Source organism: Muntiacus reevesi, chromosome 2, assembly GCF_963930625.1.
Source record: "Muntiacus reevesi chromosome 2, mMunRee1.1, whole genome shotgun sequence".
NCBI lineage: Eukaryota > Metazoa > Chordata > Mammalia > Artiodactyla > Cervidae > Muntiacus > Muntiacus reevesi.
The window spans coordinates 176,704,682-176,774,508 of record NC_089250.1 but is presented as its reverse complement, the minus strand read 5'-3'; the positions used below and the strand labels follow the sequence as shown (position 1 = coordinate 176,774,508).

At 55.1% G+C, this 69,827-nt stretch overlaps 2 protein-coding genes and 1 long non-coding RNA gene across 4 annotated transcripts in view; 1 reads left to right on the top strand and 2 right to left on the bottom strand.

Annotated features, from left to right (window-relative positions):
- Positions 1 to 7,665, bottom strand: part of SLC29A4 (solute carrier family 29 member 4) — a 15,962-nt gene extending 8,297 nt beyond the window's left edge. Inside the window, exons 1-5 of the mRNA XM_065923758.1 lie at positions 7,511 to 7,665; positions 3,811 to 3,992; positions 1,081 to 1,206; positions 678 to 791; positions 75 to 203 (exon numbers count right to left, since the gene is read on the bottom strand). Coding sequence (XP_065779830.1) covers positions 75 to 203; positions 678 to 791; positions 1,081 to 1,206; positions 3,811 to 3,982 — 541 coding nt within the window. The 5' untranslated portion in view covers positions 3,983 to 3,992; positions 7,511 to 7,665. The remainder of the gene's footprint in view (positions 1 to 74; positions 204 to 677; positions 792 to 1,080; positions 1,207 to 3,810; positions 3,993 to 7,510) is intronic.
- A 5,312-nt stretch (positions 7,666 to 12,977) lies between these two features.
- LOC136159048 (uncharacterized) lies at positions 12,978 to 16,145 on the top strand. Its single transcript, XR_010661388.1, has 3 exons — positions 12,978 to 13,067; positions 13,339 to 13,393; positions 16,028 to 16,145. It is a non-coding gene; the product is annotated as an uncharacterized lncRNA (long non-coding RNA).
- Positions 16,146 to 41,123: 24,978 nt separating this feature from the next.
- Positions 41,124 to 65,095, bottom strand: WIPI2 (WD repeat domain, phosphoinositide interacting 2). Of its 2 annotated transcripts, XM_065923733.1 has the most exons (12): positions 64,843 to 65,095; positions 58,725 to 58,807; positions 49,588 to 49,757; positions 48,333 to 48,429; positions 47,848 to 47,945; positions 47,319 to 47,411; positions 46,815 to 46,885; positions 44,809 to 44,916; positions 43,922 to 44,086; positions 43,374 to 43,481; positions 42,562 to 42,692; positions 41,124 to 41,777 (listed from the first exon to the last, which is right to left on the bottom strand). In XM_065923733.1, the coding sequence occupies exons 1-12, from the start codon at positions 64,914 to 64,916 to the stop codon at positions 41,665 to 41,667; spliced, it is 1,311 nt and encodes a 436-aa protein (XP_065779805.1). In that variant the 5' UTR covers positions 64,917 to 65,095; the 3' UTR covers positions 41,124 to 41,664. The 2 variants fall into 2 exon arrangements, with proteins under 2 accessions (XP_065779805.1, XP_065779806.1); XM_065923734.1 differs by lacking the exons at positions 58,725 to 58,807; positions 64,843 to 65,095 and having other exon boundaries at positions 49,592 to 49,727.
- Between the last annotated feature and the right edge of the window lie 4,732 nt (positions 65,096 to 69,827).

The window sequence follows — 69,827 nt, the reverse complement described above, 5'->3', positions numbered from 1 at the left end:
AGCCCTAAGCCTGGCTCACCCTGTATAACACGCCCCCGGCACACAACTCAGCCCGCGCCCGCCCCGGGTCCTACCTGTGCAGCCGAAGGCCACTGTGCCCACAGCGGCCAGGTTGATGGCGTAAGCCTGGTCCCTGGAGAAGAGCTGCAGCCAAACGTCGCAGATGCTGATAAAGAGGAGGGGGCCCAGGGCTAAGAGGTAACCTGTGTGGGGAGAGGCCAGAGAAGGGAGCAGTGAGCGGTGGGCTGGGGGAGCCCCCCTCACCCCACACAGGGCCAGGTCTGAGGTGCTCTCTCTCTGCCGTTCCCCGTAGGACTGGGAGCGCAGGACATCTTAGAGGTCTCAGCGGGGCACCTGGAAGACTTCCTGGAGGCAGCGCCTTTTGAGCTGGACTTTGAAGCTGAATGTTACCATGGAGACAAATGGGAGAGAAAAAGCAGGGGCGAGCAGGGGCCCCGGGACACACATGGGGCAACAGCAGCCTCCCCAGGTGTGGGCATCATGCCAGGGTGTGTTGCACCCCACGAGCCCGACCCGGTTTTCATAGTGGAACCTGTGACATTCCTAGGAGGAGGTGCGCCCATCTTACAGACAAGGAGAGTGAGGTGCAGGGGATGGAGGCGTGTGTGGTGGCCAGAGGGGACGGCTGGGAGCCGGGCGGGCAGCGGGCAGCGTACCCGCGGTGATCCTCGTGTGCAGGCTCAGTCTCTCCACCAGGGCGTTGTTCAGGAGCACGGCCACCAGCGCCACGAGGATGTAGGTGAGGCTCATGTCAAACACAATCGAGGTTCCTGCGGGCAGTGGGGGGACGCTGGGGGGGGGCAGCCGGGGCTCAGGGGAGCCCCAGGCTCTGCACCTGCCCCCACAGAGCATTGCTTCCTCCCTCTGCCCCAGAAGGGCTAACAGCCCAGAGCGGGTGAGGGGCTGCCCTGGGGTCATGCAGCAACTCACAGCCGAGCTAGGGTTTGAAGAAAATGGGCCCCCGGAGTGGGGTGCTGCCCAAAGGGTTTCTGGAGGGCAGCAGGCCCAAGCCGCGTGAGCAGGGCAGCGTGCGATGGCAGGACGCGGCTGGGGGCCCACCTGGGTACTTGTGGTGCAGGTAATCCACGTCGGTGATGAAGCTGTTGTAGGGCAGCAGGAAGCCCACGCCGGCCAGCAGCATCGCGAAGTAGATGGCGTGGTAGCGGTCGTCAGGCACCGGCTCCTCTGCCGACAAACCCAGACTCTGGGTGAGATGTGGACGGGCCCATGCGTGGCCGCGGCCACCACACTGAGGCTGCAGGCCACCGCCACGGGCACAGTCCACCACCATGGGCACAGTGGACCACCGCACCCATCGTGACCACCATCAGCATGGCCGCTCCTAATACTCAGCCACTGAAGCCATCATAGCTGTGGGCACTCTCCATCCCTCTGGCCACCGCTGCCCACACCACTGCCATCACGGCCAGCATCAAAAGTTACAGAACACCACGGCCGCTGTCACCATCACACCACCATCACGACAACCATCACTGTACCGTGGTCCGTCCTCACCCTGGCCGCTGTCACCACGGTTGTCATCACCCCGGCTGCCATCCATCCCACAGCCGAGGGTGGCAAAGCCAACCATGCATCACGGCTATTGGCATCACCATCACAGCCACTGGGACCAGGGTCATGGTCACCGGGCCGCTGTCTACCCTCGTGGCCACTGCTGCCCGAGTCATCACCGTCGCAGCTACTAGATCGACAACCACCCACGCCACGACCAGAACAACCCTCGCCACAGCCGCCGTCTGTCACCAAGAGACCACCACCTCCGTGACCCTCACCGCCACTGTGACTATCTTCGTCATGGCCACTGAAGAGCCTGGCTGGACAGAACACTGAAATGGCTTTTTGCAGATTCAGTTCAGGGCCAGCTGGGCGGCAAGAACTAGCGGGGCTGAGACAGTGTTCTCTGGGAGGCTGTCTACGCTCCAAGTCCATGTCTAGTATATGGGGCTGGTTCTCCTAGAGTTAGCGTTCTCATACCCAGGAACCACGGCGGAAGTGAGAGTGGGCCCAATCACTACGACCTGTAGAGGTCCCCTAGCTAGGGATACTGATGCTTTCAAACTGTGGTGCTGGGAAGAGTTTTGAGAGTCGCTTGGACAGCAAGGAGATCAAACCAGCCAATCCTAAAGGAAATTAGTCCTGAATATTAATTGGAAGGACTGATGCTGAAGCTGAAGCTCCAATCCTTCAACCACCTGATGCAGACTGACTGATCCAGAGCCGACTCACTGCAAAGGACCCTGATGGTGGGAAAGACAGAGGGAAGGAAGAGAAGGCAACAGAGGATGAGATGGATGGCATCACTGACTCGACGGACATGAGTTTGAGCAAACTCTGAGAGATGGTGAAAGACAGGGAAACCTGGTGTGCTGACGTCCATGGGGTCGCAAAGGGTCAGACACAACTGAGTGAACAGCAGCAAAACGTTCGCTTCCCACCCCCATGTCTCCAGGCTCCGCTGGTGCGGAGGCCCGCGTTCCAAAGGGCGGGACGGTTCCACTCTGAGACACAGTGATCGTGCAGAGGATGGGGGTGCTGTGCCAACTGCGGGGGGCATGGGATGCTGATCCTGACCATCATGGGGACATCCGGGTGCTCCCACGTGTGGGTCTGGAAGACGGGAGATTCCTTATGGCCTCTCTCAGGACGTCCGCTCCCTGTGATACAGTCCACGACAAACGACACCAGCCCAAGTCTAGCAGGACTTTTAGTGCTCCAGAGCCTTCAGGACAAGAGCCCTGACCAGCTAAGGTGCTAGTGGAGGGCACAGGGAATATGGGGTGGGGTGTGGGAGAAAGCAGTTATAAATACCAGCTATAGCCATGTGACTAGCCAGACAGGAGGACTGACTGTTCGAGCATTTCTTATTTTGATATGAACACGTGTGTGTATATGTGTTAGGGCTTCCCTGGTGGCACAGACGGTAAAGAATCTGCCTGCAATGCGAGAGACCTGGGTTCAATCCCTGGGTCGGGAAGATCCCCTGGAGAAGAGAATGGCAACCCACTCCAGTATTCTTGCCTGGAGAACTCCATGGACAGAGGAGCCTGGGGGGCTACAGTAATCAAATGCTCTTATTTTATTCACTTCCTCACTCCTGTATCATCTAACATAAGGTGTGTTCGTAACAGTTAACTCTGCATCTCAGTATTTAAGTTTCAGGGAGCTAAGAAGAGGTGTGAACATCAACGCACAAGGACTTTGCATCCCCTGGGGAAAGGGTTAGTGTGTTTCCCTGACTTGCCCAAGGTCCCTGAGCAGACAAAGAGATGGGACCTCTTTGGAACCCAAATCTGCCTGACTCCAGACCCGCACGCTGCCCACTCTGCAAGCCTGCCCTATTTCCTTCACCGAGGGAACCTGAGGCTCAGAGAGGTGAGGTCCTTGCTCTAGGACACACGGTCAGGTAGTAAACAGGGTCCTTGAATCGCACATCAGTCCTCTCTCCGGGTACTTCGCTGAAGTGAAGCAAGGCTGGCTCTGGCCAATGAATGTGGCCAACATAACATACGTCGCCTGCAGACAGAAGTCTGCACACGGGTCAGTGCACCTTAACTTAAGTCCACGTTAAGAGGGAGGCTTCCCTGAACACACCGGGACACACGGCGTCGGGGAAGGCACTGGGGCCGTGGGCTCCTCCGTCACCGCAGCAGGTCTAATCCGTCCTGACCAGTGCTGACTCCGGGGCTCAGTGATCCCCCACCGAGGTTCCCCATCCCAGGAAGGCTCGGGAGGACTCCCAAGGCTGACCCTCCACTGCCCCTCACTCACCAGAGTCTGTGAAAATCGGGATGCCCCTGGTCCTACCGCCCTGGGCCTGCGTGGCCCCGGCCACCGCCTCCTCCAGGTGGCTGCCGTCAAAGCTGAAGCTCATCACCATGCTCCCGTGCGGCGTGCTCGCCACGCTGGCCTCCCGGGGGCGCTGGCTGCCCACCGAGCCCATGGCGGCCGCGCTGCAGAGAAAGCAAAGGAGGCCGGATGGGGAGCCCAGGAGAGGACCCCCGCCCCACTGCCCTGCTGCCAGGCCCACGCCCCCCAGGGCCGTCCATCCTCTCTATTCATCCCATCCTTTTTTTTCCCATGCCACATGGCTTATGTGGTCTTAGCTCCCTGCCCAGGGATTGAACCTGGGCCCTCGGCAGTGAAACTGCAGAGTCCTCATCCTGCCCATCTTGAAACACTGCGCTGGATGCAAACCTAAGTGGACACGTGATGTCACGTGACTTATGTCTTAAGATGCTCCCTGCCTGCAGCAGGGAGCAAGACTGGAGGACTGCATGAGGGTGGCGGCGGTGGGTACAGTTGAGAGGGAAACAGATGCGCTGGTGGGGAGGGATGGTTTGAGCACTCTGTGTACCAGTGCGGCGCTCGAGTGTCCCATGAACCACTGCCCTCTGGGAGGAGGTTCCAACATCCACTCATTCGATGGCCGATGAAAATGAACGTGACTGGATGAACAGCTCCTCAGACCCGCCAACCCCGTCTCACAGGCAGTGAGCAGTGGGGCCTAAACCTGGACCCAGGCTTGTGGGTCCCTGAGCCACCACGGCCCACGTACTGGGGCCAGCGACATGAGGTGGCGGGAAGTCCTTCCTCTCCTGCGCTTGCCTCAGTTCCAATCTGTATCTTTAGAGGAAAGGAGCTAACTGATCCTCAGTGGAGGTGGTTGTTCAGTCCCTCAGTCATGTCTGACTCTTTGTGACCCCATGGACTGCAGCATGCCAGGCTTCCCTGTCCTGCACCATCTCCTGGAGTTTGTTCAAACTCATGTCCATCGCATCGGTGATGCCAGCCAACCACCTCATCCTCTGTCGCCCCCTTTTCCTCCTGCCCTCAATCTTTCCCAGCATCAGGGTCTTTTCCAGTGAGTTGGCTCTTCCCATCAGGTGGCCAAAGTATTGGAGTTTCAGCTTCAGCATCAGTCCTTCCAGAGAATATTCAAGACATTTCCTTTAGGATGGACTGATTTGAGCTCCTCGCTGTCCAAGGGACTCTCAAGAGTCTTCTCCAGCACCACTGGAGAAGTTGGGTGTCTAGCTTTTTTCCCTAAAATACTGACCGGTTTGTTTTTGTAACAACCTTTAGCCATTTATCTGACTGCCAAGAGGATACACACCCATTGTAGGGAACGGAGACAGAGATGAGACAGCATCGGGCACTGAGTGTGGCATCCCTACTTCCTGATTCCCCTTCCCCCCGCAGTATGGGTCAGGGGACCCACAGAAGAAGCGGGGAGAGGGACCACTTCCTGAGGGACCCCGGCCCGGAGCCGCTCTGATTCTCCTGCGCTTGCCCATGGCCACGCCCACACCCACCTCTGCCTGGTTCATCTTTCCTCCAGCAGCCCAGCTGCAGCCTACCTGCTCCCAGCCTCCCCTGGGCTTCCCCCACTTCTTTGCTTCTCGTAGAGACTTTTAGTTGGGGTCTGAGAGTCTGGAGCCTTCTTTTCTTCCAGGTGGGTCCTGGGGAAATTCTGTCCCTGCCGGCTAGGGGCTGACCGGCAGATGGGTACCCAGGAGCAATGTCAGGGGCAGGGAGTCCAAGAAGCCAAGTGTGACCCCTCCTCCAGGCTCAGTCCAGGACCTCCTGCCACATCCGGAGCTGGGGGGCCGAACGGGACTCAGGACGGAACTCAGCCTGGGGGTGAACGGCTGTGGCCCTGGGCAAGGTCCTGCACAGGAGGCTTGGACACCCTGGGTCCCCCAGCCACCCAGCCTCCCAGGCGGGCCCAGGGCAGGGGCCGGTGGCAGCGCGGCGGTCTGTAACGACGAGCACCCCTCCCTCCAGCCCTGGAGGATGTCCACCTCTGACCCTCTGGCCTGTGTTCCCGAGACAGACGCGGTGCCCAGGACACGCCCGGCCTCTGCACTGAGGTTTCCGCCTAGCCAAGAGGCCACGCCACCCAGGAGGCGGACGTGCTCCGCATGGAGCCAGGAGGCCACCCCGCTGCTCCCAGACGCTCTGCGGGCGAGACAGGCAGCTGACACTCACACTGCCTGGGCCGCTGTGCCCACATGCTCCTTCAGGCCCCTTCCTGGGAGGTGCTCAGTGGCCTCAGGACCCCCGGTGTGACCTCCCATGTTGGCAGGGCAAGGGGGGCTGGCTGGAGGGGGCTGCCCCCTGTCTCCTGGGCTGCAGGCCTCCAAGCCGACCCTCCAGAGCCCCCCACGCCCAGCTCCACTCCACACAGGCAGCCTGGAGCCTGGCTCTTCCCCCGGCCCCTTCTCCTCGGGGTCCTGCTTTAATTAAACTTTATGGACAGGTGCAGGGGCACAGGGGTCTTCTCCCTACCCCAGCAGTCCCGAAGGCCCCCACTTCGCAGAAAGAGAGACGGAGGCACAGAGAGCCGGGTCCAGGGGCCACAAAGCGTGTGCTGGAGCCCCACCAGGCCGACCACCTTTGGCTCCCCCCTATTTCAGAGGCAACTGAGCTCTAACTGCGCCCCCAGGGCACTGTGAAGGCTCCGGGTGTGTGAACCCCAAGGCCAGGCCGACCCCTCTCAGGGGCTGCGCTCTAGCCTGAGGGCACAGGGAGCCTGGGATCCGCTTGGAAAGCCAGCCGGCTAGTCCCCCTGGGGCCTCAGGCCCCTGTGAGCCCCTGGCCCTGGCTGGCTGGACGCCCTTGGATGGCCCTGCCCCCGGACCCCTATCTGAGCCAGCTTGTAAGTCCCCTACTGCTCTTTCCCCGGCCAAGCCTTCCCGACTGGCGGAAAGTCCTCACTGGTGGTTCTGCCCACAGGAAAGTGGGTTTCGAGACCCTCGGGCCACCCTCCGCCTGGAGCGCGGGTAGGAGGCAGGCGGGAACGCACCGGCCAAGGCGCCACAGGCGCCCGCCGGCCCGGGTGCCTGGCCCCGCCCCTGGCCCCTGGCCTTGGTGCTGCAGTGCCCCCGCCCCCGGCTCCCTCGGCGAGACCAGCCCCACAGCAACGCAGTCGGTTCGCAGGCCGGCGCTCCCGGGCGAAGGACACACGGTAGGACCCCTGGGAGGTGACCTCTGGGCGCAGGCCCCACCTCTTTCAGCCGCTCTCCCAAGAACTGGGAGGGGGCGGGCAGGAGGTAGGGGCGCGGTGGGGCGGAGGAACTTCCAGGGAGGAACTTCAGCTGGAAGGATGCTGGGGTGTGCCGGGGGAGGAGGTGGCGCCCGGCCCGGCAGGGCCTGGAGCCGCCGGCCACTCTCCGCTTCCCGGGTCTGGGTCCTGAGCTCGCAGAGGGGCTGGTGGCGGGCTGGCCCGGTCCGGAGGCTGGACAGGGTGCGCGTGGGAGCCCGCTCATCCCGGGATGGGGTGGAGGATGAGGGTCTCGGGGTCCCCAGGGTCACGCGCCCGCGCCCCTAGACTCGGCGGCCGGAGCCGGCGCGGAGTTGGGGGGGGAGCACGGAGCCGGGCCGCGCGCGCCTCAGACAAAGGCTCCGACAGGTCCCTGCGTCCCGGCTGGCCAGCGCCCCGCCCGCCGCCCCCGCGATGGCCGCTTACCTCGGTCCGGTCGGGTCTGGGAGTGGGAGGGTCCTCGGGGCGCCCGGCCCCGCCCGCGCCCGACGCCCCCGCGCCGGGACCCCTGGGCGCCCGCGCCCCGGCCCACTGCGTCCCGCTCCCCGCACCCCGCCTCGGGCCCGGCGCGGCCGGCGTGCTCAGCGGGTCCCGGTCCGCCGGCCCCCGGGTCGGCGAGCGCGTCCGGGGGGCGCAGCAGCCGCGACGAGCACAGCGGGGGACCCCGCGCTCCGCCCCGGCCCGCCCCCCGCGCGGAGCCCCGCCCCTTCCCCTCCTCCCTCCCCTCCCCCTCCCGCCGAGCCCGCTGGGAGGGGGAGGGGCGGAGGCTGAGGTCTGGGCCCGCCCCCCCTGTGACCTCGGGGTGACCTGTGGCTGATCTGGCTACCACTGCCCATGCCCACCTCCGCGCCTGGGTGCCCAGTCCCACTCCCCTCCCCATCTCCCCCATCCCCGTTCACATCCCCCAACTCCCGTCCCCTCGCCTGGGAGGCCTGTGGTGCTGGAAGAGTGGGTGGGACAGGTCACCCGGTGACCAGATTCAAGTTTTGAAGGATGAGTAGGAGTCTGCGAGCAGATCTGATCCTGTGCATTCCAAACAGGTCTAGGGGCTTCTGCAGCCTCGGTCCCCACTCCTGCCCCGGGTCCCCTTGGCTCACTGCTTGGGATCAGACGCTGAGGAGGCAGCTTACCATCTTGGAGCCTTGGTTTCCTCCCAGGAGGGTGGACTTACAACCCCCCCAGGGCTGTTGGTCCCTGCCCACGCCTCTCTGGGAGCCTCCCTTTGCTCCTGTGTGACCTGGGAGGAGCCCACCGTGCCTGGGAGATGGGAGGGAAGGTTCCTTGTCAGGAGAGGCATCCAGTCTCAAGGGGAGGAGAGGTGGGAGGTGGATGAACCTGCCCGTGGGAAGCCCCCCACTCAGGGCTGAGCCCCCCCAGGAGGGATGCACACAGGTGCCTGGCAGACACCCTGCCGAGCTCCACCAGGATGCCTTCCCCTCACTTCCCACCAGACCAGCCGCTCCTCCTGTCTGGTGACCCACCTCTGGTGAGCAGAGGGTGGGCTGGGAGACAGGGCCAGTTGCTCAAAGTCATTAATCTCAGCGTTAATGAGCCTGGTGTCTCCCAGGGCTCTAGAGCTTTGAGAGGGCCAATGCAAGAGGCTGTGGTGGAGCTGCCCTGGTGCAAGGAAAAATTATTTGGTGCCGTGAGACACTTTTCCTGGCGCAGGGAGTCCATCGGAGTCCCTGCCCCCATGGGGTTTCACAGGCAGTTGGCAAGTGCAATCATTTCTGGAAGCTTCAAATGCCTGGAAGACAGAGAGGCAGTGGTGGGAGAGACAATGGCGTGTGCCTTCCGGGGGTGGGTGGGCGTCACTGTCTAGCGGTCAGGGAAGGCCACTCTGAGAAAGTGACACTGGACCAGAGAGACTGGCCCCTGGTGGGGAGCTTTGTGGGAAGGGTGCTCTGGGCAGAGGGAACAGCCAGTGCACAGTCCCAAGGCCAGGAAAACTCATTCTATTCAAGAACAGAAAGAAGGCCAGTGTGCCTTGAGCAGAGAAAGGGAGAAGCCACTCTGGGGGGACCAAGCGGGGCAGAGGGCAGAAACCAGCCTGAGGGGGTCCTGTTGGAGCGTCTTATATCTTTATTTTGGCCACACTGAATAGCATGTGGGATCTTAGTTCCCCTATCAGGTATCAAACCCACATCCCCTGCAGTGGAAGCAAGAAGTCCTAACTGCTGGACTGCCAGTAAAGTCCCTGGAGTGTTTTAGTCGGAGGAGGTTTTTAAGCCTAGATTCCTGGGGTAGGGGGGTGCGAATTGGAACAATCCTCCTGGAAAGTAAATTGGCTTAAAAAAGATGCCTTTGATTTGGAAAATCTAGCCTAAGAAAATAATTCTAAAAATACAGAAAGGGCTTTCTGTACAAAAACATTCGCCATAATAACCAGACATTGCAAATTGTCTGGTTACCCAAGAAGAGAAGATAAGGAATATTCATCATGGTGGGAGACAGATGACATGATTGTTATATTTGAAAAAAAACCAAGAAAACCAGTGGAATAATTTGTCACCACTAGGATGTACCGTTTAACGTGGAAACTGGCCATGTGAAAGCAAGTGACATATAAACAGGGAGTGGGAAGAAATACAAAAGATACTTTGCACTTTGTGGCCCAAATTGGAAAAAGTGGATAAAATGATTTTCTGGGAAAATAAAAATGAGCAGACAAGCTGCCATCAAATGAGAAATCAGATCTAAATAGAACATTTACTGGAGAAGAAATAGAGAATTTTGTTAAAGAACTATGTCTTCGCTGCTCCCAAACCCCAGATGTGGGCAGTTTCATAAAATTACGGAATTCTACCCAACCTTTAAAGAACAGAGAGCCACACTGCAACATCATCCTTTCAGAGCACAGGAAAAAAGAAAGACCATCGTAAACCTGAAGAAGGTTTCTCTAGGAAAATAATAGGCGAGTCTCACCTGTGAATATCAGCATAACACCCTAAATAAAATATTACCCAAATAGCGATTGCTTCTGAGAAAGGAGATGGTGGGGGTGGGATCAGAGAAAGGATACTGATTTTTTTACTGTCCCCTCTTGTACACTGAGTGTTTTAACATCACTTGGACAAGCCCGATACACAGTTTGCACACAGTATATTTATTCTGCATAGAGGAAAGACTAGAAGGAAATGAAGCAAAATGTTAAACTGTGGTCGCCATTGAATGTGGGGACTGGAGAGGCATCATCATCTCTATTTTTCTTTTTTTTTTTTATCTCTATTTTTCTGACTTTTTTTTTTTGGTTATGTTGCAGGGCACACAGGATCCTAGTTCCCTGACTAGGTTTCCTGTGGGTGGAAGCCCGGAGTCCTAACCACTGGCCCTCCAGGGACATCCCCACCTTTTCTATTTGCTGAGAAAAGTTTCATTTTGCTAAGACAGGGGAGAGACTTCAGGGTTTAGATGAGGGCCAAGGTCTGGGAGGGTGACTGATGTTGCTCATGTCCAGAGGAACTTAGCAGGAGCTGGCGATATCGTGGGGGTGGTCAGGACTGTGTCGTGGGGGCTCCAATGGGCCTGGGAGAGGCGGATGCATTTGAATAGGGCTCGGAATTGAGAGGGCCCAGGCCACTGCCACAGCTTGCCACATCAGGACCCCCAGTCCAGCCACGGGCTCCGCAGGGCTCACGTGAAAGCCACACACCTCCTGTCTGCGCCGCTGACCGCGGGAGGGTGTTTGCCACGCGGCATGACCGTGGCTGTGGTCACCGATACACTGCTCGCGCTGTGCCCTCTGCCCTGCTCTTGAATGTCTCCTTGCCGTGCACCCTGCCGTGGGCCTCACGCCCAGGGACCTTGCTTTACCCTCGGAGGGAGATAGGAAGTCTTCCTCTCCCCCACGGGGACCCTCAGCCCTCAGCAGCTGTGTGGGCCGAGGCCACTCACCCCCTCTGTCTCGCCTGGAAAAGGAGAACCGGAAGGACTGTCATGAGGAGTAAAAGACGTGACCCTCTTCACCAGGGAGGGCGCCTGACGCTTGCTAAGACCTCAGCGCACATTCACAGACATCCTTCCCTGCGTCCCCCAGCTGCCCTGCGCCGGAGACCCCTACCGTCGTCCCCGTTCTACCTGTGAGCAGACAGACCGGGAGAGGTCCCCAGCCATCGGGCAGGGCTGAGTCTTTGGCTCTGCCTGCTGAGTGCTCGGGGGCGAGCGGCAGACCCGGGAAAGTGTTCTCTGTGGGTGAGGCCCGGGGCCTGGCCCGCTGCCACTGCCGACCACACCCCAGCCTCGCTGACGGCAGCAAAGACCCTGCTCGTCGAAGCCTGTCCTCCCGTCCCTGTGAGCGGCCTTCCCTTGGAGAAGCGCCCTCTGCCAGGCTGCAGAACGCAGCCAATTAAGGCCTCCTGGAGCAAGCAGGTGACAGGCTGTGGCAGGGCCGAGGGAGGGGCCCGCCGTCACCCTGTTCTGTCACCCAGGCTCGTGGAGGCGGCGACTTGGCGCAGGGAGAGGGTGGGGTGGGGTCTGCTCCATGCCCCAGAGTGACCAGGTGCCGCCACCGTCGGGGACCAAGGCCCCGGCCCGGCCCGTGCTCGGCAGGTACTGGGCGCTGCTCTCAGGGGCCTCGGCAGCTGCTCCCAAAGTCACCTCTTGGTGGGATCCTACCAGGGCCTCCTCCCAGCTCGCTAGGCAGATAGAGAGAGCTTCCTAAAAGCCGTCCTGCTCATACTAACTCTCCCGTGACCCCTCAGGATCTGCAGGGCTAATATCCAGAGCCCAGAGTGTTCTGACCCCAGCTGACCCTCCCTGTAACCTTCCTCACATGCATGTGACGAGTGGGTGGGAAGGTGGGTGGGCTAGTGGGTTCTGTCCCAGCAGCAGAGATTTGGCTCAGCTGCTCAGCCCCATCTGATATAATTGTTTTAAAACCGTTGTGGGGTTCCTGTGTATCAAATTATAATCCATTCCACTATTAGTAGGTAAAAGCTGCATCCACACATCTCTCAGCGCTGGGCTGAGGAACAAGGTCCCTACGATTTTCAGAAGCTCTCTAGTCTAATAGAAAAAGTCTGAGATGCCTGCTTTTAAGATTCTTAGAAGCCTTTTCATCTAGCTGAGAGCATTTCAAGCCAGTACCTTAAATATTTCTTTAAAAAAGATATTTATTTACTGGTGGCACTAGGTCTTAGTTGAGACACACAGTATCTTTGATCCCAGTTGCAGCATGTAGGATCTTTTAGTTACAGGGTGCAGGATCTAGTTCCCTGACCAGGGACCAGACTGGAGCCCTCTGCATTGGGAGTACAGAGTCTTAGCCCTTGGGCCTCCGGGGGAGTCCCCTTAAATATTTCTTAACCATAGTGTTTACCGCTGACAATGGTACTTTGAAATTTTGCTTGACCCAAGACCATGGTTTGTTGGCAATACTCTACATTCGATCTTTCACAAGGGTGATGGCTTTCCTGGAGGCTCTTGGGCTTGTTCCTGCCTGTGGCCCATCTGACCAACTCTCCAGGTGGGCGCCCTTGTGCACGAATCTCAGGGGAGGCACTCTGGGCCCAAGGCGGACATTTCAGAATAACTTCCACCATTGCAGTGACAACAGCTTCCAGCCTGCCCACTCACTGTCCATCCCTTCCCAGGGAGTCAGTGCCTCCTAGACCACCATGGCCCCCCAACGAGACTCCGTGTGGGAGTAATGAGCTCAACCCAAAGACCAGCAGGTGTATTAGGGTATTTTCCTGTCCCCTCCAGCTATAGAGTGAGCTTGGTTTATTTGTTTGGAGGGAGGGACTCAAGTTAATCTCAAAAATAAATGTCCACACAAAGGGCAGATACAGATTTTATGCATAATAGGAGAAACTGCAAACAGCCTGGGGCCTTGCAAGGGAAGATGGTTAAACAGACTGGGTCCCAGCCCTACCATGGAATACTACTCAGGAGTGAAAAGGAACACGCTGCTGCAGCCCCCAGTGACCGGATGAACATCACGTGCAGTAATGCTGAATGGAATAGACAGACCCGGGAAAGACAGGTGCAGAACTCTTATCGTGTGGGTCCATTCATGTGAAATTCTAGAATAGACAAGATGAATCCAGGGTAATTCCAGTAGATGCTAACCCTTGGGGAGGGGGAGGGGGAGGCATCAGGTGAGCAACGCTCTCTGTTTTGATAGAGATTTGGCTAATCCAACATGTCCATCTGTCAAATCTCAGCAAATGTTCACTTTAGATTCGTGCCTTCCACCGTTGGTAAATTTTGTCTGAAAAATCCCCAAATATTGACCTCTAGCTGCCACTCTGCAGGTGTGGGGGCAGTGTCCTGGTGTCTGCAGCTGGCTTTGAACTGCGTTGAAGGAAGGTGGGTTACTGGGAGAAGAGGGGGTGGAGAGCTGGACTCTCAGAAACAGAGTGGATTCCAGGCAGGCTCCTCTGGGGGGGGGCCTCTGGGGGTCCCTGGCATGACTCTTCCCACTCTTCCTTATGTTGAAAATGTTTGCAATGACACGTCAGGATGCGGGGTGTGGGGGGCGGAGAAGGAGCCCATGGTGCACCCCGCCACGCTCCCTCCCCACCCCGCCCCGCCCCTGCGAGGGCTGTTCCAGTCCATCTGCTTCCCGCAGAGCCCAAACCTAATTTATTCCCAACTTATTAACTTAGAGCCCATTAGAATCTCCCTATCGACCGGGACATGCAGCCAAGAGTCAGGCGGAGACCGGCAGGAGGGGCTGGGGAGGGAGAGGCAGACAGAGACACCCCCGGACGGAGGCTGGGTGCTGACCTGGGTCCGCCAGCTGCCGCGCTGGGCAGGGCTGGGCCTCCGCAGACGTGGAGGTACGAGGGTCTCCCCCCAGAGCACCTCCCCTCTCACCTCTTCTAATTCATACAGGGACCGGAGTCCCCTTTGAGGGCTGGGGAAGCCAGTGGGGCAGTGGGGAGGCTGGGATGAGGGAATAGAGGGTCTTATAACCGTGACCCTGCTCACAGCCACACCATACACAAGCTGGAGTCCACGCTCACAGTGACCCCAGGACACGGTGTTGTTGGTCACCTCAGGGCAGGCCCCGGAACCAGGCTTCTGACCCAGGCGGAAAGGCCCCCTGGGCTGGCTGGGACCCCCAGCCCGAGCCTTGCCGGCATCACACCCCAGGACGCAGTCCGCTCACCCTTGCCTGTGCTCTGTGTTGTCAACTTGGAGAAAATGAGACGCAACCCTCTGGGCTAAAAAGGCAACTTGAATAAGTAAAACCCCAGGATTCTCTCCGAGGAGGGCAGGGACGGCGTGTGTGGTGCTGAGCAGCCCAGGGTTTGGGGGGGTGGCACTGACAGCTAGCGCTGGGAGCCGGTCCTGGGCCAAGGTCATTGCTCAGATCCTCACAGTGAGTCTAGGAGGGGAGGGGCCCAGCTCAGGGAGGCCGGCTGCCTCGCCCAAGTCACGCCACAAGGCCAGGCTGATGGTGTCCCTCCTCAGCCACCCCTGTCTGTCCTGGGGGGGGCACGCTGCTCCCCAGAACCCCCCAGGCCCCTAGGGCTGGAGGTCAGAGGGAGACACACCAGGGGCCAGGTTTCCGGGACCGGGGCCCCGAGCCAGCAGTGTCATCTTGGGGTCTGCCCCTCAGGACACCCCAGGCCAGGCAGTGAGCGGGCATAAAGGCTCCCCGGGGCCCTGCTGGAGGCTGGCCAGGGCGGCGGCAGCTGCTGGCCAGGCTCCAGGAGCTTTTAGCTGGAAGAGCTCTTCATTACAGCCGCTGAGGACGGTGGGGGATGGGAGCCTTGGGGGACTCTGGGCTGGCTGCCGCACCCGAGCTCTGATCTCCACCTCCTGCAGCTCCGAACCTGCCCCACGAAGCTCCCACCCACCCTGGACTGTCCATCCCTTAGCCCCTCCCTTGAGGTCCCAGCCACACCCAATTTCCCGAAGCTTCCCCTCCCCCAACAACAAGGCGATTCTTTTTTGCCCAAGCTTTGGCCCACCTAGTTCCCTCCACCCCCATCCACACACACCCCTCCCCATCCCGCCAACTCCTATCCACCCACGAAGGCTCAGCACCGCTGTCCCCCGCGCACAGAACCTCCCCCGGGCTTGGGCATGTCGGGGGGTGACCCTGAGCACTCACTGGAGGTCACCAGCCCCTCATGGCCTCTGAAGGAAGGCCCAAGGACACGCCAGTATACAGATGGGGGTGAGGCCCAGGGGAGGGAAGGCGTTTGCCCAAGGTCAAACATTTGCCCAAGCTGAGAGGCCTCGAGGAGTCAGCCCGTCTCTGAGCCTCGGGGCCCGGCCTGGAGAAGGTCTGGGTCAGGAAAAGGGTCTGGGTGAACCAGCTACCACTGGGGTTGGGGACAGGACCCTGGGGCCACCAAGCTGACCCCAGAGGAAGGCAGACAGGGTGACCAGACTCCCAGATCCCCAGGTTCCTAGAGCACCCGATCGATGGTTCGCATCTGGCTCGCTTGCCGTCAACACGCCCATTTCACAGATGAGGAAACACGTGCCACAGGCTGGCCTGAGTTTTCCCAGCCAGGCTCTGGAGAGTGGCAGGAAAATGGCCCCGAATGGCCGCCGCTCCTGGCCACGCCTGGCCCACGCCCGGCCTTACCTGGGGCTTACCTGGGAGTTCACTGTGCTCCCTCTGAGGCCTCTCCCCTGTGGAGTCGGAATTTGCTCGTCAGACACGCGGCGCGAAGGAGCCTTTGTACTCTCTATTTACAAGAGGAGCCTTGTGAGCAAATTAGCAGGGTAACCAGGGAAATGTTTGGCTTCCGTGGGTGGGAGTTGGAGCCATCTGTTCCCATGTGCTGAGAAAACACCCGAGCAGTCAGTCTCTGGGGCCGCCGTGCCCAGCAGAGCCATTCAGGGTGCCCCGGGGTCCTGCGGGCTGCGTGCCCCCCAGGGTGTGCCCCCACCCTCTCGGGACCTGCCCCGGTAAAGCTGAGGGGCTCCGTCTGGCGCTGGAACTCCTGAAGGCTTCCTGCCTGTCTCCCTCCCCAGCAGGAGGAGGCTGCAAAGCCGTGAGGATGACGGAGTCGGCCTCCCCGGCACCAGACTTTGGGGTTGGATCTACCATGGCACTTATTTGTTCCCGAGCTGAAAATAGCTGCATTGTCTCCTCTGATTATAAAGATGATAATTCGCCGATCCAGAAAAGTCAACCAAGAAAGGTACACCTCTCCTTGGGTGGACGGGTTATCTGTCCAGGAGAACATCTGTCTAGACTGCTCTCTAAGCAGTGTTGGAGGGGGCGGGGTCCCTGTAAGGGGAGGCGGGGCGAGGTCATTGACTGGGATGTTTCAGAGATGGAAATAGAGATGGAGGAGCTGCAGACAGAGAGAGGGAGGGATTTACTGATACCACCCGCATCCCCGGGCAGTTTCGCTCCTTGTTAAGGTTCTCAGAGACCCTGGCCTGTGACACGGGGTGCCCCGCCCCATACCTCGTTGTTTTCCCGCTCGGGAGAGCAGAGAGGCTAGATTTGAGCCTTTGTGTGCGTGCGTGCTAAGTCGTTCAGTCATGTCCAACTCTTTGCGACCCCCTGGACTGTAGCCCACCAGGCTCCTCTGTCCAGGCAGGAATGCTGGAGTGGGTCGCCATGCCTTCCTCCAGAGGATCTTCCCCACCCAGGGATCGAACCCGTGTCTCATGTCTCCTGCACTAGCAGGCAGATTCTTTACCACTGAGCCACCTGGGAAGCCTGGGTTTGAGCCTTGCCATCAGACAAATCTGGGTTTGACTTGAGTCTTCCACCTCCCAGCTGTGGGACCTGTAAAATGGGCTGACAACAGTAGCTGTGTCACCGCAGCTAATTACATTATTAACCTGTGACGGTCGTCAAGCCTGGCACTGTGGCTGTTGACTGCGATCGGCAGAACCGACAATAAAACTCCCCAGGGCATCTTGACAGTCGGGTAACAACAGGTTGCACGAAGCTGGCGCCAGGTGAGCAGGACTCCTTGGTGAGGCTGCACTGTCCCGCCCGGGGGCGGACTTGGACATCCAGCTCGTTTCCCCGGGGTTGCTTTGTTGAGGGTAACAGCTTCGGCTTCAGGGGGCTTGTGACAGCTGACCAGTGTCCGGCGTGGTCTGGTGGTGGCAGATACCCCTCCGCCTGGGCAGTTGGAGAATATTCAGCCTGCAGGGTGGGGGGACCACGGCCAGGACAGACTCAAGCTGGGGGTCCCCCTCCCCTTGCGGTGCAGCAGGTGGGGAAAGGAGCCACTGGGGCCCTCAGAGCATGTAGGGGGTGTGGACTGGGGTGCGGGGTCTCTACCAGGGACGCACATCTGGATCTGCAGGCGTGGGTGGCATCTGGGGCCAGGCTGTCCCTCAGGCCGGGGACGAGGCTGGAGGTGGCCCTTGGGGGGCAGTGGGCACAGTCCCACGTACCCCCCACCCCCTACGTCCCCATGCACTTAGTGAGGGAACCTTCTAGATGCCACACTCCAGGTTCCCAGCGCTGTGCTGGAGGTGCTCCTGTCAGCTCTGCGAGCCGACAGTTACATTCTTAGGAAATTCTGCTCGACGGTTATTAAACTCAGCCTTTGTTAAAAATTAATTAAACAATGTTGAAGCTGAAGCTCCAATGTTTTGGCCACCTGATGCAGAGAGCTGACTCACTGGAAAAGACCCTGATGCTGGGAAAGATTGAGGGCAGCAGGAGAAGGGGGCGACAGAGGATGAGATGGTTGGATGTCATCACTGACTCAGTGAACTTGAGTTTGAGTAAACTCTGCGTAATGGTGAAGGACAGGGAAGCCTGGCATGCTGCAGTTCATGGGGTCACGAAGGGTCAGACACAAATGAGCAACTGAAGAACAAACAACAACAGCCAAGGTGATATATCCTCGGGGCTTCCCGGGGGCTCAGTGGTAAAGAATCCACCTGCCAATGTAGGAGACCCCGGAGACGTGGCTGCGATCTCTGGGTTGGGAAGGTTCCCTGGAGGAGGAAACGGCAACCCACTCAGCATTCTTGCCTGGAGAATCTCATGGACAGAGAAGCCTGGCGGGCTGCAACCCATGGGGTTGCAAAAGAGTCAGACACGACTTAGCGACTATCCAGCAACAGCAAGCTTTTGAGACCACGTCCACCGCATCTGGATGGCGGGAGCGTTCAGGTGGGCCACCGCGTTCCTCTTGCCAGCTCTTTTCCTTGACGTCATGTGGGTATCCTGAAATCGGCCAGGACGGGAGCATTGGCAGAGGCTATGAATCAGGGCTTGTCCCCCCAGAGAGCCAGTTGTTAAGGCGTCCCAGCACACCGCTGTTTCCCCCCAACACCCACCCCACGTCTAGGGTCTTACAGTCCTCTCCTCTGAGGGCCCCTCAAACACATCCCCGACTCCCGAGCCCTGGACTCCAGCCCGGGGTCCCTTCTCCATTTGTCTCCTTGGCCCCTGGCCACTGTTCTGCGCCCCCTTTCTCTTCTGCCTGTGGCGTCCCTCCCAGCGTAAAGCTGACTGTGCTGCCCACGGCTCCGGAGCCTTCTATGGCTCCCACCTGCCCTCAGGACAAACCCGAGCTCCTCAGCCAGGCTCTCAGGTCCTCGGGGCTGGCCGCCGCCAGCTCCGCCTGCCTCACTGTTCACACCCAGATTCTGCCAGGCGGGCACTGCCAAGGAGAACCTCTCCTAAGCTCCAGTCAGGGACCCCTGACCCAGGCCATCACCCTGGGTTCCCCCATCCGAGCAGTCCTGGCCCCTGATGATCAGCTGTTTGGCTGGTGTGTGGACCCTGAGACCCAGGGGCGACCCAGGGGACCCCTGCGTGCGTGTGCACGCAGCCTGCGGTGTCTGGTTTCACGCACGTGTTGTGTTTCACCCAGCTGGGGTTGGCCAGGGTCCAGGTCCAGAGGTCGGAGGTCAGCACAGTGCCAACTGCCATGCCCACATCCTGGCAGGGAGCTCCGCTCATACCCGGCCTTCCAGGTCCTTAGGAAGGTGGAGACGTTTGCCTCATGTTGCCTCTGTTTCCCCCATTTGACCCCTGCCTCAGTCTCTGCACTCTGAGGAGCAAATCTGACTCCGAATTCCAGACTCCACAATCCTTCTTTCGTGGGTTCCTAGCCCAGAATGCCTTGTCCCCGGGGAAGCCTTCCTGGGCTCACAACGCCTCTGCTGTTTGCTCTTATTATGGGCGGCAGCATCCTGAGGCCCAGGGGTGTTTGCTGCAGGGCCTCTATCCTTCAGGGGCGGGTGCCAGCTCTCAGAAGCAAGTGCTGGGGGAGGGTGGTGTTTTGTCCCTGGAAGGAGCTTATCTTGGCTGAATTCTCCCAACCCTCTCCGAGGATTAAGGAACTTAATGCACGTCCCCAGATAATGCGTTTAAGGACTTAATAGGCTTCAGGCTTTCCCAGAGAAAGCCCAGACTTGTCCTTGACTCTCTGGGTGACCTTGATCTGTGTCTGCATTCGTCCATCTATAAAGAAAGGGGTCCATGGTGGTCCGCGGGCCCTGAAATGTTGGGGGTGGGCTGGGGTTGACATAGTGCGTGTTGGTTCAGGGAGCTTCCCCGTCCCGCTGCCGCTGGTCACGCAGGAGGCCGGTCACGGACAGCACCCACTGGAGCATGGTGGTTGGGTGGGGACGGGCATACGGCTTGAGTCTGGCCCACCAGAGCCTTCCTTGGGACAGACGATAGATGTCTGCTCTGCGTTAGTTTGCTTGGGCGGCTGTGACCAAGTACCACAGTTAGGGCGGTTTAAACAATACTTACGATCTCACACTTCTGGAGGCTGAATCCAAGATCAAGGAGTCTGCAGGGTCAGTTTCCCCTGAGGCCTCTCTCCTTGGCCGCCCACGGCTGTCGTCCCCCTGGGTCCTCACCGGGTCATGCTTCCATATGTCTGTCCTAACCTCCTCCTTCTCAAAGGATCTCTCTCCTGATGGATCAGGGCCCATGTTCATGACCTCGTGTGCGTGAGTGCTTGGTTGCTTCAGTCTAGTCTGGCTCGTTGCGACCCCGTGGACTGCAGCCCGCCAGGTTCCTCTGTCCGTGGAGTTTCCCAGGCAGAGAAATTTACCAGAGCGGGTTGCCGTGTCCTCCTCCAGGGGAATCTTCCTTACCCAGGGATCGAACCCGCCTCTCCTGCAGCTCCTGCATTGCAGGCTGATTCTTTACTGCGGAGCAGCCAAAAAAATAAGAAAAAAGAAAGAGCGCGCCCTACCCTCGGCCAAACATTCGCCCCTGGGTCCTTGGGCATTTGTCTGTGGAGCCCAAGAGGGCGGAGGATTCAGACAAGGCCTCCGTCCACCCACCCACCCGTGTGGCTGACACGGGGGTCACGTCACTGCCTCGATCTCAAGGTGTCACAGGGACGCAGGCGACCCGGACACCCTCCCGTGGTTTGCAAAATTCCATTCTCAGCAGACTTGTCCTTCGCCCAGGGAGGCTCAAACCTGGGAGCTCCCAGCTCTGAGGTTTGTGGGTTGATGCCCCACCCCCACCCCGACCTAATTTTCCCTTTTTAGCCAAAGGCTGCGTGGGGTCTGACGGCTTCCAGCCTGCCCTGCGTCAGCCCCTCTCAGTTTTCTTGGGCTTTTAAAGGATGTTTAATAATTGATGGCGGTGTCTGCCTTCCGAGCCGCCGGGGGTCCAGGGATCTGCAGTTTGAGGGGAGGCGGCAGCCACCCAGGAGTGTCTCTGGGACGCTCTCTCTCCCAGCTTCGCAGCCTGTGACCTTGGGCAGGTCACGCCTTGACCCCGGCCTTGGTTGTTGCATCCGTGAGATGGTGTGCTGTCGGGGCCAGGGCAGGGGGAGTCCTGATCCTCTGAACCACCAACCAGGGCTATCTTACCATCTTACGGGCCTGAAGCTGCTCGGGTACCATCTGGAGTCCCCTCCGGGCACAGCCATGGTCCCCCCCACCTTCCCCTGCCTTCTCCCAGCAGGCCCGGCCGTCGGGTGCCCATGGGCCTTCCGTCCCCAGGTCCCCGTGCCCAGACGCCTCTGCCAGGCCTGCCCCGGGCCCTCATCTCTGCCAGCATGCTCTCCGCTCTGGGCTTGCTGGCTCCTCCTCCCATGCCTGAGCATCGCCAGACAGGTCATCTTGGAGCGGAGCCCCCAGCTTCTTTCCTGGTCGCGCCCACGCCCGTGACCTCCTGCACTGACGGCCCTGGAGGTAGGCGACCCCAGCCCGCAGCCCCGGCCTGGCTTTCTTCCGCGCTCTGCGAAGGCACGCGAGGCCACGGGCCCTGGCGTCCGGACAGCACTGCGGAGCCCTGTGCCGAGGGCGCAGATGCGAGGCCCCACACCAGGGTCATCTCTGGATCTGACTGAGCCCCATAGCAACCGTTGCCATGGGCTCCCCTGATCGAAACCGGCCAGCTTCCTGACCCCATGTTAGGTGAAAACACCCGCCCTCACCCATCTCCTGATGCCACCGTTCCAGCAGGAATTTTCTTTGTCCTGAGGCTGTAAACATTAACTACTAACCCATGAAGGGGGTTGGCTCTCCCGGGGCTGGCGGGAGGTCAGCTCACAGTGCCCTCATTGTCTCTGCTCTCAGTTCTTAATAAACTCACTCCTTTCTGAAATACTCTGGGTCTGGAGATTCTCTTCCAACCTGCGTCCAGACTGGGCTAGAGGTGACCTCCGCTTACTGGACTCGGGTTCTTCAGCTGATAAGTGGGGGCTGAGCCCTGCGTCCCGGGTCACGGCGGAGCAGGTCTGCGGGCCCCCCGAGGCCTCCCTGAGAGCTGGAGGTGGGCAGGGGGGAGCCAGCTGTGTGTTTACTCCTTTGCCCACCTTCCAGTCAGTCACAGATGCTTGGGCCGCTCTAACAGGGTAACACGGGCTGGGAGGCTTAAGCAACAGAGATTTCTATCTCACGGTTCTGGAGGCTGAAGTCCAAAGTCAGTGTGCTGGCAGCTTCTGTCCTGGGTCTGCTCTCGGTTCATAGATGATGGCTTCTCCCTGTGTCCTCATGTGGGGGAAGGGGTGAGGGGACCCTCTGGGGTCCTTTTGGGGTCCCTTTCATAAGGGCACTGATCCCATTCATGGGGCCTTCCCAGGTGGCTCAGTGGTAAAGAATCTGCCTACCAATGCAGGAGACTCAGGTTCAGTCCCTGGGTCGGGAAGATCCCCTGGAGAAGGAAATGGCAAGCCACTCCAGTATTCTTGCCTGGGAAACCCTATGGACAGAGGAGCCTGGTGGGCTACAGTCGGATACAACTGAGAGACTAAACAACAATAGCAAATCCCATTCACGAGGGCTCCACCCTCATGACCTGATGGCCGCAGAGGCCCCACCTCCTACCACCATCACACCCGGGGTTAGGGTTCCGCATGAGTCTAGGAGGATGCAGACAGTCAGTCCACACGTGGGGGCCAACCCTACACAGCTGGTGTGGGTGCTGGAGAGTCACATAGTCCCTGCAGAGAATATGACGCCTGTCCTTCGGCTGGAGGAGCCCCTAAGTGACTCTACGTCCTTCCGCCGAACCAGTCCCGTGACAGAGGGTCAGCCGTGATGCTCCAACCCCAAGCTGTGGTGACTAACTCAGCGGTGACCGGGAGACCGAAGCCCCTCTGAGCCCTGTTACGTGGACGTGGGAGAGGGCTTCCCGCCTGGGGAGATTGTTCCGTGGCATCTGTGACCACTGTACCCTGGCTCCAAGCATGAAAGGGCTGCATAGAGAGGCTGATGGATGGACAGAGCCCCAGAGGGCTGGCGACATCTCTGGAGACGCCCCGGTTACGCAAACCATGCATTCGCTCTCTTGCTCAAGACAGCTGGAACTGGGTTTCTGAAACGTGTAGCGCTAAGGGTCCCGATCAGCACAAACAGACGAGGCCTCTGCCCTTGTGGCTTTCATAGGAACAGGGAGGCAGATGAAAACAAGTGGGTCTCTCTCTTCTGTGGTGATAACTTACACTAAACACGGTGAAGGATGCTGGAGCATAATGGGATAGGGTTCCTGGACCGGCGCTCAGGGAAGACTCCTAAGGAGGTGACGCTGAAGCCAGGAAACTAGGGTCAGTGTGTGGAAGGGACAGCTCACCTCCAGCTGCATGGGGCGGGCTGGGCCAGGCTGGGGGCCCAGATCAGGACTCGGGAAGTTTCAGGGGATGTCAGCCCAGTTCACGTAATGAAACCGGGGCCAGGGCCAGGGTGAGTGGGGCTGCGCATCGCAAGCGGTTGTAATCAGGGACAGGAATGCTGGCAGCAAGGGTGGGGGTCTGTCTGTGGCCACCCACAGCTTCCGGCTCAAAGCCACCACCACCACCTCCCAAGACACCTGACCCTTCCCCGTTCCCTGGTGCCAAGTCCAGGGGAGACTCCTGGTTGGCCCAGCGCGGGTCACTGGGCTGCCGGGGGGCGGTCAGATGGTCAGACACAAGACTGGGGGAGCTGGGGGTGCACCTCAAGAAGGGATGCTTTTTCAGAATATGAGAGGGTGCATTCAGAGTGGTGGGGGTCTCATCTAGAATATTCTGCAGAGAGAGGAGAGAGCCTGAGGCTTCTTCGAGTTATAGCAGAACCCTTCCAGTCTATTCTGGTCGCTTTGATCCTTATCTGTATTGTCAACCCCACGACAACAGGGAGATGAAGGCTTTCAAGCCTCCAGTGATTTTTGTAAGCAACCACGTTTATATTTTTACCTCTCCAATGATCTCATTCTCAAGGGCTGGGGTCGGGCCTGGAAGGGTCTCAGGGGCCCGTGGTGCCCCTGGGGGGCCCCTCTGCCCAGGCTCTGACTGAGGAGACCGCCGCAGACTCTGTCGTGTGACTTCATCTCTCATTTCTGCCGCCACGGCCTCTGCCTGGCTCCCACCCCGCCCCCACCCCTCCTCCGGGCTGCAGCCCCGCGGTGTGTCCTCTGCCTCTTCAAGGACATTTGCAGGCAAACTGGAGTGTCACCTACTCGCTCAGGCTGGATTTCACTCGAACTTCAGTCTTCAGCTCGAGAGGCGAGACACACAGAGGCACGCACAACAGACACACAGACACGATCACACACACACGACACACAGACACACGTGTACATATCTCTAACACGCAGAAACATGCATGTATACGCTAACGTACACAGAGATAATGCAAAGACACACACAGACATATACATGCACACACAGACACACACTCAGATATACCAACCCTCGGAGTCACACCCAGACACAAACCCTACAAAGACACCCACACACAGACCTCAACACACACACTGTTTCACACAGACACACACACTGTCAACGGTGGGCAGGTGCCTAGCTGATAACCAGCTCTGATTTGCCGCAATTGTTAATTGCTGTGGTGTTTATGCCTCCCCGTTGGAAAAGACTCTTGAGAGTCCCTTGGACTGCAGGAGATCCAACCAGTCCATCCTAAAGGAGATTAGTCCTGGGTGTTCACTGGAAGGACTGATGCTGAAGCTGAAACTCCAATACTTTGGCCAACTCATGCGAAGAGCTGGCTCATTGGAAAAGACCCTGATGCTGGGAAAGATTGAGGACAGGAGGAGAAGGGGACGACAGAGAATGAGATGGTTGGATGGCATCACTGACTTGATGGACATGGGTTTGGGTGGACTCCAGGAGTTGGTGATGGACAGGGAGGCCTGGCGTGCTGTGGTTCATGGGGTCGCAAAGAGTCGGACACGACTGAGCGACTGAACTGAACTGAAATGCTTCCCCGTGGTTGGTGTCCAGCTGCTCCCATGATGTCACTGGACGTGGAGATGGGAGAGGGCACAAAATCAGCTCTTGAGCCGGTAGGGGCCGCTCGCTGCTGTGTACTCTAGTGACATTGATGGACCATTTCACACACACACACACACACACACACACACACACACACACTTCCACACTTCCTCTCTCCTTCCTTCCCCCTCTCTGCTGACCAGCCTCTCCACGCTGGTGTCAAGGCAGTCCTGGATCAAACCTTGGCTCTGCTGTGTGTCTTTTATCACATTTCTCAACCTCTCAGAGCCTCAGATTTCTTTTAAATGGGGAAAACCCATTTGGTACTGATGTAAGGACCCCTGGTTGCTTGTGAACGCCCTCCGTGGAGCCTAGCGCCTGGTGGACGCTCAGCAAAAACGAGGCTCAGCCTTGCGAGGAAGACAGAGCTCTCTGCAAGGTCAATATCTTCCTGGAGCCTGAGGCCCGGGTCGGTACTGACCTCAGTCCAGCTGCCACAGCCCCCAGATCACACGGGCCTGTGTCTGCCGGCTCCTTGGTGGGCTTGGGCTGCAGATCTCCACTGCTCTCGAGCAGGACTTGGGGTACATCCAGGGTAAAATCTGGGGCCCTGCCAGCCCCCTGCAGTCTTGCCCCTTCCTCACCATCCCACATGTTCTGCAGCACACCCAGCACACCAGCGATCTCTGCCTCGGGGCCTTTGCACAGCTGGCCCTCCCCCTGTCTGCCCTCCCCTTTCTGGGCCATCAAAGCCCGGTTGTCTGCTCCTGCTCAGGGGAGCTAATCCCTGACACCCGCCTGCTGGCCTCAAAGCAGGACCTGGAACGATGTTCACCTCCACACTGAGCTGGGGCTGTCTCTTCTGTGTCTGTCTTCCCATGAAGCTGCCAGCTCCAGAGCACGGAGGCTGGGCCTGACTCCGCCCCCAGAACCTGACACTCTGCTTGGCATGTGGCCGGAGATCAAGGTTCTCAGGTGGGACCCGCTGGGATCAAAGACTCAGTGATCTGAGGAGCTGCGGGCAGGCGGCTTTGGAGCTGGCACTGGGCGGGCATGGGTGGGTGGGGGGTGTGGATCCAAAAGCCCAGAACGGCTCTGAGCAGGCCGGCCACCAGCAAAGGCAGAGCCTTGTCCCTCTGTTGTCGACACCCCCAGCCAAAACGTGAGGTCACAGAGGGGTCATAGGTCGAGGGGTCAGCTGGAAGAGACTTCACTCTTGACCAGGCTCTGCTGACTGCGTCCCCAGGCTTCCAGGGGTCGCTGCCCCAGGCCTGACTCTGCTGTGAAGGCCTGAGGATGCTGCGGGGGTCTTGGCAGCCTGCCTGTCCAACGCCCAGAGCTGCACTCTGACGTCGAGTTCTGAAAGAGGTGCCAGCATCTCCAGTAGCCCCAGAGCCTTGGTTCCGGGAAGCACACGGCCATAGTGTCCAAATTGACTTGAATTCCTGCCAAACTGGCTGTAGCATTAAGGGCAGAAGCCACCAACCCACCCTCAAAGTGAATAACTTTAGCAAATTGTGACCCAAAAAAGCTCCACAAGCTGGAAGTAAAATGGTGCAGCGCCTTGGAAGATGGTGTGGTGGTTTCTTACAAAACGAAGCATTGCCTTTCGACATGATCCTGAAATCACACTCCTTGGTATTTACCCAGAGGTGTGGAAAATGTCTGTCCACATAAAAACCTGCACATGGATGATTATAGCACCTTTGTTAAAAAATGCCAAAACGTGGAAGCAACCAAGATGTCCTTCGGTAGGTGAATGGATAAACGATGGTCCATCTAGACGATGGAATATTGTTCAGGGATTAAAAAGAAATGAGCTACCAAGCCTTGAAAAGACATGGAGGAAACCAAATGCAGATCATTGAGTGAAAAAAGCCAATCTGAAAAATCTACATTCTGTATGATTCTAATTATATGACATTCTGGAAACGACAAAACTATGGGAACAGTAGAAGAGTAGTGGTTGTTAGGGTTGTGGGTGGGGGAGGGAAAAATAAGTGGGGTACTGAGGATTTTTAGGGCATTGAAACTACTCTGTAAGATACTGTAATGGTGGATGCATGTCATTATACATTTATCCGAACCCACAGAACGTACAGCACCAAGTGTGAACCGTAATGTAAGCCATGGGTTTGGGGTGACTATGACACGTCAGTGTAGGTTCGTCCATTGTAACAAAGGCACCTGCATCAGGCGGGGGCCTTGATACTGGGCGAGGCTGTGCCTCTGTCGGGGGAGGGGGTGAATGGAAAAATCTCAGTACCCTCCTCTCAATTTTGCTGTGAACCTAAAACTGCTCTAAAAAAAGTAGTCTTTTTAAAAATAATCCGCAAGCTGGTCTTTTTCCTTATCCAACTGCCGAGCAAATATTTATGGAGCAGTTCAGGCAAAGTCTCTGGTGGAGGTTTTAAGATGTGGTTCCCAACTCTGCGACACCCCTCCCATCAAGAAGCAGGTCCACGGCCCCTCAGGCTTGCGGGCCAGGGGTCATGGGGCACCGGATGCTGGTGACTTCGAGGCTGAGTCATGGAGGCTCTCTTGGCCTCCACCTGGGTCTCTGCTCTGGGCTGGATGGGGGGGGGGCGTTGCCAGCCTTGGCACCACCTGCCATCCTGGACGTCCGGCCCCGTTGAGCCCGCAGATGAAAGAGCTCCCAGGGGACATGTGATTGTCACTATATGAGGAACCCCCAGTTGAGCCCTTCCTGAGCAGAATAAAACGGTGTTTCACACTGCATGTCAGAGTTCATGTCAGTGTTAGGGGGCAACTGAGACCAGGCAGGAGCAAACATTCAGCGGGTGTGGACCCCCGCCAGGTTCCCTGGATCCTCTCAGTGACCCTGAGACAGGTGGGAGTATACCCCGTCTTACAACAGGGACCCAGGTCACAAAGAGAAAGGGGATTGGAGTCTTGATTCTGAAGCCGGAGGCCTGGCTCCTGTACTGAGTTGTCTGTCAAAGTGCTTCTCTCGATGACCGAGCCCTCAGTGGTCAGGCACTACTCTGACCCCCAGGCTGGCCAGTGTGTGGATGGGGGCACTGCCGGACACTTGGAGGTGTGGGGGGGACCCTCAGCAGCACCCCGGCAGGACGCCCCCACCATAAGCATTCAGACAATTGCTTGGACCACACGGCTTTTCTGGAGACCCAGGGCAGCAGGCCAGGCCAGCCACCGTCCCAAGGCCGTGACCTCGTCGGGTTCACCTGCCTCGTCCTGCCCTGAGCCCCTCATCCGCATCCCTCCTCACCCCAAATTCCATCCAGTAGGCGAAGCTGGCTCACATGGGCCCTTGAAAGTTGATTGTAAAATTTTTAGAAATGTTGCAAGCTGGTTGTCAAACCAACCACCTAAGAATGAAGCGATGTGAAACGTGTGATTAAACAAATGACAATAAAAGTACGATAATAAATATTTTGATAAGGCCACTAGAAGAGACAGCCTCTGGTCAGCCCGGCCAGCAGGTGACACCCTGCTTCTGCGCTGCGAGGGGTCTGCAGAGCCAAGGGGCCTTCTCCACCCTCACACGGTTTCCAGAAGCTTTCAGACAGAGATGCTGGAGCAGAAATGATTTCCTCTGAGATTTTAGATGCAAAAGAGATTTCTCACCTTCCAGAGAGGGGGTTTCAGGCCTGTGAGGTGACGCCAGCTGCCATGGCCCAGACAGGAGGCTGAGGGTCTTGGAGAGGGGCGGGCGGGCATCCGCCGCCACAGCCTCTCCTGGGAGGGCCTCCCCCCACAACACACCCCACCCGCACCGTCCCACCGCCACGATGCAGGATCCAGAAACGCCCTCCCACCTCTCAGCTCTGCGCCCAGAGGAGCTGAGAGGCACATCCTTGCACAAACACTTCACACAGGCGGGCGGATGGCTTCCTGTGAAGTGACTCTTACAGACTCTCCACGGGCCCCTGACCTCAGGAGAGGGCTCAGCCGCTCTGGGAGAGAAGTGTTTGCTGTGTGGACAGAATAGCCTGCCCAGGGGCAGGGGGCGGGGCCCGGGAGCAGGGGGCGGGGCCCAGGGCAGGGGGCGGGCCCGGGGGCCCAGGGGCGGGGCCCGGGGCCGGGGTCCAGACCCCTCTGGCCGGCTGACCTCGCCCCTGCCTCGGGGGAGTGAATAACTGGATTTCACCGCGGTAACCAACCTGCTGCCGGAGTCTGCCGCGCCCTCCAGACACCTCGCCCCGCCAGCATCCCCCGCCCCCGAGTCCTGGAGGACAGATAACTGCGCAGAGGACCGAGGACCCGCTGGGAGGGCAGGGGGCCGCAGGGGCTGGGGTCCAGTCGCCCGGCTACCTCTTCTGCCCACAGACCCCAGGAAGCAGGACCTTGTCCTGGTGGACGGGTGACCAGGGATGTCGGGACAGCAGGGCTCAGTGACCAGAGGCAGAGTCTGAGCTGGGACTCGGAGGCCGAGTTTCAGCTGCTAGGGCTGGGAGCAGATCGCCCTCTCGGGTCCGTCTCCTGGTCTGTCCTTCTCTCGCCCCGCTCCCGCCCCTCTGTCTCTCCACCATCTACGCACCAAACCCCTACATCTGGAGGGACACGTCCCCCACATCCCTCTTACCGGCCTACCTGCGAATACCTGCGCCCCCCGCCTGAGGGCGCCCGTGGCCCGGACTCGCAGGAAAACCAGTGTTCCAGAAGCTGCTGCTCCTCTGAGCGGCAGTTTGTGAATACATCTCCCACCTTCCTGGTCCTTGGGGTGGGACAGCTCAGAGGCCCCCCGGGCTGAGTTCCGTGGCCCTGAGCTCCTTCTATCTCCCAAGGAAACTCTCTGGTTCTTCCTCCGGGGCCGACACAGCCAGAGACAAGCCCCAAGTCACTCTTACAAAATGTTGGAAGAACACGGCAATGAAAACCTATAGAGCCTTCACCTCAATATACGAGTTGTTAAGAATGTCATCTTTCGCTGTTGATGTCCAGTGTTCTTTTTTCAAGCAAAAAAACTTAACAATACCAAATTTATTTCATATAGAATCATTCAATTCAGTTCAGTTCAGTCACTCAGTCGTGTCCGACTCTTTGTGACCCCATGGACTGCAGCACCCCAGACCTCCCTGTCTGTCACCAACTCCCGGAGTTTACTCAAACTCATGTCCACTGAGTTGGTGATGCCATCCAACCATCTCATCCTCTGCCATTCCCTTCTCCTCCGGGAATGGCCTTCAATCTTTCCCAGTATCAGACTCTTTCCAAATGAGTCAGTTTTTTTCAAATGAGTCAGTTCAAATGAGCCAGTTCTGGCCAAAGTATTGGAGTTTCAGCTTCAGCATCAGTCCTTCCAATGAATACTCAGGACTGATCTTTAGGATGGACTGGTTGGATCTCCTTGCAAGGAGACTCTTGCAAGGATCTCCTTGCAAGGGACTCTCAAGAGTCTTCTCCAACACCACAGTTCAAAAGCATCAATTCTTCAGCTCTCAGCTTTCTTTATGGTCCAACTCTCACACGCATGCATGACAACTGGAAAAATCATAGCTTAGACAGACCTTTGGTGGTAAAGCAATGTCTCTGTTTTTTAATACGCTATCTAGGTTGGTCATAGCTTTTCTTCCAAGGAGCAAGCGTCTTTTAATTTTGTGGCTGCAGTCACCATCTGCAGTGATTTTGGAGCCCAAAAATATAAAGTCTGTCACTGTTTCCACTGTTTCCACATCTATTTGCCATGAAGTGATGGGACTGGATGCCATGATCTTAGTTTCTGAATGTTGAGCTTTAAGCCAACTTTTTCACTCTCCTCTTTCAATTTCATCAAGAGGTTCTTTAGTTCTTCTTTCCTTTCTGCTATAAGAGTGGTATCACCTGCATATCTGAGGGTATTGATATTTCTCCCAGCTCATCCAGCCCAGCATTTCTCATGATGTACTCTGCAAGTAAGTTAAATAAGCAGGGTGACAATATACAGCCTTGACGTACTCCTTTCCCGATTTGGAACCAGTCTGTTTTTCCATGTCCTGTTCTAACTGTTGTTTCTTGACCTGCATACAGATTTCTCAGGAGGCAGGTCAGGTGGTCTGGTATTCCCACCTCTTGAAGAATTTTCCACAGTTTGTTGTGATCCACACAGTCAAAGGCTTTGGCGTAGTCAATAAAGCAGAAGTAGATGTTTTTCTGGAACTCTCTTGCTTTTTCAATGATCCAATGGATGTTGGCAATTTGATATCTGTTTCCTCTACCTTTTCTAAATCCAGTTTGAACATCTGGAATTTCATGGTTCATGTACTGTTGAAGCCTGGCTTGGAGAATTTTGAGCATTACTTTACTAGTGTGTGAGATGAGTGCAATTGTGCAGTAGTTTGAGCATTCTTTGGCATTGCCTTTCTTTGGGATTGGAATAAAAACTGACCTTTTCCAGTCCTGTGGCCACTGTTGAGTTTTTCAAGTTTGCTGGCATATTGAGTGCAGCACTTTCACACCGTCATCTTTTAGGATTTGAAATAGCTCAATTGGAATTACATCACCTCTACTAGCTTTGTTTGTAGTGATGCTTTCTAAGGCCCACTTGACTTCACATTCCACGATGTCTGGCTCTAGGTGAGTGATCACACCACCATGATTATCTGGGTTGTGAAGATCTTTTTTGTACAGTTCTTTTATGTATTCTTGCCACCTCTTCTTATTATCTTCTGCTTCTGTTAGGTCCATACTATTGTACGGCACAATGGTCATCTGAGTTAAATTCACCCATTCCAGTCCATCTTAGTTTGCTGATTCCCAAAATGCCGATGTTCACTCTTGCCATCTCCTGTTTGACCACTTCCAATTTACCTTGATTCATGGACCGAACCTTCCAGGCTCCTATGCAGTATTGTTCTTTACAGCATTGGACTTTAATTCCATCACCAGTCACATCCACAACTGGGTGATGTTTTTGCTTTGGCTCTTCATTCTTTCTGGAGTTATTTCTCCACTGATCTTCAGTAGTATATTGGGCACCTACCGACCTGGGGAGTTTATCTTTCAGTGTCCTATCTTTTTGCCTTTTCATACTGTTCATGGGGTTCTCCAGGCAAGAATACTGAAGTGGTTTGCCATTCCCTTCTCCAATGGACCACATTTTGTCAGACCTCTCCACCATGACCCGTCTGTCTTGGGTGGCCCCGTACGGCATGGCTCATAGTTTCATTGAGTTTGACAAGGCTGTGGTCCATGTGATCAGATTGGTTAGTTTCCTGTGATTGTGGTTTTCATTCTGTCTGCCCTCTGATGGAGAAGGATAAGAGGCTTACGGAAGCTTCCTGACGGGAGAAAGTGAAAGTGAAGTCGCTCAGTCGTGTCTGACTCTTTGTGACTGCATGGACTGTAGCCTACCAGTCTCCTCAGTCTATGGAATTTTCCAGGCAAGAGTACTGGAGTGGGTTGCCATTTCTTTCTCCTGATAGGAGAGACTGAGGTGGAAACTGGGTCTTGTTCTGATGGGAGGGGGGGGCTTGCTCATTAAATCTTTAATCTAATTTTTTGTTGATGGGCGGGGCTGTGTTCCCTCCCTGTTAATTACCTGGGGCCAAACTAGGGTAGAGGTAATGAAGATAATGGTGACCTCCTTCAAAAGGTCCCAAGGCCCCAGCCCTGCAGCAGGCCACCGCTGACCCACGCCTCTGCGGGAGAATCCTGGACATGCGTGGGCAAGTCTGGGTCAGCCTCTTGTGGGGTCACTGCTCCTTTCTTCTGGGTCCTGGTGCACAAGGTTCTGTTTATGCCCTCCGAGAGTCTGTTTCCCCAGTCCACTGTAAGTTCTGGCGGCTCCGTGGTGGGGTTAATGGTGACCTCCTCCAAGAGGGCTTCTGCATACCCAGGTCTGCTGCACCCAGAACCCTGCCCCTGCGGCAGGCCATGCTGACCCGTAGCTCCGCAGGAGATGCTCAGACACGGTTCTGGCTCAGTCTCTGTGGGGTCCCTGGGTCTTGGTGCGCACAAGGTTTGTTTGAGCCTTCTGAGTGTTTCTGGAGGGTATGGGGTCTGATTCTAAACGTGAATTTGCCCCTCCTACCGTCTCGTTGGGGCTTCTCCTTTGCTCCTGGACGTGGGGTATCTCCTCACAGTCGCTCCAGCGGCACGCAGCCACTACCGTCTTTCTGGGGCTTCTCTACTACCTGATAAATAATTTCTTTATGGTGAAATAAATGTTTGTCTTATTTTTGAACAGCTAGTTAGGTCATGTCATTGCATTAACATTCTTCACACATATTTAGATATACATAATACTTTGAATTTATATATTTTTCAATAAGCAAGAGGAACAGTGTTTTTTATTGACCTTTTGTTTTGTATTGGCATATAGTCAGTTAACAATGTGTGATGGTTTCAGGTGGACAGCAAAGTGATTCAGTGATACACATACATGCATCCCAGTGTTTTATTGTCGGCTGCACATGTTTCTTTGCGGCGGGGAGGGGCCCAAGGAGTGGCTTGTGGGAACTTAGTTCCCTGACCACGGATTGAACCTGGGCCATGGCAGTGACAGAGCCAAGTCCTAACCACCACTGGACTGCCAGGGAACTCCCGGGTTCACATATTTAAAGTCATCCCCAACAAGTCATTATTGCTGTTTTTATTTTTCTGTAACCACCAGTATACCTTTATATCCACCCACAGGCTTCCATGTCTTTGTTCATCATTTAAAAAAAAAACCCAACACAATAACAGGACATTTTTCCCTTTTATTATTGTTTGTTTCCTTTCCCTCTGGTAAATGTATGATTATTTACTTGCTCAACCAATATTTCCTGGACAGCTCCAGACATCGTAGCCTTTTCCCTAGAAATCCTACTCATTTCTCACCTCACGAAGTTAATCACTCAGTGTTCTATATCTTTGCCATCCTGTAGGTTACAGTCTGTTGGAATGGTTTCTGCCAGCATTCTAAGTAAGCCTGGAGGGTCTGTAGAAAAGCTTGGATCGCTAGTGATACTCTTGTAACCACATGTCTAGCTGAGCATTCTTATTGCTTTTAACACATTCTCAAGGTTTTCCAGGTAGACAGTCACATTGCAGAAAATGATAATTCTGCCTCCTCCTTTCCAGTAGTTTTTTGGATTTTTTTTCTTTTTTTGGGGGGGAGGCTTTTATTATAGTAAAATATACATCACAAAATTCCCTATTTTCAGCACTTTTAAGTGCACAGTCCTGGGGCACCTTCACATGTTGTGTAACCGCCTTCACAGCCTGTTACCAGAAACTCTGTATCACTCTGAGCGGAAACTCCGTCCACCCTGCACAGTCACCCCCTACTGGCCCACCCCTCCAGGCCCTGGCACCCACTCCAGAGGCCCTTGGACATGCAGGTGTCCCCAGTTTTCTTCAGGCCTGTGGCTGGGGCTGTCCTGCCCCTGGTCACCGGTCAGTTCTTAGGGATCTGAGTTTGAAGCAGCCTCTGTGCCCATCTCCACCACAAACAGATTCAGTGTCCAGCCCCAAGTGGGGGGGTCTCGTATCTGGGGTCCACCCCGCCCCCCAAAAGGCCCCTGTGCTGGAAACCCAATCTCAACACTTTTTTTTTTTTTTTTTAAGATTTAAAAAAAAAGTGGATCACATTTTTAAAAGCCTGTATTGAATTTGTTCTGATACAGTCTCTGGTTGGTGTTTTGATTTCTTGGCTGCAAGACAAGTGGGATCTTAAGATCCCTGAGTGGGGATCGAACCCACACCCCCTGCACTGGAAGACGAAGTCTTAACCACTGGACCACCAGGGAAGTCCCTCAGTCTCACTGCCTGGACCTTGAATTTCTCAATCTGAGAATTTCTGTCTTTCTTTGGAAGCCAGTTAATTCCGTTGTGTTTATAACCCGGAGCGGGGGTGTCTGTGTCCACCAAGTTCACTGCTGTTGCTAAAATCCTCCACCAGCCCCCGCTGCCTTCCAATTATGGAGCAGGAACAACACAGCCTGCCTCCCCCTCCTGCTCGGGACGTGAGCGGAGGCTCCTGGGGCCTCTGTTTGGACAAGTATCTATCCATATCTATCCAGCCATCAAGTCAGGCAAAACCTTTGGAGGGTTCCAGGGCTGAACAAGCACTCTGGATGTTGCCCGGGTGACAGTCACGTCTTAACTGGCCTGTTTCTTAACCAAGTTTTACATTAAGTGCTTCAGAGCATTTGTGTTGCTATTGCGAACCTCTGCTCAGAGCTGTCTGCCAGCCAAGCTCTCCCCCGGCTTATGCAAATATAAATCCCCCCCAAAAGGCAGCACCCCTACCATGTGACCGCAAGTGATAGAGACAGCAGGCTCCACGAAGCTCTGGGTTCGTCAACCATCTGGAGCCAGCGGGCCTGGAGGTCAGGATCAGGTTGGGGGCAGCCTCTCTGCTGCCCCCAGAGCCTTAACTCAGCTCCCCTGTGGCTGAGTCGGCACATCCCTTTGGACGGAGGGGAACTGTGAAGGCTTCTTGTGTTTTCAAAACATGCATGTATCACAGATGTTCAGCAAAGTATGGGGTTGGTGAAGACGTGAAAGGATCAGAATTCTCACCGGCTGCAAGTGAGAACTGGTGCAACTCTGGGGCTGCCTCCCAGGATGGGGGGTTACCCTTCCTTCCTGCAGGTTCCTGCTGGTCAAGGGAGTTGCATTTCCCTCCCTTGCGTGTGTGTGTGCTAAGTCGCTTCAGTCATGTCTGACTCTTTGCAACCCCATGGACTGTAGCCCACCAGGCTTCCCTGTCCATGGGATTTTCCAGGCAAGAATATTGGAATCAGTGGCCATTACCTTCTCCAGGGGATCTTCCCCACCCAGGGATTGAACCTGAGTCTCCTGCATTGCAGGCAGATTCTTTACTGTCTGAGCCACGAGGGAAGCCCCAAACTGGTAGCTGACTATATAGCCTAATTATCAACCAGATTTTTATAATTTCTTTTTTTTTATTATTTTATTTTTTTTATTAGTTGGAGGCTAATTACTTCACAACATTTCAGTGGTTATAATTTCAAATATCAGTTCAGTTCAGTTGCTCAGTCGTCTCTGGCTCTTTGTGACCCCATGGACTGCAGCACGCCAGACTTCCCTTTCCATTACCAACTCCCGGAGTTTGCTCAAACTCATGTCCATCAAGGTGGTGATGCCATCCAATCATCTCATCCACTGTCGTCCCCTTCTTCTCCCGCCTTCAAACTTTCCCAGCATCAGGATATTTTCCAATGAGTCAGTTCTTCATACATATATTCACACTTTATTTGAATTTCATGCAAATTTCAAATATATTCACACTTTATTTGAAAAAGAGCTCCGCAACTGCGCAATGACAGAACTCTGCATACTGCCCTCTCAGGTGAGCGGAGTGGGCGGAGGAGGGGGCTGCAAGGCTCAGGGAACCCTAACAGCTGGGATTGGAGCCCCAAGCTCAGTAGACAACGAGCTATGTTTCTCCTTCCCAGGTCGCTGCCAAGGACCTGGAGGAGAGGATTGTGGAGGCAGGTCCCCTTGCAAAGCACAGCCAGTGGGGACCCGCGCATATCAGCATCACCCCTTTTACTTCCTCCTCCTCCCCCTTGGAGAGGTCACGGCCTCCAGATCCCCGCTCCCTTGCTGGACCCAGGTGGTGACCATGCCACCCTGCCCTGGCACTTCCTCCCGGGAGGCCATACCATGAGCAAGGAAGAGCCCATGTGAGCAGGTGGCCAGCACCACAGGGCTGTTTGACAGCCGCCCGTACCGTTACTCCCCGTTACTGTGGGGACCTTGGTGACGGCAGGGGCAGGGACCTGCCGAGGGCTTCTTGTTTATAAAGTTCACTTGCTCTGGGAGGGAGGATACATGTGTATACTTGTGGCTGATTCACGTTGTTGTATGGCAGAAACCAACACATTATAAAGCAATTGTGTGTGTGTGTGCGCGCGCTCAGTCATGTCTGACTCTCTGCGACCCCATGGACTCCTCTGGACTCCCACCAGGCTCCTTTGTCCACGGAAATTCTCCAGGCAAGAATACTGGAGTGGGTTGCCGTTTCCATCTCCAGGGGATCTTCCTGGCCCAGGAATTGAACCCGCATCTCTTGCCTCCCCTGTACTGGCAGGCAGATTCTTTACCACTGCGCCACCTGGGAAGCAATTATCCTCAGTTAAAAACAATAAAGTTCACTTGAGGATTTTAGCTGTCTCTGAAGAGCTGGTTTGAACAGGGCATTCAAGGGCGTCATCTCAAAAGTCGGTGGTTGGAGTTTACAACGCCGTCTGCTTACAACGTGTATGGCCGTGTCACTGATGCCGGGTGCCCCGGTCCCCACAAGCCCGGCTCCCTGGCAGGCACGTGCAGCCAGCGGCGTGGGGGAAGGGGGTTCCTTATCCAAGAAGGAAAGTGGGGGTGCCACCCCGCACCACCCTCCTCCCCGTCTCCCGCCTGTATCCTCCCTGGAGAAAAGGTGTCTGGTTGATCTAAAGGATCTCAGGAATCTCTGCGTTTAGCCTCAAAAAAAAAAAAAAAAAAAAAAAAAATTTAATACAGTAGGGGGAAAAAAAATCACAAAGGCTGTCCCTTCAACAGGAACCAAGATCAGCACATGGGAAGAGTCACAGACTCACCCAGCAAGTAACAGCTGCCCCAGTGTCCCTCTGAGAGGACAGCGGCCACTGTTCTATAGTTGGCAGAGACGGGGGGCGCCTCCAAGATCTCAGGCTGGGATGCGACTCCAACAGCCACGCCGGCCGGCCTCTGTCTCCCCAGCTGGGGTCACTGGTGGCTTATTCAGAGGCGGCTTTGATATCAAAGGAATGGCTTGTTCAGCCCAGAGGTAAGAGTTTGTGAAGAGCAACCCCATGACAAGAGGATGAGCGCGTGAAGGCAGCCGCCAGACCAGCCCTTCTCAGCAGAACACGCCTGCGAGCCGCCTCCGCCCCGCCACGCGCAGGCCAACCACCGCTGCCCGCAGCGTCACTCTGCTGCCTCGGGGGCCCCAGGGGCACAGACCTGCTTAATGCCACCCCCATCTCTCAGATGAGGCCGAGACTTCCAGCAGAAAGGAGCACAGAACTCATTCCACAAAGGACAGAAATCGGTCCTGCAGGAGCGGTTTCTGAGTTTAGTCGGGTTGCAGGCTTCCGATACTCTGTTGTAATATTCTAGGTAGAGTCACAGGGCACTCAAATATGGTACAAATGAGATGTGTGGCAGACAATGAATCAATAGGAGAAAAAAAGAGAACTGCACAGGTTCTACTTTCTTAACATAGTTATAAAATGCTGCCAGCCAGGGCTTTCCAGTCCAGCTTGGTTTGGTATGGAATGTAATCAGTACGCACACCTGTGGCTTAGACACGTACAGTCTCACACACACACAGAAACACACACAAACTCACACACACAAGTTCACACCCCACAGACATTGGCTGTGCCCACAATAGTCTCACCGATAAAGAAAATATAAGAAGGAATAATTCAATTACATCTCAGTAAAGAAGCAAAATACAGGGGTGAGGAATCACAACAGTCTCTTTAAAACTTAGCTTCAAAAAGGTTTAATTCTCCTAAATTAAAGACTTCTCTGGTCAGATACCTTAGAGAAGGTTGAGGGCCGGTCAGGCTTCAACATCCAATTGTTTTTTGTGCTTCACAAAATCAACAAAGTGAAAAGGCAGAACACGGGCCAAGGGTTTTGACCTGGGTGTGAACTAAAACACACAAAAGTGAAATCTCCTTGGCGATTAGCGATCATTATATATTTTCAGTAAGAAATAAGTTAGTCACAGAGAGAATCCTGTATAAAGGGCCTCCCTGTCCCGCCACCGTCAGGATGCCAACGGCTTTCATGCACTGCTTTCACGTTTCTGACACCATCAACCCCAGCCCGAGTTTGCAACCCGCCCACCTTGAGTTTAAGGGTGATTAAGTACACTTGTAAAATAATGTATTTGGGTTTTCAGCTGTGCTACCTACAGTGTCAGATTTAAAACCAGACAGCCCATCATTCCTGCATGCAGAAGAGGGGCTACAGAGATTCCGGGGGTGGGGGCGGGAAGAGGGGACACACACCAGCCCTGAGCCCGGGCCGTGGGCAGCCCTGAACTTGCGCCGCACGGCCGGCCTGCCGGCGGGACCTGGCCAGCGAGACGGCCCCGTGGATGGCCGTCTGTTTCCCTTGGCTGAGCAGGGACTGGAGCATGTGCAATCTTGTCTCCATGCAGTCCCTGCTGGCCGTGGGGGAGGCAGAAACTCTGCTCTCCTCTCCAGATGGACCTGAGAACGGGCCAATCTTGCCGCTCCGTCCTGGGCCCGGAGCCCCCGCAGAGGGCAGGGCTGGGAGCTCCAGGTGGGACCAGGAAGGCAGGAGTTCGCGTCCCCGTCTCGGCCGGGACAGTGCCAGCCCCAGGGCCCCGGTGGGAAACGCAGCCACAGAGCCGGTGCTCTGCGCCGAGACCCGTGAACCTCCAGGCCCCAGGTGGACGCCTGGGTCTCCTGATGTCCGGGAGCGAGAAGGGCGGCGGGGACGGATGGGAACCGCACAGATCCTGGTGTGTGAACGCAGTTTATACCCGTTCCCACCAGCTTTATGCTCGGGACCCGGAATCGAACGAAAGCAACGCATCCGGTCCCGTGAGAACAGTTTCTGTTTCCATGTGGACTGGGCGCCTGGTCGAGTCACCCTTCACCAGGGCAGGGAGCTGGGGATCGCCCGCGGTCCCGTCTGGAGCCCGGCGCTCCAGGCCCCCTGCCCGCAGGTGGTAGAACCGGGGGGCTGAATTCAGTCCTGCTTAACTGCAGGTTCGACCCAACACTCGGCTCCATCATTTAGAAAGTGAAGGGTGTGGCCCTGATCCACAGGAGTCCACTGGGTGAGCCTCCCAGCCGCGACAAATGATTCTAAGTTTGTAAACTGTGACCTAAGAATTCACGCTGGTGTAGAGGTCGGGGTTCAGCCGAGCCCCTTCTTGTCCGTGCTTCCAGCGTGGTAGCAGGGGTCCCGCCGCTGACCGCTCCGCCCGTCTGCTTCCTGCCCGAGCCCCTTGCAGGACCCCAGACCGCATGCAGCGGAATGGGGTGGGCAGCAAACACCCATCCACCCTTTGAGTTCTTCTCAACCAGGGCCCCTCCTGGCAGGGCACAGGTTACGCCGACCTGGGTGAGCAGAGGGTTCTCACATCCGAGAGGACGGCGCCTGGGCTGGCAGGGCCCCTGGTGCTGGGAGGCTGAGGCTGACGGGGAGAGCGCCCGTCCACCGGGACGGCCGACCCCAAAGACAGAACCACACGCCGTGACAGGAGAAAGCTGGCACGGCAGATCCGAGGCCCCCAGACACCCGAGGGGGTGCTCAGCAGCAAGGCTGGGACCTGTCGACGAGGAGGCAGCTCTCGCCCCGATGATTCAGGCCCCAGAGCGGCCACGTGCAGTCTCCACACCAAAGGTGCCACCGAGGAGCCGGACGCCGAGCTGGTTCCGGAGACAGAGGGCGGGACTGCAGGTGTGGCCGGGCGGATGGGGCTGCGGGCCGGCCCCCCGTCCTCGCTCAGGGCCCCGCGGAGGCCTGGGTTCCAGACCCTTCGCCGAGGGTCCCACTTCATCAGGGACCCTGGATGGACGTGCCGAGGCTCTGGGGAGGGGGAAGCTGACTCCATCCTCCCCCTCCCCTCTCACACGGCACTTCACGTCGTTGTGATAAGCTGTGTATCTGCAGATTTCTGCTGCAGACGCACCCAGGGCACCTCAGAGCCAACCAGTAGGCAAGTGGCCTGAGGCGTGGGGGGCTGGCCCCAGCGCCAGGGCACTGGAAGCGGGGGGTCAGTTACGCTGCTCGACGGCTACGACCCAGGTACACGCACAGGCTGGCCGGACACCGCAGACCCGTCCTCTGCTCAGAGGGAAGGCGGACACTCCGCCGCTGCTCTCCCACTTGCGTCCTTCACTGTTGCTGTCCGAAGCGTCCAGAACCGACTTTGGCGCCATCAACTCCAGGCAAAAGTCTCTTAGAACCTGAACGGCTACGCCTCTTGGTTTGGAATGCAGAGTGTGAGGTATACGAGGTTGTCTGGATTCTGTAGAAATGAGAGGGGAAGCCAGGCACACGCTGGTCTGTGACCACAGTCTCTCGTCACTCGTGCCGAGCCGTTTTGGAAGATGCAAACAGAAAGGCACAGATCACCCTTTAAGTGGGGCGTCACAGCCGGCCGCCTCGCCCCGCCTCTGACTCGGGTAGGCAGGACCCCACGGACAGGGGCAGTCCAGGTAAGAGCACAATTTGGGTGCCCATCCTGATTTCTGAGCTTTATGGACAAAAGAACACCTACAAATGTCCCTTAGACAAACCCACAGCCCACACATACAGCTGTTTGACAGGAAGGCTACAGCCGAGACCAGGCAGTCTGAGTACGTGACATCCCTTGGCTCCGGTGCTCCCAGGCGTCTGTCTGTCTTTCAAGCCCACAGGCTGTCGGAAGCAAAGGTGTTCAGTTTTCAGGAAAAACCTCTTTCTCTTAACACCGACCCGGAAAACAAGACTAGAAACGGGAGTCTACCACAGAAGAAATCCCAGAAGAATCCAATTTGGAAAGAATTTAATTAACAAAATAAAACGGGGAGGGGGGGAGAAATGGTCCCGGAGGGGCTCCAGGGAGAGAGGACCCCCCAAAGCCGCCGCCCGGCCCGCCTGAGCAGGACCAGATGCGTGCTCGCCGCGCCGCCTTCTCGGGCCTGCACCTCTCTGTACAGACGGAAAACCCCAGACGCCTGCGGGCTGTTACGAGCGGGCTCGAGAGCTCCTGGCTGGCTTGGCACATGAATACATGCAAAGCAAAAGTGTTTCGAGGGCTTCACCAAACAGTTGATTTTGGCAAAAAAAGAGAAAACCAACGAAAAGCTAAAAATTCATAAGCAGGATTAAAAGCCACTGAAGTGAAAACAATGTATTTCTCAACAGTATGGAATGAGCCTACAGCTACAATCTTTTTTTTTTTCTTTTTGCTTTAGAAGTCTCTGCCATCCTCTCCCCAGCTCGGGTCAAAGTTCATAGCAGCATGACTGCGAAGTCCTCTGTCAGCCAGTGTCCTCTGCCTCGGGCCGAGGAGGTCACAGGTCTCGGTCAGTCCGTCCGCAGAATCATGGGGGGGTGCTCGCTGTCGTCCTCCAACCGCAGGGCGCTGGCCTCATCTTCCAGCCCCGAGCCGCCCGCGGCGCCCAGCTCGTCTGTGTAGGCTGCGGAGAGAGCGGCGCCTTAGGCAGGCTGAGCCCCGGTGGGCGGTCCCCTCAGGGAGGCCGACGCACCCCCCAACCGTGGGCAGTCCCCACAGGCAGGCTGAGCCACCGGTGAGCCGGCCCCTCAGGGAGGCCGACCCTGAAGCAGGACCTGGGCCAGCAGGGGGCTCACGGCCCACAGGACGCGGAATTCTCACCTCCGCCCTGACCAGCGAGCTCTCTACAGCCCTGAGTCACCCGAGAGAGAGCGGACTTTCCAAGACCCACAAGGTCAGGAAGGAGCGGGGCGCCCGTGTGGACCCAGGGGACAGGCTGCGGAGGGCCCTCCGGGGTGGGGTGGGGGTGCCCAGAACCGGGACAAGGATGCTCAGAGCCTCCTTGGAGCACACGCTGCCTTCACCTCGGGGTGAAACAGTGAGCGAGCGTGCGGCGAGCGGAGTGCGCGACCACACACGCCCGGGGCAGGGCCCGGGGCGGCCTGGGGGAGCCGGCCCCCTCCTGCCTGGGCCTGCTTGCTGACCCGGGCCGCAGGCGGGAGGGTCAAGATCAAGGGTTTTGGGCAGAATCTGAGCTGAGTGGGGGCAGGTGGTGGACAGTCCACAGGCACCTAACGCCAGAGAGCTACTTTTGCCTCAAAGATGAAAATGGACTCAGCCTCGGGAGGCCTTTGAAACCGTGCTTTACAACAGCCTGCAGGCCCCGCCCCCGAGCGCAAGAGGCCGGCGGGCAGCTCTGCGGAGAGCCAGCCCTCAGGCTCCGCCCCCAGGCTCGGCCCAGCCCTTACCCAGCGCCGTGGGGGACGAAGGCGCGTGCGGGCCCTTGGCCACGGCTGCGCTGTACGCCTGCGCCACCAGGGGGCAGTCCTGGGACGTGGAGTCCAGGATCTCGTTGGTTGTCTCCATGCTGCCGTCCAACCTGGACGAGGACAGAAAAACCAGCAGGGACAAGTCAGGGCCATGTCGGGGCTGCCCGGGAGGGCCACGCGTGACGCTGCGCTGACCCGCGCGGTGACTCCCCCGAGTGTGTTCCCCGGGATTTCCACACGCTGTCTGATGGAGAGAGCTGGACCTAGAGAGGCAACCCCACTGAGTTTCCTGAGACTGGAGACCAAACCAGAGTACGCTGTAAAATAACAAAATCACCCCCATGTTCGCCCTGATTGTAAGAGTATTAGGGTACCACTGTTTAAAGACAGAAAACCCAACGTCACTACCTCCCAATTAACTAACATTTATTCCTTCTCTTCAAAGAGAACAGCAGCATCTCAGCAGGATCCCAGGCCCCTGGAGAACCCGCCCCACATCACAGACAGCACCCTGAGGTTGCTGCTTCTGTGCACGACGCTGAGCTGCGTCCTCAGCGGTCCTGCCCCGAGACACACCCCCCACCCCACAGGAAAAGTGCGCCCCAGCCGCTCTGGTCTCTGCTGGGTGCTGAGCCGGGCGTGGGCAGAGGCATGGAGGGTAGGCTCGCACCCACACCGATGGGTGGTTGTGCAGAGACCCGAGCCTCTGGGTCCCTGGCTTTGGGAAAACGAGCAAGTCGCCCTTGCCCACAGGGACCCCCTCCCGCCTCGCGGAGGCGCAGCCGACTCACTGGTGCTGCTTCATGAGGGTGCATTCGCCACCTTCCTGGGGGTCCAGGTTGTACATGTACAGGTACCCATCTGAGGCGCCCACCAGCAATCGGGGAATCTTCTGGATTCTAGTGAGGATAAAAAGCAACCAAGTTCTAGATCCGAAACTTCCACAAAGTTCCTATTAAACTAACAGCCTGGCCTTTAACCGGGCCAGGGAGGAACGCCCCGCCCCAAACGAGCGAGTGTACTTTCATGCACACACACAGTCTACACACGAAGATAAAGAGCCTCGGGCCTCGTGAGGCTGCCCGTGCTGGAGGCCAGGGCTCAGGAACTGGCCCTCTCAGGCGGTTCTGAACTAATGATGCTCTCCAAATGTCCCAGCAACAACGGGAAGAGGACGCATGGAGGGTCAGACACTGTGGGGGCGGGCATCTGGGTTCCCTAACAGCGTCCAACCTACGGCCCCCTCTGCGTCCCCGAGACTCTGGTCTAAACCAGAGGGCCAGGTGTGCAGGTCATCCCCGGTGGCCCGGGACAGAGGCAGCTCCCCGCCCCAACTCACGTGGCCAGCGCGCAGATGTTCTTGTGGCCACAGAAAGGCAGGCGCACCGTGGCGAAGGCCCTGCCCTGGTTGAACATCTCTGTCACTTGGGAGGGCAAGTAGCTGGTGGACGCCATGAGCACCTTCCCGAAGTAGCCGGTCCAGGTGGTGGGCTCCTCCTGAGGCCTGGGAGGAGGAACGCCATCAGACACGCGCGGGCCCTGGGCTGAGAACGACCACATGCCCCTCACGCGGAGGCGAGGCTCAGCCCCGAGACTCGAGAGAAGGCTCCCAGGCTCGCGGGGACCCTGGGGATGTCACAGACTGTGTCCTTGGAGGGTATGCAGAGGGGCCAGGCAATGACCGGCCCCCGCTCTGTTGCTGAGGACACGAGGCCCACGTCCAGGACCCCTGCATCTTTCTATCGTGACGTCTCCAAACACTCCGAGCGCAGCCAACCGTGCACTCCCGCAGCCCATCCCTGCTGTGTTTACTCTGTAGAGACGTGTGAGTCACCCCACAGGCCCCTCAGGGTGAGACACAGTACAGATAACAGCACTGATCCTAGTGGGAGGCTCGCCATAGACGCTAAGAGACAACAACGCAGAACCACGCCCTTCACCACACACACCACTGCAGTCACACGCTCTTTAAATCAACTGCTGCACAAATGGAAAACGCCTCTAGGCAGGAGGGAGGCAAGTGCCCCCTCCCAGGGTGGTCCCCCAAGACGTGCCATGGGGGGAAGCGCTGGGGGCAACCACCCTCTGCTGCCCCACCCAGCAGGCCCCCTTTGAACCCCACCCATCCCGCTGCTGAACCCCCACGAGCCCCCCGGACAGCATCCACGCTTCCGCCCATCGGCGGACAGAGGGCCCCGTGTCCCTCTCAACGTCTCTGCGACTCACTTTTCTTTCACAGTCTCGAGTTTGAAGATGTGCACAGTCTCGGTGTTGCTGGAGGCGGACAGGAACATGCCATCCATGCTGAAGGCCAGGGAGCAGATGCTCACACACCTGCGGCGAGAGGGGCGGGGTTGGTCGCGCTGCTGCCCGGACGCGGGGGGCAGACGGCAGCCAGAACCGCCGCCCCCTCCGGAAGGGACGTCACAGCGAAGGAGCTTCCCATGATAGGCGCAGGAGGGTCTTCTTACTCTTTTCTAGTCACCTTCTCAAACCATGTGAGGAAGGAGAGCGTCTGAAAGCTGACGCCCTGACCGAGCCGTCCTTTAACAGGTCCTCCCGTGGCCATGTAATGAAAGGAATCAGGGTTTCGCTACATCATTTTTCGCAGAATCAGGCTAGACTTACAGCACTAAGCTTAGCAAAAGAAACCTAATCATTGAGATTATAGCAATTCTTAACATGGAAAAGCATGAACTGACGACCTTGATAACGTTTAAGAATAAACTTCTGACATTCTGAAACTAGTTCTCCTTAAAACATCACTGTAAAAACCCGGCGCCTGCGTTTCCTCACAGCCCTGCAACCACAAGGTGCGCTGGGCCCTGTCCCTAGGGAGGGGCTCTGCGCCGCGTTTCTGGAGCTCACAGCGTGCGGGCACGTGCGAAGGCGCGGACGTGGCTCCCACCTAGAGGAGCCTGGAGGCAGGGGGCCGGCTCAGCGCTGCGAAGAGAGGGCTGAGCAGCGAAGGGAAGGCGCTGCAGACACTGGGGCAGAGAGGCAGGAGGGGGTGCTCGACTGGCGGGAGGGCGCAGGAGCCGGCAGGTCTCGGCCAGGGCCCACGTGGAGACAGCTCCTCTGAGGAGCTGGGAGAGGCAGGGCAGGGAGGCGCACCACAGCAGGAAAGCAAGGAGTCCCGCGTGCGGCGCGAACCCAGGGACAGGGGAGGCCCCGAGAGGCTCCCTGCAGGGCTGCCCCCATCTGTCACACTCCTCCGTGGAAGAACAGCCAGTGGGCCCAGGTCTGAGGGCCAGAACCCAGTGAACATGAGCTGAGGCCACGGCAAGCGCAAGGCCAGGTGGAGATGCCTGGGGCGGGCGAGGCCGGCGGAGGGGCGGGCGCCCCCCAGGTTCAGGCGCCAGGAGGAGGGCGGGGCTGTTCCCTGGGACACGCTGTGTGCAGGACGGTGGGCCGTCGGGGCCATGTTCTGGCCGCTGGGTGGAGGGCCCAGTAGGCAGGAGAAATGTGGGAAACCTCAGCAGGTGGCCTGGGGACATGGAAGCATCCCCGGGCACAAGAGAGACGCCGTGGCTGAGGATGGAGGGGTGGGCTGCCCAGAGCGGGGCCGGGGAGGCCCAGGGCAGAAATGCAGACACAGGGGTGGGAGCAGCAAAAGAAAAGACCCGGACAGACGAGCGCGCGGAAAAGTAAAGGAAAAAGGAAGGAAAGAGACAGGAAGCAGGGGACAGGGAGGCGGGCAGCCCAAGATCGCCCGTGGGAGCCCTGAAGAAGGCGGCTCCAGGTCCCGCAGGTCAGGCCCCACCAGGCAGGGATGCGGACGTCATGCCACAGGGTGGCTGCGCTCTGCCGTTTCTTTAGAAAAACACTGTGCGACCAGAGCCAGCTGCAGGTCGGAGGGGGGCTGCAGGAGCTGCTTATGTGTTTTCAGAGTCAAGGAGAAGGGAAGGAGCTGCTGCCCAGGTCAGGAGCCCCAGCACCCACTCAGCACGGGCCCAGCTGGGCAAGCTCCTCCTTCCACAGCCCGGGCTATCGGGCCACGCAGCTCGGCACTCAAGGCAATCACAAACAACAAAACACAGTTGCCTCTGTAACAATGCCCCTTGACCTCCCACAAGACCCCAGGCTCCTCCTGCCCCACCAGCTGGGCTGAGATTGCTGGCGGCTGGATGGGGGTCCCCAGGGCTTAAGTGCCCACTACTGGTCACAGAGAACGTGAAACCAAATTGCAAACAGATGCTCCAGATTCCATTCTGGACACTTGCACACGTTACCTCTTCACTCCTCTCCGGAACTCAAAGAGTTTCTGTCCTTCTGGAATGGAAAACACCCTAATCACGGTCCCCTGCAGCAGGGAGAAGAGGACAGAAAAAGGAAGTTGAGCTGAGTGGAACCAGACTCAGGTCTCTCACTCTTCGGACGTTGGAGGACGGGCGCTGACAGCTCTCCCAGCCACACGGCCCCGAGTCCTGCACCCCGTCCCTCGCCGGCACCGTCAGAGCACACCCTGCCCGCTGTTTACACGGTGAGACGCCGTCACTGCTCATCCTAACGCTGAGGGCCCTGCAGTCACAGCTGCAGTGCTCCCCGGCAGGATGGCTAGCATAGCCCGGCCCAGCATGCTTCAGCCACCGCGCTCGCTCGGCTCAGGCGCGCGTGGCTGCGGGCACGTGGGCCTGGCTGTGAGCGGTGGGGACAGACACCGCTCTGGGGGCCGGGTTGTGTGAACTGCGGTGGACGAGCTGGTGGGACTCCGAGTTTGCACGTGGCCGCCTTACCTTCTCGGAAGCAGTGGCGAGTTTGGTTCCGCTGGCGTCGAAGGCCAGGGCGGCTAACGGGCTGTCATGAGCCGGGATCATGTTCGCAGCTCTCTGGAGGGGAGGGGAAAGTGACCCCGTGACCACTGTGACTGGGAGTGACCCCCGCCGCCTGTGAAGTCACGCGCTGAGAATGCCCACAGCTGTTATGGAAACCCCTGCCTCGCTGACACAGACGCCAAGTCCACCCGATTAACCAGGGGCTGGGGAAGGGGCACGGAAATGCCACTCGGAGCCTTAAAGAGAAAGCTAAGCAACGTCCCCACAGAGGCTCTGTCGCTTCCTCCGTTCCCTCCGGCACGCGTGCTGCCGACTGCTCAGCACGGGGAGGGGGGACAGGAGCACGGCTGGAGGCGGAACGACCCAACCCGCTCGGCCACCAGGAGGCTGCGTTGGGAATCGAGCCGCTGAGCCGGAGAACAAGGTGGCTGGAGGCACCGACCCTCGCCTGAGGAAGGAGGGGCATCGCACCACTCCCCAGGAGCCTCACCAGGTTGATGGTGTCGAAGACCTGCACCTCCCCAATGGTGGCGCTGCCCGGATAGGCCAGGTAACAGTTGTCATTGTTGATGGACAGTGCACACAGGCCTGTGGGCAACACACGAGGACAAAGCGGGTCAGATCGGGGCCCCCGGGCTCCACCAGCAGCCAGCACATGCTCAGCGATGCGGGGAGGCCACGAGCTCTGATGCGGCCTGGGTGGTCGCATCGCTGGGCCTTCTAACTTCCAAGCCCCCCTCACGCCCCGCAGGTGACAGCGGGACTGCTCAAATGTACTAAGGCCGTGGCTGGAACTGATCAGAAACCTCAAGGCTGCAGGCTGACAGAGCCCATGGCTCGTGCGGTCACGAGACCAGCATCAGAAGGGCGGTAGCTGGCTCTAAGAGCAACACTGTTTAAGCCTGTGGAACCTAAGAAGAGAGAGAACTCTCACGGACAGAGACCTCTGAGGCAGCGGCGCCCCGCCCCGCTCACCAGTGGGGTTTGGGGGCGTCTCTCGGATGGTGTGCAGCACCTTCATGTCCCGGATGTTGTGAATGTAGAGAGACTCCTCCAGGCACACGATCAGCCTCTGCGAGAGACGCGGACACGGAAGCAGGATGTGAGGGAGAGCCCGACCCCGAGCCCCAGTTAGGGCCTCCTGCACTGGACACCACGTACACCACACTCCTTCCGGAACCCCGCGTGTGCACCACGCTCTAGGCCACGTCCATCACCGCGTGTCCACCGCGCTCCAGGCCCCGCCCACCACCGCGTGTGCACCATGCTCCAGGCCCCACCCATCACCGCGTGTGCCACGCTCCAGGCCCCGCCCATCACCACGTGTGCACCGTGCTCCAGGCCCCGCCCATCACCGCGCATGCACCACGTGCTCCAGGCCCTGTCCATCACCGCGTGTACACCACGCTCCAGGCCCCGCCCATCACCACGTGTGCCCCGCGTGCTCCAGGCCCCGCCCCCACCCCGCCCCCATGCCCCTCAGTCCCCTGGAGCTTAGCCCCCACCTACAACTCCCTCCTCCGATTAGAGAGGACCTCTAACTGTGCGGTGTAATTGAGCATGACAGAAAGTGGTCCCTGGCTAAGAAAACTGGGGTTTGATTTTGTTTCGCTCTCGGCCCCCCCCTCATGAAAACCAGGTCGAGAGGCTGGGGTCGCTCTGGTGAAGGCCTGCTGCTTTGATAACCCGATGCTGAGTGAGGCTGAGTAAACCGAAGCCACGCGGCCATGCCGGGCACTACCTCAGGTCCTGGCCACCAGGCCCACGCTTCAGGCCAGACATCCTTGTGGGTTTTGGGACATAAACCAGACATAAAAAGGTAGTAAATCCTTCACCTTTAGTTAAAAGTTAAATTAACAGTTAAAAAAGGGATGAAGAATTCCTTGGCAGTCCTTGGTCAGGTTTCTGCTTTCACTGCTAAGGCCTGGGTTCAATCGCCGGTCAGGGAACTAAGATCTCATAAGCCACACAGCGTGGAAAGAAAAAGAAGATGCTCAGAGGTTTTTTAAAAAGGTAACTTATAATGGCACTAGCCAGGGCATCATTAGGAACGGGGCAGGCGGCGGGCCGCAGTCTGAGCAAAACCGCTGAGGAGCGAGCAGACCCAAGCCCGGGCGGGCTGTGAAGGGAGCAGAGCGGCCGGGATCTGCCTGAGGCCCGGTGGCTGCCTCCCAGCCCAGAGCCCCCCGGAAACCCGGGCCCCGGGGCGGTGAGCGGGAGCGCCGCCCACCTGCCTGTTGAGCTTCACGGCCAGGATGGTGTTGGAGTAGCTGTAGTTGCAGATCTCGGTCCCCTTCTTAAAGTGGCAAACCTTCAGCTTCCTGGGAGCCTTGAGGCTGACGATGGCCACCAGGCTGCTCGAGAACAATCTCTCCACGATGCACACGTCTTCCGTGTCAGCTGAAAGGAGGCAGAAAACAAACCCATGTGAGCGTGTATCCCTGTCAACTGGCGCCAGGGGTCCCCACACATGAACATGTGTCTAAGGGCAAGCTCCCTGAGGAGAGCTTGGGGGCAGGTGGGGGCAGGGGGTAGACCCCCAGGTCAAGTTCATGGTTTCCAAGGCCCAGGCGAGCTGCCCGCAGGTCGCCCCACACTCTGAAAGGAGGGCCTGCTCCTCAGAGAACCCCAGCTCTCGGCCACGGGGCAGGCCCCCCATTCCACATGGGCCGCACCTGACACTCGATGGGCCCTCACGTGCTCCCGCAGGCTCCACGCCCGGGGCTCCGGGCTTACAGACTCCAGCGTGGTCTGCTCTCCGCCCCTTAGGTCCCTGCGCCCCACTCACACGGGGACACCCCCACTCAGAAGACTGTGCCTAGAAACCGTGTGTGCAGCGACCCGTCCAGAAAACAGGGCACAGTGGACTCTCCACAGCTGTCACCTCACCCCCAGCTCCCTCAGTCCCCACTGGGTTTACTTGTGGTCACCGGGGTCAGTTCAGGGGAGGAGCAAAGAGCATTCTGGAAGGCAGGACTCTGGATGATTCCCAGCTGTCTGGACCTGTGCTGCAGCTGAGCCGGGGTTAAGCAGCGGCCCGCTGATCATCCTAACAATGGCCCAAGGCCACACTCTACTCCATGAGGTCCCGAGCTCAGAGGACAGAGAACCAGATGGGTCACAACCCGGGGACCTGCAGGGCCTGAGCGCACTGTGACCAGGCGTGCCCATACCCAAGACCGACGGCTCCTTCCAACAAGCCCTGTCACTAAATTCCATGCTTTAACTGAAAAACACATGTAAGTTTAGAAACCAAATGACTAAAGTGAACGAGTAAGCTCCACACGTCCCCATATTAAGACAGAAACTCTTCCCAGGAAAATGCAGTGGCCTGGGTCATCGCCATGTGGGTTTGAACTCTGACGTGCTTGGCATGGGGCCCATCCAGGGGGAGTCAGCCCAAGGCGACATGACACACATCTGTGGGACTAAAACTAAGGTTTTGCTATTATGTGGAATGGGATGGGCAGTAAAGTCAAGCTCCTGGAGAACAGGCAAAAGCAAGCCATAGCAGGAAACCCAGAACATGGCCTGCCTCCCGGGGGTGGGGTGAGGGAACTTTCTGGGGTGATGGTGAACCCTGATGGGAGTCCAGGTCACACGGATGTACATGCATCAGTCAGACACGGATGCTTCCTCCAGATGTGTGTGTAAACATGAGGCGTGTACTGACTGTATACAGAGACTGTGTACAGACGGCTGTCTGCAAGGTGCTTTGAAATGCAGACACACAAGACAGACAGGCAAGTTCAACGGTCACACAGACTCCAGATCCTTGGGACATGGGTACTGACTATAAAATACTTTCAACTTTTCTCTGTGTGTGAAAACTTCCATTAACAAAACGGTGAGAAGAGGAAAGGGATGAATCGTTCATTCGCTTAAACCAAGGGCAGAAAAACTAAAGACATTGGCGTTAGGTGTCTGTCTAGATTCCCACCCCACTCTAAGTTTGAGAATTTTTGAAACTTTCATGAGAAGAAGCATAAGAAACTTCTTTCTAGCATTTTAACAACAGGGGAAGCGTGGAGTGGAGGCAGTCAAGCTGTTTTTAGCTGCAAACATTCCTAAGAGCAAACACTGTGACGAAGCTCCAAATACCCAGGACCTAGACTCACAAATGTCATCCTTCTGCCGTTTGGCCTCAACCATCCTTTTCTTTGCTGACTTTTCAACGAGAGGCTCATCATCTTGACATTCCCGCTAAATAAACGAAGACACAGGAAAAATGTCTTTTCCAGCTCATGAAAAAAGTGGAAAATGTCTTACATCAGAATCAGCTGAGAGTGGATCAGGTATTTAATGTAAAACCCGAAACCACAGAACCGAAGGAAGACATGCGAGAGTGCTTATGCACCCAGAACAGGGAGGACTCTGAAAGCCTCAAGAGCAGGGCTGGGCACAAAACATCAAGGAGGGCGAAGAGACCACCAGAGAGGTGAAGAAGCAAACGGCCCAGAAGTATTCGCAACCTCCACCAAATGGCTCCTGTGCCTTCAAGCAGTAAGAGAAATGATCCAAAGAGCAGGAAAATCTAAGAAAATTTAAGAAAAAACATGCGAAGGACAATGGCTTCTGGAATAAAGTTTCATTTCAGTTATGATTTAAGAAATGCAAAAAAGACAAAAAAGCATTTAAAAAACTCACGCTTATAAATACACATCCAGATCATAACCTGCACACAAACATTCACAACAGCCAAAGGGGAAACAACACCCAAACGATGGCACATCCATTGCTTGTCCATCAGCAAACGCAGCACATCCACACCCTGTGATGCCACTGAGCAAGAGAAGAAAGGAAGTGCTCGTCCACGCTCCAGCATGGCAGAGTCATGAAACCAGCCCACGTGAAGGAAGCCAGGCCCACACCACTCCGTTTATCTGAAGCTTCCAGAGCAGCAGGTCGACAGCAGCAGAAAGGAGATTAGCGGTTGGTCAGGGCTGAGGGGCGAGGGAGAGGGGGGCAGTCACCCTGCTGCTAATGGACTTCACGGGTTCTTTGGGGAGTGATAACAATGTTTTAAAATTAGATTAAGGTAGGTTGCACAACCCAGTAAATATACTGGAACCTGCTGAATTGTACACTTTAAACCAGTGGTTTTTTATTGGCATCCAAATTACATCTCAAAAAAGCTACTAAAAAACCCCACAGGCAGACTACTGCATCCATGTGAATTCTGACCAGTATGCTGAGACCTGATGTAGCGAGCACAGGGTGGTGAGCAAGAGTGATGGACAGACAGACGGGGGCAGCAGCCCAGCACCAGGGAGGGTGGAGGGCCCTCACCACGACCCTCTCCCTGGGGTGACCCACGGCCCTGGACCAGGAGCACACACAGGTTTCCACAGGCTCTCAAACTGCTAAAATCACACGCTAAGCATTGGGTTTTTCTCTGGGAGGTACCCACAACTTCCATCAGATTTCCAAAGGAGCCAGAAAAATCAGAGAATGGCCAAGGCTGCCTGCAAAGGGCAGAGGAACTGCCAACCACCAAAAGGGCCTTGTGCTTTTGTCTCTGCTTCAGCAAAAACCAACCAAGAGGACCCCACCCCTTCAGCCTAGGAATCTGCCTGGACCTTTCAGGAACACACCTTCACAAAGTGATCTACCTTTATACACTGCCAGGTTCACACACTGCCTGCAGTTCACTGCTTGCGGTTCACACCCTGCTCGTGGTTCACACCCTGCTCGTGGTTCACACACTGCCTGCGGTTCACACCCTGCCCGTGGTTCACACCCTGCTTGTTGGTCACACACTGCCCGTGGGTCACACCCTGCTTGTTGATCACACACTGCCCGTGGGTCACACCCTGCTCGTGGTTCACACTGACTGTGGTTCACACCCTGCCCATGGTTCACAGCCTGCTCGTGGTTCACACCTTGCCCGTGGTTCACACCCTGCTCGTGGGTCACATTGCCCATGGTTCACACCCTGCTCGTGGGTCACACTGCCCGTGGTTCACACCCTGCTCGTGGTTCACACTGCCCATGGGTCACACCCTGTTCATGGGTCACACCCTGCTCGTGGTTCACACTGCCTGTGGTTCACACCCTGCTCATGGTTCACACCATGCGTGTGGTTCACACCCTGCCCATGGTCACACCCTGCTCGTGGTTCACACCCTGCCCATGGGTCACACCCTGCTCATGGGTCACACACTGCCAGGTTCACTGCTCATGGTTCACACCCTGCCCGTGGTTCACACTGTCTGTGGGTCACACCCTGCTCGTGGTTCCCACTGCCTGTGGTTCACACCCTGCCCATGGTCACACCCTGCCCGTGGGTCACATCCTGCCCATGGTTCACACTGCCTGTGGTTCACACCCTGCCCGTGGTTCACACCCTGCCCGTGGTTCACACCCTGCTCGTGGTTCATACCCTGCTGGTGGTTCACATTTACTTATTTTTCTGCTGCATTATTTCCAGTTTAAACATTTCTATGTTAACACCTCACTCCCGAGAGAACTTTTGAAAATAAGCAGCCACAGCGTCCACAGACCCCAAGTGAGTGGCCACGTCCCACAACACGGAAGCGGCCAAGGCAGGCAGCGCCGGGAACCAGGTTGACGCCCGGGGAGCAGCGCGGCGTGGGTGCGCCCGGAGGCCTGGCTCTCACGGCCCATCGTGGTGGCCTCAGGCAGTTTGTGCTGAACTTCTTCCTAGAAACTGCCCATCCAAATGGATGAAACTACTTCCTTCTAGAAAGAATGTCGTCATCCTGGTGCACTGCAGAGCTGGTGGTGATAAAACTTCCCACAGGGTGAAGTGGGGAGGAACCAAGTCGCGAACCAGCACAGCGCCGTCCCCGCCCGGCGTGTCCAGGACGCCAGGGGCTCAGAGGACACGTGCGTGTGTGGCCCACCTGATCCTCCACCACAACAGATGCAGGCAGAGAGGGTCCTGGGCTGCCCCGCTGGAAGCCCCATCACGGCACACCTCACCGAGCGGACTGTTCCAGCCAGCGCCCAGTCTGCCCATTCTGGACTGAGACAGACAGCCTGCTTATGTTTCGTTTCCAAACCAAAGGCCTCGTGAGGTTTGAGGTCCTAGCTCAAAAACAGAAAATGCAAAGATGACACAGGACACAGAATCTGAAAAGGCCAACTTCTCCTTCCAAACTTCCATGGCATTTTACAAACAACACGACATCGAATCTGAAAAGGCCAATTTTTCCTTCCAAACTTCTGTGGCATTTTACAAACAATAAATCTACAACCTTTATTTATATTGTCTACCAGGGTACGGTTTCATGGAAGTAGTGTCTCAGGGAAGAGAGACCACATGTTTGCACATCACACACCTTCAGGTAAACAGAAAAGGACACAAGAGGGACAGAGAGAGCAATTACACAAACAGGGCACACAGAGTGGGCAAGGCGTAAACACGGCACTTCCTGCAACTTGAAGTCTGAAAGAACAGTAGAGTTAAAAGCAAAAATCTTCCAGTGCTGCTGGGCAGAGGTCTTGGTTTTTTGTTGTTGTTGTTAAATAAACAACAGAACAAGTAGTGGTCAATCTTGCTTTTCCCAAGACAAGCTCTGGCTCATTCTTTCTGTGGCAGCAGCGGTCACCAACAGCGAGGATCTGAACTTATGACGGTCGGTCAAGAGTCACGGTCTACTGAGCCAGGCTGAGTCTGGAGCAGTAAGTTCTACTCTGCTCAGATTCTATGTGCAGAAAAATGCCAGAAAATCATCTTGGTGCAGTAGCTAATTTGTTTTCTAAGAGACATTCTTTTTATCTACTTAATAAAAGAATATGAAAGAGGAAAGGTGGATAATATTCTAGGAGCAAAAGAATTCCACAGCTTCAGTGCATTAACCGTCAGAGAGTTCTCTGTGCGTTCCCTCACCTATTTTAAGGGCCAAAGTTCACTAAGAAGAACAAAGAAATCTCTACACCACTTTACCACGCTGGTCAGTATACACCCACTCTTCTGATGATGCTATCAAGACAACACATTTGGGGGACTTCTCTGGTGGCCCATTGGTTAAGGCTCCAGGCTCCCAAAGCAGGGGGCCCAGTTGTGATCCCTGGGCAGGGAACGAGATCCCACAGGCTGCGACTAAGATAGCCCATGACACAGCTAAGGCCTGGAGCAGCCAAAAAAAAAAAAGCATCACATTTTATTCCAACAAAAACCTTTGAAAAATAAGGTGCCAAAAATCACTTAATAAACTTCAAGGAAACACATTAGCCACTGAATGGATTCAATCTGAGGAAGTGCCAAGACCCTTTCTAAGCACGACGGGTGGGGGTGGGGTGCGGAATCCTGTACATTTCAAACCAGATGACTAATCCCTGCAGTCACAATTTAACAGCACACCTCGGCACTGGTGGGGACGCAGGTTTAGTAAATGCTTCAGTCATTCGAAAAGCCTAGTGGAATCCTTTCTCCTGTGAAGAAACTCCCTGCAGGAAACGATCGTGTGTGGGGCTAAATGAAGGCGGCCAGTGTGGAGGTGAGCAAGTGCTCGGGATCGGACACACTTCATCACCCAGACCGTACCCGCCAGCCCCGCACGGGGAGAAAGGCTTTTGTAGGAGATCCGGTAAGCATCAGACAGATGAGGAGTCAAGTGGCAGGAGCCGTGAGTCAGGGACCCGCACTCGAAGAGTCCCGCTTCCAGCTGTCTCCTCATGAAGGGCCCAGATCCTGGCCTCCGGGGGCCTCCTGGGGGTTCAGACATCTCCCACTGCTGGAGGTGAGGGGCGCCCGAGGTGGACCCGAGAGGGGAGGCCAGGGCCTGGAGGGAGCCTGGTGAGCCTGGGACCCCGGTGGGCGCAAGAACTCTGCCGCTGCAAGCACCAGGTACACGGAAGTGACTTCTCCTGCGGGCCTCGCCGTGTGCTAACGGAGGTGGGGAGTGGGATTTACAGCTGCGTTTGCTCCACACTGTGTCCCCGGCCTGGCATCTGACGCAAGCACATTTGCTCGTTCCTGGTCTGCCTCCATTTAAACAGAGGGTCACGAGAGCAGGAACTGTCACTGCTGCGTCTCCACAGCCGGAACAGGGCTGGCACATAGCAGGTCCTTGGTGAACGAAACCAAGCGTGGACACGGGGTGTCTCTTCACAACCACTCACTGAAACTCCCCCTTCGTAAGGGACACTAACGGGAAAAGGAGCATTCCAAAAGGGAATACCAAACCACGGTGGAAGCAAAGTCGCTAACAGTGGAACATTCCAGAAGCAGATACTGGCATCGTTAATACGGAGAAAACCCAATTTCCCCAACTGCATGCCCATGTGGATAATTAAAATGATAAAGAGCAAATCTCTCTCTGAATTCATACCCCAGAGTGACGGATTATGAGCATACTGACCTCTTCAGTTCTCTGTAAAGAGAATTCTTAATGAGGTCAGGCCGCAGGCAGACTTCAGAGTTATCATCATGTGTAGAGAAACTATTTGCGAACCACGTACATGAGAAAGGACTAGCATCGAGGGTATATAAAGAACTTTCAAAACTCAGCATTACAAAGTGGGCCAACACAAATAAGCACGTGAAAAGATGTTCGACGTCATTAGCCGTCAGGGAACACAAAGCAGAGTGAGAGGGCAGCGCACAGCTCCACCAGGACGGCCAAAACAAGACACGCCGGCCACACCCAGGGCGGGCAAGGATTCCGAGGGGCGGGCTCACCCATACACTACAGGCAGGAATGCAAACCGGCGCAGCCTCCCTGGAAAATAGCTCGGCACTTAAAAACAAAAAACCCGCACACCACCATAGCACTCAGCAATCACACTTAGACATCAATCCCAGAGCAGTGATGTCACAGCCACACGAGACCCGGCAGCTTTAACAGCCCAAGACTGGAACCAGCCCACGAGTGCTCTGCCAGGCGATTCATTCTGGTGAGCCATGGTGTTCCACTTTGCAGTTCTACTCTGCCTGCTAATGTCTCTTAGGAAGGGGGAGTTTCAGGTGCAGGAGAAGCAGCTGGGCCGAGTCCGCATTCCAGCAACAGAAAAGGTGGTGCTATCAACACCCAGCAGCTTGGGTGAACTTCCAGGGAAAGACGCTGAGCGACAACAGCCAGTTCTCAAAAGGTCTGCTGGTGTTTAGTCGCTAAGTTATGTCTGATCCTTTTTTGATCCCATGGACCGTCAGGGCTCCGTGGGATTTCCCAGACAAGAAGAGCGGAGTGTGTTGCCATTTCCTCCTCCAGGGGATCTTTCCCACCCATGGATCGAACCCGCATCTCCTGCGTCTCCTGTGTTGGCAGGCAGGTTCCTCACTGCTGAGTCACCAGAGAAACCCCTCAAAAAGCTACATACTTCCATTGATGTAATATATGCGAAATGACAGTCTTTCTGGAATCAGAGGACAGGTTCCTGGCTGCCTGGGATCTGTGGCTAGGGTGGGGGTAGACAGGTGTGGTTACAGAAGGGCAATGGAAGGACCCTGTGCTGTTAGAACCACTGGGTAGCTTCACTGTGGTGGATATGGGTGTTCAGGCTGGGTGGGACCACCCACCCACACACACACACACACACACACACACACACACTCTGACAACACGCACACGTGCGTGCGCACACACACGGATCGCATCCTGTCACCTTCCTGATTGGAATGCTTTACTGAACTTTTGCAGAATGTTACCACTGGGGGGAATGGGAAAAGGGTAGAGGGACCTGGAGTATTTCTCACAACTACATGCAAACCTACAATTCTACTGATGAAAAAGTTAGGTTCGTGCGAGTCAAAGTTTTTCATCCCATTCTCACTGGGGCAGGGCCTGTACCCACTACTATTTATTCAGCAAGTGCTCTCTCTCTCTTTCATTCTTTTACACACACACACACACACACACACAGAAACTGAGGTCCATGAAGTGATCTATGTAAAGTCACAGCAGGTGACTGAGAAAGGTGTCAAAGTTCACGGTCCTCCTGCAACCCCACAGGTCTCTGACACACAGCTATGAAAACACCGTAAGATGCCAACTGGAAAAAAAATAAACCATTCCAGGGAGGGGTGTAAAATTTTCAAATTCTGGAAGTCTTCCATGAGAGATACCTAAATGGTTTTATTGACATTTAAAAAGGGAGAGCATTACAGAGTAATATAGCGTGATATCATGTATTGAAAAAGAGGGCCCATAAAACAAGCACTTCAAGTATTTCTACATGTACATTTATAAGCATGCAAATGCACACTCTGATATGATCTCGGAGAGCAAATACCGGCTGTTCACAGTCACAGCTGCCCTCTGGCAGTAAGGCTAAGGTGAAGGCAGATCCATGGTCAAGGGGTATCTGTATTTTAACCATCACGTTTCAATTAAGAATACAACCTAATTCAAGTATAACTTGTCTACTTTAAGAAAGGGGAAAAATAAAGCAAACACTTACTGCATTCATAGATCTGTTCCAGTTTATCCACAGAAGAAAGGGAGAAAAATTTATACCCGGATTTACTACCAACAGCTAGAGACCTGCAAAAAAGCCAAATTCAGAAATAAGAGCTGAGACGTGTAGGCAGGAATAATGCACAAACGAGCTCCTCGTTACCAAACTTTCTCCATCATCTCTACCCAAAACTAGCACACACAGGTTCGTGTAGCTGGTACTAGGTGAGTGGTGGCAGAGGGGAAAAGAGGTAGGGCAAGGAAGACGCCGGATCTCACGGCCAGGAAAAGGCGACTGTCAACAAAGGCAGAGAGTGACACTTTAAAGATAAGTCTGACATAAAAATAAAAGTACTCGACCCTAAACCAATGATCCCCTCAAACACAGTGGGGTTTCTCAGGTGACCCGACACACGTGTGTGGTTGTATGGGAGAGTCCGAAGGTGGAGATAACACTGCAAATTTTAAACAAAGGCATTGACACCCTTGGTGAATGCCGGTGTCTCTTGGCACTGCAGTGGGCTGTAACGAACGCAGCTCAGTCATGTGATGCTAAGGCTAAGCAGTGGGATGGAAATAAAACAGACCAAAGAGCTAACTCACAGTCTGCAATGGGAAGACCACATCGCAGGGTTGGGCCAGAAGGACAACCTTGTGTGTACGAGCCCACATTCACCACCCAACACTGCTGCTTTAGCTCAGAGGCTTGGGAGGACTTCTGAGCTCTCGCTCCAGATCCCCAGTGTGGCAGAGCTGCAACACGAGATGAGCTTCCCTCGCAGAAGACTACTGCTGTCCAGGACGTGAGTGACCCAGGCAGCAGAGATGAGCTGCAAGCATGGGTTTCAGAAACACAGAGGGCAGGAGCGCAGGGCGGGAAGCGGTGGGACAGGCGGACTCAGAGCGGGGGCCTGCCTGATACTTCATGTCTGGGAGAACAAGGCAACAAGAGGAAGCAGAAGGTAAACCAGAAGCCCAGAAATAACAAGGCTGACAGCTCACACGAAGAGTATGGGTGTGCCAAGATAAAACTAGGGCTATTTTCATGACCATTTCATCTATTAGAAACTTGAGATTTCCAACCTCTTTCACGCTCAGATAGAAGAAACACATTCAAAGAACAGACTTGCTATGAACACTACTGAACTTTCAAACTGTAACTGGTTCACGCCAGAGATATAAACAGAGTAAATCTCTACCAACTCAAATAATTCTTCTCTGCAAAACACTTCACTATATTGAATTAACTAGTAATTAGGTACTGTTACCTATAAATACTTTGAAAAACAATAAAGGAGCCAATAAAAACACAAGAATATTCAAGAAAGCTAAAAATAATATCTCAGCAGTTTGCAACTTCTGGAAAATTGATGTTCAGGAAAATGTCTTCCAGACAACTTAGGGTTACTATTTTCAGCACCCAAGCCTTTTCCCTCAGCATTTCTGATTCTCTTAAAAAGTCATTCTTATACAGGTTTCTGTGTGGGATGGCAAACCCTCCACAGCCGAGTGGACTTGCACCACAGAACAAGTGTACTGTCAGAGTGATGTGACCCTCAGACCCTAACGGGAGCTAAGGGTTTGGGCGGCGGGCGGCCGTGCTGGGCGACACACCACCTGTCACTTTTTCCAGCATTGCTCTCCAGGCACCCTACTGGCATTGACAGGCCCTCCTTCAAGTTTCTTGTTGACCTGGAAAGCAAGTAACCAAGCTTCATAGTTTTATATGTAAAATAAGCCCAAGGGGCTTCTTCTATGGGCACACTTAATCAAACAGAATTGGTGAATGAGAACCTGGATTTTTATATACCTAGGGCCTTGCCTGTGCTCCAAACGGCAGAATTTGTTAAAACTGATCAAATACTTGCTCTCTGACATTCTTCCAGATGCTCAGAAATGGGTTTAGGGCACTAAACACCTTCGCTAGTTTTCACTGCATGGCTTCCCACTTGTGTACCCCAAATCAGTGGGGATGTAAACAAAAATACACCACCTGTTTTTGATAGGTGCGTGTGGTACAGCGTGAGCATACACTTTACCAATAAAGGCAGACACCTTTAAAGGATGGCATGGAATATAAACAGGTGTGATATTTACATCTCGGATACCAGCAGTCAGGTTCACGGACCTGACTTTGTGGAGATTCTGCTCTTAACACCACCTCTGAAGGCAGCGTGGGACAGGTATGGTAACAGACAAGCATGAGAGTTCCCTGACAACTAATCTCATTCTCCACTAAGTGTTGCTGCAGTGAAGTTTTTGTTTTGTTTCTTAAAGTAATACAATGAGATCTTTTACCGACAAAGGGAAAACCAGCAATAACAGAAAAAAGGATATATTTACTTAACGGCCCATTTCACTCCCACACCCCTGCCGTCACCTGTGCCTGTTGTCAACATCTGGAGACCCCACGGTACCCTCTGGAGATAAGGCCCAGTCCTTCACCTTTGGGGGCAGGAGACAGCCACTGCTTTTGAGACACACTTTGGGCCAGCCCTCTGGATCTTCACCACACAAAACTTTCCTCCACCGCAGAGCTTCCTAGACCACCCGACCTGAGCCTCTGGGGGTTCTGCGGGTTCAGGTAGGCGAGTTCTCTGCCTTTCCCACCAGCGATGGAGAAGCTACTTCCTTTATCCCTTGCTGGTTTCCAAAATTTTGTTGCTGGTGCCTTTCTTTCTCATTCTCCTCATTCTATGGGCTTAAGCCTCTTTAAGTATCTTCTTTTGGTATTTACTGATTGCCATTCTATCACAGTTCTGAGTGGGAACCAAAATTAATACTTGTGTTCCATCCACCATCTTTACCTGCAGGTCTCTGTCACTGAATTTAAACTTGATTGCTCAGTATCTAAGGCAGGGATTTCCACTAAAAAACAAACATGGTTTTTTTTTTTTTTTTTTAATTTTTAAATATTTTAGAAGAAAAAAATCATTTTCTTAATGCTTTTTTCTTTATTCCCTTACCCACGATCAGCCGTCCCACTAATGTTTTCCCTTTTCACTATCTTCACCAAAGAGCCACACTCAATGATGGGGTAAAGTGGAAACAGCTCACATCCACAAAAAGGAAGCGACCTTAAGTGCTGCTGAGACCTGGCATGCCCCAGGGCCCAACGCAGTAAGCCCCTGCCCACCCCAGACCTCACCCGGACCTCCCTGAGGCCTCTCAAGCTCAGTGATGTCCGAAGCAGAGTTCCCCTCCCCCTAAGCTGAAGCCCCCTGGTCCTTCTATAATGTGTTGCCCCTGTTCATCTCGGACCCAGGCTGGAGATGCGGGAGGGACTGTCACTTCTCCCTTAGGTGCATTATGCACCTCCCGTGGGTCACACCAAATCCCACTAGCTCCCCAGTAGCTCATTGCTGGCCACTGCCGCAGGACAATACCCTCCCCAGTGACTGCCCTGGTTCCTCAAAATGCCCTCCACACGCGGGCTGAACCACCAAGAACTTCAAGGTCAAAGGGTCCTTACTTTCATGCCCCTGGATCTACTGATGAGGGAAAAGGAGAGAAGTGACCTTCCAGGATAGCTGATGTAACCTAGAAGAACCCTGGTTCAAGGGAGCAATAAACTCAGACCAATGCCTCTCTACTGCCTCTGTGCCCGTAACTTAGACACGGACAGCATCAATGCTACAGACGGAAGATGAGGGAAGTCAAGTCTGTGTCCTTCTGTTTCTCTGAGGAATGTGGTTTCTAAACGATTCAGCCACTGCCCAACACTGAGTCTGCACATGCCTCATGGGGCCCTTTGCAAGGACTCAGTCCCCGATATTTCCATTGAAGAGCCAAGTGATACTCCACACCTATTAGTTTCTTAATTTTTATGTCAAAAACCCAAAAACTCCTCCAAAACAAGCCTTCCAAAGGGTTACTTTCAGAAGTGGGAGATGACAGGGACCAACTTCTCTTAATTCCTTCCCCCCCCCCGCCGGTCTAGTTTAAAAAAAAAAAAAAAAAAGAAGGTAAAATAAAATAAAATATCCAGACTTTTAGGATAAAAATCACAGGAAAAAGAAAAACAAAACCCTGACAATATTTGAAACCATACTACTACCACAGACAGGACAGATATAGCTTCATATGAAAGGAATATTGCTGTTCAAGCATTACTGTGTAACACACAATATATTTTCTATTAAGTGAAGTGGTTCCAGATTTTCTCACTGAATACCATGAATGTGGATCTGATAGTCCTTGCCTTCTGAAAAATTACTGGACGTAATTATATAATAACGTAAATACTGCAGACAGGGCAAGGGAGGGAAAGGGGTGAATGGTCTGGCTCTCCCCAGGTGTACACTGACAACAAATTAGTCACTTTAGTCAATAAACTTTTAGTGTAATCCTAGCTTACTATTCCTTATAGTTTCTGCTCATACTCTATCAAGGTCTCCTTGGCAACTCAAAATTATGATGCAGCAATCTGGTCTTGAACTAGTAACTTTAGGACTCACAGAGGTGTGGGAAAAACACATAATTTCTAAGCACAAAAAGATCTTATTTCAGGCCAGAGTGACATTCTTCTATTATATAGGGAAATTGGTGTTTGAATGCCACTTGAAATGACAGCAAAGGAGAATGCTTTCTCATACCTGATTTCCTTTCAATATAAATGGTGAGTGGGGAAAAACAGGAAGAACAGTAGAAAATATTCTGGAGATTCTCTAATTTATACAAGACATAAAAAACCATAAAGCTACCATTCTTACTGGTCTCAAAATACTAAGCGCTTAAAAACGGAGTCATCATTGGTTTGAACTGCCCTCTTCCCTACTCAGATTAGTATAACATAGTTCTCAGTCACAATCCCCTGCAACAGGTGGTCCAGATTGCTTTCCCTGGAGTGGCTTTTGGTCATCACGCTAACCCTTCGCCTCTTTCATCTTTAAAGATCGCTACAGTCTGCTTTCTGTGTTTACCGTCCTCCATACCCTACTCTGCAGGTAGGTACAGACAACAGCAGGGTGGACTGGAAAGGAAGCTGGAAGAGAACTCAGGAAAGCTGCCCCCACCCCACTATTAACGGAGTCTAGACCCAGGCTCTGCTCCGAAGCTCCTGAACTTCGGTTTCCTCCTCTGAAGTTGGCACAGGTGATCTGCTCCCCTCCAAGCCTCATCCGAATCCCACCATAGGGGGCTCTGCACTATTTTCCCAACTCTGGAAGGTGAGACTGAGCACCCTCCGCATGCCACTGACTTGGTGCCTTGCCATTCTACAAATGACCTTTCTTTTGCTGATTCCATTGAGCCAGGAACAACTCAACCTACTACTTAGTATGAAGCCAACGACCCACTCCTCCCCTCTTACATCACTTCCTCTTACTCACTTCCCAAGATGGCTTTCCTCCCTTCCAGTCCCACTCATCTTTCCTTCTCCAGAAACCTCCACTAATAACTATCCTCATACATTCCCCCAGGAGACAGCCTCTGAAGAATCGGCTTCAAACCCGTGAGGGTTTGGACAAACAGCGTTAGGAACCAGGGGTTGGCATCAAGGGCCTCTCTTCCCGTACAAGGATGGCCCATTCCCCGAGGCTCCAGGACTTCTCAGGGGTTTCTCTGGTACAACCCTCCCCTTGGCTAGTTTCTCCCCGGGTCAGAGACCAGAATTACTGCTAAGTTTGTTTCTTGCTCGAGGAGGACATCAAGGTTTCCTGTCAAAAAGAACAGCAAGAGAGGAAGAAAAGGAAATCGAGGGGTTCCCTTAAGACGAGGAGGATATGAGGAGAAGAGCCTGGAAGAGCGGAAAGAGTGAGGCAAGAAGGCTGACGAACAAGGGGGGTGGGGGGAGGCGGGATGCAAGGGAGAAACCCACCCCCAACCCCCACCGCTGCAGAGATGGTTGGGACAACAGGTCAGGCCACAAAGTTCGGGCCCAACTTGGCGAAAAGTGAGATGGAAAAGACAAAGCCTTCTTGGAGATGGGGAAAAGAAAAGACCTCCCCTGGCTCCATCCCTTTCCCCGCCCAGAGGTCGCAGCTCGCAGGGCAGAGCCTGGAGGGTTCCCCAAGGAAGGGGGACCCGCCGGGGGTGGGGGGATGCCTCCGCCCTCCCCGGGCTCCAGGCCCCCTGGTTCTCCTGGGACCCCGACCCCGACCCCCGACCCCGCCCGTCCTTACGTGACGTCCTGGTTGAAGTTGGCGAAGAGCAGCTGGCTAGCGCCGGCCTCACCGCTCTGACTCGCCAGGTTCATGGTGGGCGCGCGGCCCGTGGGCCCGGCCGGGGGCTCGCGCGCGGGTGGGGCAGGTCGGGGTGAGCTCAGGGTCGGCGCCGGGCCCCGATCGCCGCCTCGCTCGCCGCCGCCGCTCGCCGCCTGGGCATTAACCGCCGCCTCATCCCGGCCCCCCTCTTGTTTATGCTCCGGAGCCGGGGTGCCTGGCACGCCTGCGCGGCCACGCCCCCCTCGTCGCACGGCCTCTCACGGCGCAGGCGTGTTGCGGTGGTCCCGCCCCATTACTTCCGGTCCGGGCCCGGGTTCCGGTCGAACGCGCACACGCGTGGGGACGCGCAGGCGGCCGGGCTTGCAGGCACGTCAAGTGCTGCGCATGCGCGTTGGAAAAAGTAGGCGCTCCGTATCCTCCGCCCCTATCATTTTTTTGTTAGTATTAAAAGGGGCCCGCCGCCGCGTGCCAGTCATTGTGCCAAATGCGTGCGTTCTCTATTGGTGCTTTTAGTAACTCTCTGTATAGCCTGTTGCATTGTCGTTTTACAAATTTGAAAACTGGGGCTCGGAAATATTAACTTACCAAGTGTTAAATCCGAGAACGGTAAACCCCGCGTTTAGGAGCCCTGGAGCAGATTCTACTTAACACGTCTTGATTCATTTAGTGACATTTAGGGAGCGCTTTCCATGTGAGCTAAATAGTCCTCTTTTCCCTCAGCGAAGGCACAGTGGGAGAGATTCTTAAAGACCTTTGCAAAGCTGGGATTCCATGAGATCACGTAAGGAGGTCCCTTAACCTAGCTTCAAGGGAGGGGACTCTGCAGCCCCAGAAGGCTTCTTAGAGCTGAGACCTGAAGTTCGAGTAGCTGGTAACCAGCCTAAGAAGTGGAGGCTTTCCGTGTGGCAGAGGTCCACGGATGAGAGTGTGACCTCACCAAGGAACTCTATGCTGTGTGTCTGAGCTTGTAGTGGGACAGTGGACACGACGCAAGATTTGGCTTGAGAAATAGGAAGTGGCCAAATAAGATCGGGTGTTAAGATACATTCGGCAAGAGGATTTCCTTGGTGGTACAGTGGATGGGAGTCCGCCTGCCAAGGTAGGGGACACAGGTTCGATCCCTGGTGCAAGAGGATTCCACGTGGCTGGGAGCAGCTAAGCCGGAATGCTGCAACTGCTGAAGTTCATGCCTGTGCGTCCCCAACAAGAGAAGCCACCTCAATGAGAAGCCTGCACGCTGCAAGGAAGAGTAGCCCTCACTTTCTGCAAATAGAGAAAGCTCAGGTACAGCAAGGAAGACCCAGTGAAGCCAATAATAATAATAGATAAATTAATTTAAAAAACTAAACAAGAAATTTTAGAAACTTTAGGCAAGAGACTCATCTTTGTACCAAGAGCAATATGCCACTATTGAAAATACAGGATGGTGTGATCAAGTGTGTTCATTCTAGTCATAGAAACAAGTGCCTTGAAAATCACTGGGGTGAGTACATCAATTATACTTCAATTTAAAAAAAATAGGGAAAATTTTAATCTAAAAAAGAAAGGAAGAAAGAAAATCACTGAGGAAAGAATGGTCTTTTCTATGAAAGATGAAGACTCTGCCCCATCCCCCCACCTCATACCATATTCAAGCATTCATTTGAGGTGGATGGAAACCTAAATGTTGAAAGATAAGACAATAAAGCTGCTAGAAGAAAACATAGGAGAGTTCCTCAGTGTCTCTGATGTAAACAAAGTCATGTAAACAAGTACTTTAAAAATTACTAACCATGGAATAAAAAGTTGGTTTTCATAACTAAGAACATCTCATCAAAAGAGATCATCAAGAGAGGTTGGAATGAGATACATATGTTTGCAATCCATATCTTTTGACAAAGGACTTATTTCCAGAATATTTTGGAGAACCACAAATTAATGAGGAAAACACGGACGACTCATTTTATTAATGAGTTAAATACTTGAGCACAGACACGTCACAGAAAAGGGCATCAAAACGGTGAGTGAGCACCTGAAAAGGTGGTCATCATTGACACTCATCAAGAAAATGCAAATTAAGAGCAAACAGAAGACAACCAACCATCTGCCAAGTTGGATAAAATGGAAAGAACTGACAGTGGCAAGTTCAGGCAACAATGTGGAGCAATTGGAACTCTGGTACACTGTGAGTAGAACCCAAATCCTTAGAATTACTTTGGAAGACTGTTTGACAGTGTCTGCAGAAGTTATACACACATATTCCCTATGATTTAGCCACTTTACTTCTATGTATATACTCAGTAGAAATGAGTGCTCTTCCCCCAAAAGACAGGTATAAAAATATTTATAGCTGCCTTAATCATAATAATCCAAACTGGAAATAACCCAATCATTCTGCTACCACAGAATGAATAAGTAAATTGTGGTGCATTCATATAAAAGAATACTGTGCAGCGATGAAAAAGACATATACCCATGGATAATCTCACAGATGGAACATTGAGTGAGAAAAGCCAGACACAAAAGAATATACACACGAGTCCACTTATATGAAGTCAAAAACAGGCAGCTTGGTGGTTACTTCTGGTGGGGAATTGCTTGGGAGGGGGCTGAAGGAGCCAGCTGAAGACGTTTTAGTGGTTGGCCGTATGGACATATACATATGAGGTGTGCGTGTATGTGTACATACGTGTAGGTGTATTTAGGTGTACATATGTGTATGTGCGTGCGTTAGTCACTCAGTTGTGTCCGACTCTTTGCGACCCCATGGCCTGTAGCCCGCCAGGCTTCTCTGTCCATGGGATTCTCCAGGCAAGAATGTTGGAGTGCATTGCCGTTCCCTTCTCCAGAGGATCTTCCCGACCCAGGGATCAAACCTCCTTCGTTAACCGTTTGAGCTACAGGGAAGTCCTTATGTAGGTGTGTTAATGTATAAATGTGAATGCCCATCAAGATGTAGAGCAGAATCAGCGTCTCCAGGTGGTTCTGGATTAGTTGGCACAGTTTCTTTTGGTCCATTATTATTGAACGAAGGCACACAAAGGGGTCCCCAAGTGAATCCCTGGGTTTTAGACAGCCCTTGACTTCACCTTGAAATGCCACCTGATTTCCCCTTGTTCGTCAGAATCTATCAGTCCATTCAGGGTAGTAACTCCTTCTCTCTCTACTGATTGGGCAGGTGGAAATGCCCGAATGCCCCAGGAGTCGACTGTTTCCAATTTACCAGAACTGTGACTGTATTCCCTGGAGTGATAGGTGACTGAATCTCAAAATCTAGTGAATGTAGGGTTGTGTGGATGGAAACAGAAATTTCTTTTTTTTTGCTTTTTGTGTTTTTTTTTCAACCTTTTAAGAAATTTTATTGAAATGTAGTTGATCTACAGTGTTGTTAATTTCTTCCGAACAGCACAGTGACTCAGTTATACATATGGATATTCTTTTTCATATTCTTCTCCATGACGGTCCGTCACAGGATATTGTCTATAGTTCCCTGTGCTATACCATAGGACCTTGTTGTTTGTCCACCCTGTATAAATAGCTTGCCTCTGCTAAGCCCAAACTCCCAGCCCTTCCCTCCACTGCGGGCCACCCCTCCCCCCAACTTGGCAACCTCAAGTCTATTCTCTGTATCTTTGAGTCTCTTTTGCTCAGTTAGTCCTGTCTGACTCTTTGCAGCCCCATCGACTGTAACCTGCCAGGCTCCTCTGTCCATGAAATTTTCCAGGCAAGAATCCTGGAGCCAGTTGCCATTTCTTACTCCAGGGGATCTTCCTAACCCAGAGATCGAACCACCTATCTCTTGAATCTCCTGTATTGGCAGGCAGATTCCTTACCACTAGCGCCACCTGGGAAGTCCTGAGTCTGTTTTGGGGAAACAGAAATTTAAGTGAATAATTAGATGTAATCTGTAAGAAAACACTCCGCCTCCACTTCTAGTTTGCAGCCGTGAACGGTGTCTTGTTTTTGTTTTTGGCCATGCCTCTCGGCTTGCACGATCTTAGTTCCCTGACCTGGGGTCAGGCCAGTGCTCCCCGCAGTGAAAGTGTGGAGTCTTAACCCCTGGACCACCAGGGACGCCCCTGTTCTGTGTGTTGTAGAATGACACCTGGGCCCCACAGGGCGTGGTCTCTTAGCTGGCACCACAACTGATTCAGTGAAGCCATCCCATCTTCTACTGAGTAACAGGGCACATGCTAAGGGTGGTGAATTCCAAGGGGATGAGCCCGTTGCCAAGCTCCCTTCACCTAAATGGAAGGGACTTGGTCAGAAGACGTGTGGTGTGGACACCTGAATAACCGTATTGAAAACAGTAGCCTCCACCCTTCTGCATATTCCCCATTCCTTTCATTGTGCTTTATTTCCGTTAACATGTATTATAGAAGGCTGCGTGCTGATGCTTTTGAATCATGGTGCTGGAGAAGACTTTTGAGATTCTCTTGGACTGCCAGGAAATCAAAGCAGTCAATCCTAGAGGAAATCAACCCTGAATATTCATTGGAAGGACTGATGCTGTAGTTAAACATAAAATAGTTTGGCCCTTGATGCGAAGAGCTGACTCATTGCAAAAGACCCTGATACTGGGAAAGACTGAGGGCAAAAGGAGAAGGGGGCAGCAGATGGTGAGATGGATGGGCGGCATCACTGACTCAACGGACATGAGTTTGAGCAAACTCTGGGAGATGGTGAAGGACAGAGAAGCCTGGTGTGCTGCAGTTCATGGGGTCGCAAAGAGTCTGACACAACTCAGCAACTGAACAACAACAATAATAGCTCTTATCTCGCCCAATATGTCCAATAATCTTCCCTCCCAACCAGAACACATGCTCCATGAAGGCAGAATTTTTGTCAGTGTTGTTTACTCTTTTCCCATTGCTTACAGCACTGCCTGGAGAACTAAATTCTAGGCCTCCAATCCTGGTGACGGGGATGACTGAGGGCTCACCCAGCTTTTGTTTCATCGCTTT

Coding starts and splice junctions, on each gene's coding strand:
- WIPI2 (XM_065923733.1), bottom strand. CDS start 64,916: ATGAACCTGGCGAGTCAGAGCGGTGAGGCCGGCGCTAGCCAGCTGCTC. Junction 48,430..49,587: donor CCGTGAAGCTCAACAGGCAG/GTGGGCGGCGCT, acceptor CGTCTCTCGCAG/AGGCTGATCGTGTGCCTGGA. Junction 47,946..48,332: donor GACGCCCCCAAACCCCACTG/GTGAGCGGGGCG, acceptor TGTTGCCCACAG/GCCTGTGTGCACTGTCCATC.